At 30.4% G+C, this 72,089-nt stretch overlaps 1 protein-coding gene across 1 annotated transcript; it reads left to right on the top strand.

The window, feature by feature from the left end:
* Positions 1-12,647: 12,647 nt before the first annotated feature.
* Positions 12,648-69,388, top strand: LOC142331272 (uncharacterized). The gene is made up of 5 exons (XM_075377050.1): positions 12,648-13,054; positions 54,058-54,150; positions 60,748-60,940; positions 65,214-65,387; positions 69,102-69,388. The coding sequence occupies exons 1-5, from the start codon at positions 13,034-13,036 to the stop codon at positions 69,305-69,307; spliced, it is 687 nt and encodes a 228-aa protein (XP_075233165.1). The 5' UTR covers positions 12,648-13,033; the 3' UTR covers positions 69,308-69,388.
* The last annotated feature ends 2,701 nt before the right edge of the window (positions 69,389-72,089 follow it).

Below are 72,089 nucleotides of genomic sequence, written 5' to 3'. Positions count from 1 at the left end.
ATCAAAATCATATTTTTATTAGTAATAACCACAAGAATAATTATATCACTCATCAAACAGAATAATATTCACATGAATGTCTACAGAAATTAATTTAATTTCCTTTTTACTTCTTTTAAAAAAAAGAAATAAAATAATTGAATAATCAATAAAATACCTAATTATTCAAAGAATATCATCCTCAATCATTGTTATCTCAATAGTTATTAACATAACCATTAATTACCCCATTAATGAAAGAATTTTAATAACAACAAGAATTCTAATAAAATTAGGTATAAATCCATGATTTTACACTTAATTTTCATTCATACATATCATCTTCATTCATCCTCTGAAGTTAATACTTTACGGTGGTTCCGGAGACTAAACAGAAAAAAGAGACCATTCCTGAGGTCTACCACCTCCATTCCTGAGATCCGACCATTCTTGAGATGTGTGGTTAATTGAAATCTAACCACCAAAGAACGCGGTATCGGTTAACTATTTTACCTTTTACGAGAAATAGAATTTCACCCCTTCTTGGAGGTAGCCCAAGGGTTGCAACCCAAATTATTTTAAATGGAAACACCTTTTGCGTGATAATCATTTTAATGATCTCTTTAAGTCAAGAAAAAATGGTATAAATAAAAAGTTGGTACGATGTCTGTACCCAAAATGATGGCGGAATAAATTTTGGATTTTGAAAAATATTACATCGATATTTAAGGAACTGTTATCGCAAATAAATAAATTTATAAAATTTTATTAAATGGATATTATCGAATAAGTTTATTTACAAAATAGAAATATTAAGCATAACGTTTGATTATTTACTTACTCGTACATTTCATATTAATAAATTGTTCTAAATGTCTTCCTTCTGTTGTTCCTTAAGTTGCTCAGCCGCATCCATAATGCAGAAAATTAATTCCTCACGAGAATATTTTGTGGAAAATATTTTTCACCCATCCCTAGACGCAAAAATCTAGTTCGTCTATCTCCACGACCGATATCAGGGAAATGATGATTTAAGCAAGTGGAAACTCAAGAGAAGTGTGGAGGCCCGCCATCATGTCAGACGTATACTTTGCGTCTCAGCGCTAGAGGAACATGTTCAAGCAGCTGTGGAAATTCTTTTTGAAGAAAGTGCAAGTAGACCTCAGCATTTAAGCGGCCAGTTAATATGAACGGTCCAAACAACTGATTGTGAAGAAGGGCGTACCTTCAACATTGATTCAACATTGATGTTAAATCGATGCTGAAAATTGCCATCCACCGTTTCATGAGGATTTACTTCTGCTTGTGTATGCTGATTGACTAAGTTATTGACGCCATCTCAAGTGAAATTTGTCTCGTTGGTAAACTAAACATACTTGTGCAGAGTTGTGGATTTGTATTCCACCAGTTAAAGAATTCCAGGCCAAGAGGATCGTTTCCTAGCTGTAGATGTTCAACTGGCTGTTTATGATAAGGATAAAGCTTGTTTTGTTTAAGAGTACTTATACTGTCGATTACGAAACTCCGATCCGCTTAGAAAGACGTCGTGTACTGATGCCTGGATTGTGCTGAACTGTATCGTTAATAATTTCATTAATAACAGTGTCGTGTTGCGCAGATTGTTCGTAGTTGGTATAAATAACTAGTGAACCTGTTTCCCGAAGATTGCAAAAAGTCGCGCTAATTGTTTTGGGATCTGGAATCCTGCGATTCGTAAAACGAATTTCATATTCTATTTCAGTAGCTGTTGCATTACCATTATACACACCCAAAATGAATACTACATTAGCGTATTCCTCTGTTATAAATAGGTACGGCATTACTTCAATGGCAAATCGATCACGCTCAAACTAAAATTCACTGAAAACTTTGGCTAACGACAGCTCAGTTCACAGTACCCGATATACTTAATGTACCTTACAGAATGATTTAAACTCTAATACAGTATTGCGCATTGTTGATCAACTGTTGTAATTTTATCGCAACTTTGAAATGATTTCTCAAATATTTCATTATATTTCTGTCATTAATAAAAAAATATTATCCAACTATTTTTTATTTTACAACTGTGAAATCTTCATTTTTCTTAACAGCAATTTTTATCAGTAAATTTTATTTTAACAAATTTTTCACATTGCAAAAAATGAATATAACGTTTTTTACTTTAAATAAGTATTTTTCTGACAAATGTAGTGATGTACTGTTTCAAAATAAAATTCAAATTTTTCTAACTTTTCTTTGTTTTATTCAACTTATCTTACACCATTTTGTTCATGTTGTTTAATTTAATTTAATTTATTTTTGTTGTATGTATGAATAGCTGTATTTACCTCCAGTTACTTGATTAAAAGACGTAGAATAAAGAGTTTGATCGCTACGGGAAACGCAAGTAATTATATAATACGGGCAAAGCTGCGACGAACAGCGAGTTCAGCGACGGAGAGAGTTCGTAAAATCGTACATATGGAATGTATTTAATTAAGAATTTAGAAGGTACATAGGATGACGTATAGAATATTAATAAATTATTGCAGTCTACGATAATCAAAGGCGCAGAGTTCATAAATTGCATGCAAGTGATAAAATCGGATCGAATCAGCTGTATTTACAGTCCCTCCAACAAATTCAACAGAAAAATTTGAATAATTTTTCTTTTAATTCTTGGTATTTTTGTTCGATACAATTCATAAATTCTTGAACATTTACGCTCGCTAAAGTTTTACTCTTTACATGTTACATGTTAATATACAATCTATTAAAAATTACGGTATATGCCTCGGACATGAAATAATTGTAAATTTTTTAAAACGATAGAAAGTTGATATCTCAAAAAAATTTGATTTGGACATCACATGACTTCCTTGTACGCCTATTAAATTACATACACACATTTTTTTAAAATGAAAGTACATAAAATTTTATTTCATTAATAACTTCTAATATTTTTTCATTATTTTATTTTTATTGTTATTACTGGAGTAATATTTATTGTAAAAGTTTTTACAATCAAAGATTAAAAAAATCTCATGTGGACACCACATGACTTCTTTGTGCGCCTATTAAATTACATATGCACATTTTTTGCTGCACTTCAATTAATTTTATTTCATTCGAAAGTGAGTACGATCCTCCAATTATTTAATAAAGTGGACAGTTACACAATTACATTGTGATGGACACCACATTGCATCTCATTTTTTCGGTGCCCGTACCAGCATTTTATATTAGTTCATAAATTAATTTTTTTTCACATCGCTCAATTATTTACGTGGTGCAAGTGAGAACGTGTCGGATCCGTAACCATGGACACATCAGTTCGAATCCGATTTCATTAACATACATTTTTTGTAGTTTATTTTTATTTTTTAAATTTAAATATATTGATTTATTAATAATTATTAACCTCTGTAAAAATTTTTGAATTAAAATGAAAAGTACATAAAATTTTATTTCACTAATAACTTCTGATTTGTTTCCTTTTTTTTAGTGTTATTATTGAATTATTAATTATAAAAAGTTTTTTACAGATTTATATGAAGTCGGTTTTGACCCGATGTGCCTTCCCCTTGTTAGATCCAAATATTTTATTAATTAAAATTTTATTTGGCTATAACTCTGGAATCAATGAAAATATGTACCACCTATGATGTATCGTTGAAAAGCTCTCAATGACGGCTTTTTACTGCAGTAAAGGAAAAAGTGCAAAATTCAATTTTTGTTGATTATTGAGTTTTTTGGATTCCTTTATTTCGTACAAGGAAGTAAAAACAATGTTACAAAATGGTAAAGAATCAAGTTCATATAATTTTTCAATTGCAAGATACATGATTTTGAAGTTTATAAGTTTTTGAATGATATAAACAACATGGCAATATCTGTTGCCCATGGAGACAAGATGTTATTTAATTTTTTTTAATGTTATTTGTAAACATTGGTAAAAACTAATTTTACCAGTAATAAGAGCACATTCCAAAAATTCAAAAACATTCAAAAAAGGTTTTGTGAAAAGTTTTTGTTTTTTAATTTTTGTTTCAGACTCCTCCCTTTAACAGTTTCTCGAAGTTTGAATATTTTTAAAAATTTGTGTAGACCAAGTACCAAGCGTAATAATATCGTCAGTTTTCTTTGGCTGAAAGTATAAAATTAAAGCTAATTAAGTATAAATTATAAAACTAATCAATGGACCACTTATTGATCGTTTAATAATTTTTTAAAAGAATTAGTAATTCCTTACATTTTTTTTATTGCTGACATAATTTTTTTACTTTGTTTTTACTCCTGAAAGTTTATACCAGTTTGGCTTTCAAGATAAACAGTCCAGTATGATAAAAATGGTCAGACACATAATCATCAAAGAAAGTTTTGGAGGATTTTCATAAAACTAATTTCATAAAATTCACTGGATTAACAGCAAAATTAATTAAAGTAATACCAGCCATAATCATCAGTTTCGCGGTTTATGAACACTGCCTAAATCATTTAAGTGAAAAAATGATAGTCATTGTTTGTAAAAATTAAGTTTATTTCTTAATAAACATCTTTTCATCCGGAGGTCTCGGAGGTTAAACAAAAAAAATAAATAAATAAATAAATAAAAATACAACAAACATAATATGTTTATTTATTTAACGTCATTTGGTTTTTTCTTTTATATAAATATCTAATAAATAAAAATAATTAAAATATGTTTATTTTATAATATATAATAAATATAAAAATCTGATGCGGACACTACATTACTTCCTTGTACGTCTATTAAATTACATATACATATTTTTTTTTTTTTAAATGAAAAGTAAATAAAATTTTATTTCATTAGTAACTTCTGGCACTTTTTCATATATTTTTGTTTGTTATGGAATTATTATTCATCGTAAAACTTTTTTTTACAATGAGAGGATAATAATGATTAATAAATCAATATATTTAAATTTAAAAAAAAGAAATTAAAATAAAAGGTGATGAAGTGTGATTCGAACCGATGTGCTGCCTTCCGCTAAGATCCAAATATTTCATTAATTAAAATTCTATTTGGCTATAACTCTGGAACCAATCAAAATAAGTACCACTTATGTTATATCATTGAAAAGCTCTCAAAGAGTGCTTATTACTGCAGTTAAAAAAGAGACCAAAATCCGAATTTTTTTGATTCTGGGATTTTTTGGACTCTTTTGGTTCAGTCGATTGCAATCAAAAGGTAAGGTGTACAACTGTAAGATGTTACAACAGTCCTAAATCCAAAATTTTACTATCCAACGGCTTATCGTTTTTGAGTTATACGAGATACATACGTACGTACAGACGTCACGCCGAAACTAGTCAAAATGGATTCAGGGATGGTCAAAATGGATATTTCCGTTGAAATTTGAAAACCGAATTTTTTTGCGAACACAATACTTCCTTTACTTTGTACAAGGAAGAAAAAATATGCGTGTCCCATAAAGAACGCAATATTTGAATCACGCACGGATATCAGCGTTTCATCGGCGGCTCTGCAACTTACTCATTTGTCATCCGTTTGTGTTAGGATTGGTTGTCATGAAGCGTTACCGAAGAAACAATATATCCTTATTGTAAAAACGCATTAAGACTAACTGTTCAAAAAAATCAGTACAATTTTGGGTCACCTAAACGATCGATAGTTCAGAGACCTATTAAAAAATCTGAAGAAACAATTCGATTGTAAACATTAAATCGATCGAGGATCCACGATCCAATAAATATCACAGTCTTTCGCAAAGATTAATCTTTCTGGACTGAAACGATGAACCATCGCGCAGTGAATTCTGAAATATGATTTACATTCAAAAGCCTATAAAATTGAATCGGCACAATTCTAGCCGACAGAATGTTCGAAGAGAAACGTTTCAAGAAAAATTTCCTCTTCGTCTTATTTCATGTGACTGCAACCAAAGTCGGTTTCTGATCTGTTGTGATTTGACACTTGTGACTCCTTTCTTGAGGGAACATATAAACTGTCGCCATTCCTGAGCACAACACGAAGATCCGACGTGTTATTGACAAAATTTGGTCGTACGCTAATTATGTTGAAAAAATTATTGATAATTTTGAAGAAAGAAGATAAATGAGGCGGCAATATCGGGGAAGACAGTAGTCTCTTACCGAAGTCCGCTTTATATTAAAATTAAAATGCTGTAGTTTTTTAATAAATGAGGATTTTATTGAAATATTTTATATTGCTTTCTTTGTAGGACGATTATCCGAAGATAATTTTCATTATAAACTACATTTACAGTAGTACACGGTTTCGAAGACGATCTAGATGTGAAATTAAAGTCTAAGTTATTATTTAAACGGTTTATTAGTTATTATTCTTAACGGCTTTAAAGTACTTCAAAGCCGCTAAGAACTTAACGATAAGTACTTCATAGAATATATCGGAAATAACTGAATTAAAAAAAGAAACGGATTTTTTTTATAGTGAGGAAAATCAGTATTCACTGAATTTTTAAGTACGATGTATGCGGCTAACTTTTATGAATTTGTAAAGATATGTTCGTATTACGACCTAGGCTTATGTTTCGTTGTTTACAGTAGAACTTCGAATACCGCATTTCAGGTCCCGTGTATCTCTTTTTATTCTATGTAATGCAAGTACGTAGGGGTACGAAAAAATATTGATCGACCGGCGGAGAGAATTATATTTAGGGTCATATCGTGTAAGCTGCTTTATAACATAATAGGTTGGGCCGTCTATAATAAGACTTATGAGAAATCGTTCTATAATAAATAGTATTTTATAATATCAGCCGTATAATAATAACCGTGTTTTCATATAACTGGTTATTGAAAGGTCTGTTGTGTACCTATTTGTTATAAAATAAAATTCACATATTCGTCATTCTTTACTGAATACAACAGTTATGATTTACTAACGTATATTATTGCGTATTATTGATCGAATTGCAGACGACCGCACTCGTCTCTATTGGAAACAGAATAACAAACAATGTTTGTTATTATAGGAACTGATACGTTCTGTATACTAATGTATATCTAAGAGAAAGTTCTATTTAACAAGAAAATGCACATTATCGATACGTTATTATTACCTCTTTTTCCACCTTATTAGAATCATCGTTGCGTGTTACCGGCCTAATCAAATAATTGCCCTGAAGAAATTATTTGTCTAAAGGGTCTTCTCGATAGATTTCGTGTTACGTCACTGGAACGTTCTAGTTTTTCGATAGTAATCGCTCTAGTGACCGTACTTAGAGATCATGATTTACGCGTAATTCAATCGGATACCATTCTTTCATACGGTTTCTTTTCTAAATATTGATATTTGATGGATCGTCGTAAATCGGAAACGACTGTTGTATTTTGTTTTACTAAATGAAAGCCGTTCAAATTTTTTTCTGTTTTTACTTTTGTGATTATTTATTTATCGTTCGATACATAGGATAGCATAAAACATAAAATACAAATCGATTCTCTTGATAAACCTGGATTTTCTCTGGTGAAATTTTTAATTAAGGCTGTTTGATAAGGTGATCTCACAGTCCGGAAAGATTCACCGTATTCACAGCCGAAAGGAGAACATATACTTTGTTTATTCGACAGATATTCACGATTTAAATCTCTTCTTCTTACACGGTTAAACTTTTAATATAAGTTTCTAAGTTTTATTTACCGTTTTATCAGAATTTAATGAAAATCTAAATATAATATTGTTGATTAAATATTTTTTATTTATAAAAAAATAAGTTTGCTATTAAAAAAGCATTGCGAGTGAAGCTACATCTATATTGTGGATGAAGTCGTGACGGGGTACGCTAGTTTTATTATATACATTAAGATCGTTTTTTCAATTTAGGTTAAGTCGATAATACTCCGTTTTATGACGTCAAAATAGATTTGAAGATTTGAATAATTGCGTATCTATTTTTTTCTTAACTCGGATATATTTTTAAAACTGAATTTTTCTTTAACTTCAGACTGAATTCCTTCTTTAAACAATCGGGTTGGTCTAGTGACGAACGCGTCTTCCCAAATCAGCTGATTTCGAAGTCGAAGAGTTCCAGCGTTCAAGTCCTAGTAAAGACAGTTATTTTAATCGGATTTGAATATAGCAGATCGTGGATACCGGTGTTATTTGGTGGTTGGGTTTCAATTAACTACACATCTCAGGAGTGGTCGAACTGAAACTGTACAAGACTACACTTCATTTACACTCACACATATCATCCTCATTCATTTTCTGAAGTGGAGGCTAAACAGAAAAAGAAAGAATTCCTTCTTTATTTTACTGAACGAAGAAGTCATTAGTAAGTGATTTCCTCATTACATATTATCTAGGTTTTTGTACTTTTTAACCTCAAATTACAGAAGCATTATTTTACTTAATTTTCCATTTTTTTAAGAAATCAGCATATTTTATTAAGCAACATTTCTTTTTTTATAATTCCAAAACTTTTCGATGGTATTTTCCTAGGATTTTTTTCCAATGTTTTTACATAGTAACAGGACAGTAAGGATTGGAAACTTCTACTTACGGAAAAACTTCTCTAAACTTACAGGAGGAATTGTAATTAGCGATTTTCCTTTTTTTAGTTGCATTGAATTATTCCATCTTTCCATTACGTGTTTTAAGTTCGACCTTTTTTCTCGGTTTCGTGTATTCCTTACACATGTAAGGAATGTACACATGTACTGCACGTGTTGCGATCAACACGTGCAGTAATGAATGAGGGGTTTTATAGTGAGCATAATATACGTGAGGTGCTACAACCGTAACGGTTGTAGGCGACCTAACATAAGTTACAAATTGCTCCCGCCATATTATCTTTCTTGAGAATAACAAGCCTTGCCATTCTTATTGAAGATATTAAGAAATCCATCTTTTTCAGTGAGAAAAATACACCATCACTTAACAGCGCAACAATACTGAAGTTAGGATAATATTCCGTCCTAAAAGTGATTCCTTCATTCTATTCGCCGCAGTAACTGGCTGTAAAATTACATTTATTATTCTCAGAAAAACTGATTAGGGCCATTGGTATTTTCTTTGCTGCTTTACATAAGATTGTGAGACATTCTGTAAAGTAACAAATTAATATACTACTTTTTATACGAAACAATAAATACGGTCTTCACCCAGTAAGGAAACTGCCGTTTTATTTTAATTTAAAAAAATAATTTTTATTCATATTGTTTGCATAATTTCAGACAATACTCTGAACAAGAAATACTGAGTTGATACTGATATAAGTAACTATTTTAAACTTTAAAAATGGAAATGCTGATTTTGTGATTGTATGTACATCTAATATCCATCGATCCATCGAAATCGATTTCGCAAAATATAAAATATAGTCTAACATTACTAATTTATCTCTTTTTTCTTTCCCCAGTCCTATCAAGTTATTTTTACTAAAGAAACCATCCCTTAGTTACCCCTCATATATTGTGTATCCCTCAGTAGATTCTGACAATTCTAAAATATACCTTCTTATCTCAAATTCCAGCTCCAGTTCGCGTGCTTAATACCCCGAAAAGGATTTGAGACCAAGATTGAAACTAGCTTCCGATTAAAAAGCTGAAGGTATAGTCATGAAAAAATAGGAAAATAATTATGTCTTCTCAATAATAATAAACATATTTTATCACGTTTTTAGTTCCTTTTGTAAGGGACAGGTGGACTTTATCCGATGCAGATATCGAGATAATTCGGTTTTTTATATACTCAACGTTGCCGATCAACTTATTCCTTTACCATCGAAGAAGTCCGAACAGTTTTTCAAAGGAATGATGATTTTTTAGAAAAACTTCAGAGATCTCGGTAGGTTCTACGGAATTATAATTGTAGACCGACTGATGACTGTTTGAGAATTAAATATAATGCTGAATCGATTTCTCTCGAGCATTCCAAAAAATTAGAAGTCTTTTCGAAAAAAGGTTTACCAACAGAATTACTGCGTCCATTACAAATAAAAACTTAATATTCGTATACAGCCGATTCCTACGCGTCTCATTTTTAAATTCCTGAATAAAAGCACGGTATATATATAACATCAAATGTCGAGATCGATATATCGGCACATCTTTCTGTTCACATCGGTGAATCATTTTATAATAATTGACATATCACATTAGCGAGTCGATTCATTTATATTAAAACAAAACAATATGAAATAAAACGGTCTCGTGTTACCGCCTCCGGGTTTGATAATATCTCGTATTAACGAGTCTGTTATTCCACCTATCAACTTTTGTTTTAAAAAAAACATCTGATTTATTTGTGTATTAAAATTTATGAATAACGTATCCTACCCGCATTATGGAGTGCTACTGTATTACTCGACTGAATCTCGATAAACAGAATTCATGCACCTCTTTTAACAGCGGATAACTCCTAATTTTTTTTAAATTTTTTATTTTTTTTATTACTTTTAAGACCATAATGGATCACTTTAGTTCATTTTTTGGCAAGTTCTTTCTTTTCTTGATGATTTGTTGTTTTTCAGCTTTTCTTTTTTGCCAATAATTTCTAAGGGTTTCAGATCTTTTTGATCTTCTCTTCAGAGTACACCCGGCTTATTGTTTTCTTGGGTTTTGATAGGAATCTTGTTTCTTTATTTTTTAATTTCTCATAGTTTCCGGTTTTCGTTTTTAGGTTTTCATGGATTATGTCTAATTCCTCTATGTCTTTCTGTACTTTGTATAACCAGTTCGGTCTGCTTTACTTGTTCCAGAAAAGTTCCAAAAAATCTATAATTTTGGTTTTTTTCGTATGAAATTTTTAGATCAATTTTTCCTGCAATCTCTTCCAGTGTTGACATCTGGTATCTGGCCTCTTCTATATTTTGGGCTAGTAGGACTAAATCATCCGCGAAGCCTAGGCAATTTACTGAGATATCTTTTCCTATTTTAACGTTATCTTTATCTAATTTTTTCCAATCCCGTATTATAAATTCAAGGGCACAGTTGAATAAAAGCGGTGACAGTCCATCTCCTTGTCTCAGTCTTGTTTTGATGTCGAATGGATCCTAATTTTAAAATATAAAAGAAAAATCTGTTTTCGCCCTAGAGCGAATTCTTACTCGGCTGAGTACAATATGTAACTTTTCTTTAGTGTCTTTATTGTCTGTTTAATTTAAATTCGAAATGGGACGAGAATCGGCTGCATCCTCATCAACATTTAAACTTGAAGGAAACTCCAGTATAATTAAATTAACAATCTCTTGTTCAATTATTTGTCAATTATTGATGAGTCATTCTCATCTCTTCAGTCATCTCTTTTGCCATCTTTTTCATACTTTTCAAGTTATAGATTCATTTGTTATTTGTTCATTCATATTTCCACCTAAATTATTTTCGTCTCATCAGTTATCACAAAGTTGTCATATAGCAAACCGTCTTTTAAACCGAGCTCCTTATAGAATACTTCTCTACTTGCTAAAGAAAAATCTTATTTTTTTGTAAAAATATTTAGGCTTTTCAATAACTTCTTAATCCGTTTACGAGTAAGTTTTAGATCGAAGTTTATCTCTATTATGGTGATTATTTTTAAATCGCAAAATTTACTGAATTTATTATATTTAGTTTTAAAATTATGAAATGGAAAAAATGGAAAAAAAAGAAATGAAATAATTTAAAATTATGAAGTGGAAATTATGAAATAGTTACCACCTATTTTCCACACTTTATTGCTGCAGTCAGTACGTGTCGGTTACTTAACGCCAATAATTTTATCATTTACGGATTCATAAAAATTCACATATTAAAACCAGATTCTTTAACTGTTTAGAATGTATTACTGTGTTTCATCGTCTCTGATGATCTAAATAGACCAAATCTAATCCGAGTATCATATATGCTTTAGAAAATCAATCATTACATTGGTACAGATGACGATTCGGACGTACAACCATTGGTATTTCACATTATTATTTATTTCTCTAACTGTTGTAAAATTTAAAATTACTACTTAAAGATCTATTAACATATGATCGCGGAAGTAATTAATATAGTAACTGTAAAACTACAAGAATTGTAAAAAGAAAATACGAGTAGTAAACAGTTTTTAGCACTATATATAGTATGACTTGATGTTATTTTAAGAGTAGTATTACATTAAAAATTGAATAAGTTAAATAATTATAAAAATTATTATGTAATATCGTAGCACTAACATGTTGTAATGTAATAATAACCTATATCTATACGAGTACTTCTAATCGCAGAAGTAGTAGTAGTAGTAGTAATAATAATAATAATAATTATAGTAGTGAAGGTGATGGTTAACTTTTATTAGGTACATAACTTAACCGACTCCTAATAGAATAAATACGATAATAGCCGTAGTAATAGTAATAACGAGAGAAGAGCGCATTTATTAAACAAGTATTCATATAGTAAAGATAATCACGATTATGTGTGTTGTGTTTTATAATTGTAGAAAGAAAGGAGAAGGGAAGCGTGTAGGAATAACTAAGAACATTAAAAGAGAAGAGAGTTGGTGAACACACATAAGAAAAAGATTAGAAACGTAAAGAACGATAATAAAGAGTAAAAAGAGAGAGGTCGGTCGGTCGGCCCCGGATAGAGTCTTCTAGGTCGTCCCCCGTCCCCTCCGTATAACAAAAGAAAATACGTTCACCGATATCTAAGACGCTCCCTCGCTCATCGCGGAGGAAGGAGAGCTACGACCACCCCTCTCGAACTCTTCATCTTTCTCTGGGTCTGGAGGAGAGCCGACGAGCACGACGAACGTCTTAGCGAAATACCAATAACACCTCCGTACACACACCGTTTCTCGCCGTCATTGCAGATCGCGGTCCATTCGGTCGACGTTTACGTATTCGTGACCGCCGCGTGTTATTTGTCGTTATCGTTTCTTACCGAACAGTAGTCGGTACGGAACGGTCAGTGGTTTAAGGAGAATTTTCTACGACAACGTCGATAGGTAATCGACAGATGAAGGTCATCTATAAACGGTAGCATGTACGCGTATTTCGATTGTAAATTTTCTGCCGAAAGATCGATTTGACCTACGCATTTGTCGCACTCGCAGTATCGACGACTACCAACGATGTTTTCCTATTCGACTTCAGTAAGTATCAAAATGGTTATTATCAGTAGTATTTTGAATAGCGGATAATTTAGATTACGTAAGTTAAATGTAAACAGACATATGACCAGATGATTTTCAGTTTCCTTTAATATTACTTATATTTTTTATTTGTGTTTGCAGTAAGTATGTGAGAGTTTGTTTTTTATTGTTATTATCGATCACTCGAAGAAAATCGGTACATAAAAAGAAATATACGGCATCCACCAGTTTAACCTATCCAGTAACAACAACGGGTTCCGTAAAAAACCTAGCCGATCGCTAAAGATGTATCTTCGAGGTAGGGGTCAGTTCCTTTTTTCTTTCAGAACCATTCATATAGACCATTGATTCTCAAATTTTTTCGCCCACCGCCTACATTGAGAATCAAAAATTTTGTAGCGCCCCCAAAATTTTTAAACTTATCTGTTAAAAATACTAATTGCAATTGCTCTTTAAGATACTCTTAAAAACAGAAATTACAATTATTGTTTTTAAACGTAGTATATCTTATTTTAAAGTAAAATGCAAAGTAAAACTTAATTTTACTTCAAATTTTAGTTTGAAATATCAGGAAAACATAAATTTTGCATTTTGTTTTTTTTTTTTAATAAGCCATCGTCTTTCTAGACAGTCTGAACGCTTCCAATTTTCTGTGGGCCTTCTACCGCCCCCCTGAAGACCTCCAGCGACCACAAGGAGGCGTTATCGCCCACTCTGAGAATCAATGGTATATACTAAACTGGTGATACATTGACCGTCAAAAACTTCGATTGCAGAATTAATACATCGTCTTCAGGTTCCAACGATTATCAGCCGATTAGATTCATATCCAAGGAATAAATATAATAAAAATTTTATGAAAAATAGACTTTTATTTGATTTTTTAAAACCGATCGATTTTGAAAATTTAACGTCCTGCCTACTTTTCTCCATTTAATTATTTGTTTTATAATGAAAAAATCGTGTAGACACATATTTTTTAAGCTGTTTTTGCCGTTTATTATATCAGGGCTCAATTCTGTAAGAATGATAAAATCAAATCTTATCAAGGTTGTTGATAATAATTGAAGTATTTTGTTGAAACGTTTTTTTGATCTTGTTAAATTTATTCTTAATTTTTCTAAATTGGTGCCCGCTCCCGGTTTCCCTCCGATTGCCAAAAACTATGATTTTCTAAGGTAAATATTTTCGGTATTACAATAATTTTTTTTTCTTCTTTTGAGGAAAGACGAGCCAATAGTTTTATATTAATGTGATTTTAAAGCGCTGGGTCTATCTTTTTCAAACTAAATCATGCGGTACGACTGTAAAATCATTAAATTAAAACAAAGACTATCTACGAATTTTTCGGAAAAAATCAAATTAATGGGACTTAGGGATCTAATGTACACAATTATCGAATGAAAATAAAATTTCTTATTAGATATCTCGATAGCAAGTAAAATATTTTTCGAGAACTCAAAACGAACGGCAAATCTTTTCTAAACAAGATATGAATACGGAACATACTTATTAAGAAACATTTAATCGTTTTCAGTATCCATTAATTGTCATTAATTTTTTTAAATCGATGTGCAATAACTATAATTACAAATTAATGGTTATTACAACCTTCGATTCGCACAAATGGACGCGCGCGTGAATTAATTTTTTATAGCCTATTTACCATTGTTTCTACACACGAAACGTTACGTAGAAACATTATATACAAAATAAATTGTATCTCATGTAATAACATACACTTACAATCCAAGATAAATTATTGCAACATCCGAATTTAATTGATTTAGTTTCTCACCGCAGTATCGCACCGCGTTCCCTCAGTTCAGCTCGCGTTAAGTGCTACAATGAACATTCTCTTTATTATTATTATCATCACGAACGACCGGCGTCGTGCAATTAATCCTTTCTTTTTGTTTCATTTTGCAATCGAATGTAGTGAATTAGGCTGCCGGACGCTCCCGCCAAACGATTGCATTCTCTTTAAACCAATTAATGTACAATCGTCTTTAAACTATGTCGTTATTTTCTCTCAACGTTTATCGTAGTTTTTATAACACTTTATGACGGTAAATTTTTTCCATAGTCTTACTACGGAATTTTATCGGACGATATGTAAGAGCATCAGCTAAATAGATGATTTCATATACGACTACACTAAATTAAAACGGAAAAATCTATTGCGATGTTAAAACGGGAGGAATGTGAATGAACATGAATCGTTATAAGTTAAAGTAAATAGAGCTATTTCAAAATTAGTTATAATGCCTTCTGTGAAAAAAAAAAAAAACAAAAAAAAAACGGGTCGGGTCAAAAATGATGACAGACTTTTTCTAGCCCGAACTGGACCAACATTAGCTTTGGAAATACTGAATTTCCCGTACGATAAATTTTCAGTTTTCATATGTCATTTCCGTGCCGCTTTGGGTTCTAGCAATGTGAGGTTTGACTAGATCAGTTATGTTAAGGACTTGACGTTTCATATGTTTCAAACCGATATTAGAAAGAAGACTCAGATAGCTATCTTCCCGCTGGTTCTACTTTTAAGGTATCTTTCCCTTTTCTTCCCTTCCTACATTCTACTTCCCGGACTTATTAAATTCAAATCGGTAGTCATAATCTGTACTCTTCCTTTCTGAAACCGAAAAAGAAACTGAAAATAAAATGAACTAGAAACTGGCAGGTTTAGTTCGGGGTATATGCGACGAAATGGAAGGAGTAACAAAATTAATTGTTCTCCTCAGTAGAAGTCAGTAGGCAACACGTAGGATTCTTCTACAATTATAGAAACTGTAATTTATCACTACACCAACGATATGCATATATATATATAAACATTACAGTCTGTCATAATCTGATTCACTTCAACTAAATTAATGCTATTATTAACTTTTAATATCCATTTTACGACTTAAATCGACTATATTTAAAAAAAACGGATAAAAATATACCAAATAGAGAAAAATAAACATTTTTTTCATAGCCATTTTTTGGAAACCATTTTTATTTATATAATAAACACTAGATAACTACCATTTTTTTGAAAACAGATTTCGATGCGTGTCCTACTACTGAAGAACACGTAGCCTCGTAAGTTTCAATACACAGGAAAAATAAACATTTTTACATACTTAAACTGTGCTAGCAAAGCTGGAGTATGCTTTTAATGGTGTTGGTGATACGTTCCTTGAGATAATTTATGTTTGTTATCTTTTCCTGATACACCATGACCTTCGTATAAAAAATGTTTGCTATTCCCATTTATGGGACACTCTCTATATTACTTTTTTAGAAACAATAGGAAACGCCGAAATCTGATTGTAATTGTATGACAGGCATTTCATTTGAAATCCTGAAATTTACACTTATAACACATCTCTTATTATTAAACCAGAAGAATGCGTGAAAAAAAATATGAAAAAAATTTGAACCGACACGGTAATATCAGTTTGCATGAAATGAGTATATAGAATTATCGTATATAAGAAAATCATTAATAGTTAAACAATCATCCTGTAACCATTAACCTCGAGAACGAGTAAGATGTCCGTGACCGTGCGGCATGCCGCTAATAATCAAATACTCTATCATCATAACAACGTCGGTATAGAGTAAAAAAAATTATTAATACTTCTTTGATCACACGTATGTTTCTTATTAAAATTAAAATAAGTAGTTAGTCATTTCATATCACTACTAAATCATATTATTCGAAAATTCTCAAACTATTGCTTAAGTAGGTTAAAATAATATAATATATTCCACCCTAAAAAAAAAAACAAAAAAAACAACTTTTTTCAGTTTAATATGTCAAACCTGTTAAAGGTATAAAACTGTTTCCACCACGGTAGCAACATAAATTTCCTTTCTTTTAACAAAATAATAATGATAAAAAGTTACAAAAGTTTATGAAACTATTTTTTCTTTTGTTGTGGGGTTTGAAAAATTATCCTTAAAAATTATTGTATTACGATGAAAAATATTCCTACTGATTCAGGTTAAAATAGAGAAAAATATTACAATTTGTAGTTTGAAAAAAAAAAAATGAAATTTTTAAAAATAAAATTATATATTTAAGATTGGTTACTTAAAAAAAAATCTATGTTACAATACTATTACTTCAAAATAGTGTTTTAATTCAAAGAAGTTTAAATTTAAAAAAATAAAAAGTGCGAATAAATTTTTCAAGATTTTTCAAGACAATTTTTAAAGTATAGCACATTTGGATATATATCCATCCCAACATCCGATTTTTTTGAAAAATTTAATTCAGCCAATCCCCTTACCTTGTAACACCAAATAATTGTAAAAAATCCAAATTTTATGACTGTAAGGAAAACCGTTCTTCAAATACGTAAAAGAACATATATATAAAATATACGTAAAATTAAATATATATACTAATATATGCGTATACCCGTAATATACATTCTTAGAATATTATAAACAAAATTTTAGTATTTTCAATTCACGTCAACTCAAGACGTCAATAATTAGAAAATTCCATATATATATTTTTTTTACATTTTCGTTTGTTATGTAGTAGAATAACTCCCAGAAAAGTAAAAGTAATTTAGTAAAGGTAATAAAATAAACTGTTTTATAATACATAATAAAAGTGTTATTAAAAAGACGAAATTCTCGTTTCAATAAATTTTTTAAACATAACATTTTTCTTTTTTCGTATCATGTAAAGTTCTGGTGTTAATATAGTTCTTATAGGTAACATCATGGGAAATTATTTAAACTAAAAATTACACGGTCACGAGTTAAATGTACTTTTTTCATATTTATTTTACATTATCATTACTTAGCGGTAGATTGTTACAATGTAATGATATATCTCATTACACTACAATACCTCATTACTTTAATACTACAGCCGTAAATCATTGTTATGTTCACATTAGCTATATTTTCACGCAAAACATCAACAAAATTACTTGGAAAAAAGGAAGTTAATAAAAAATCTTTTGCATATATTACATACAAGAGTAATTATTATATATATATAACTAATATAATAATTATATTTATTTATAAATATAAATAGGTCAGACTTAGATCACGCTTAGTAATAGTTAATTACCGTCGTTTTCTCCACTAACTTTCTTAGTTTATCAAATCGATACAAATTTCTCACAATTTACCTTTCTTAGGATTTCTTCAAGTTTCGTTTTCAAATCAGCAGCGTTTTTTTTTTTAAACTACCCGTGTTTTAAATAAAAATTCTATTAAACTATTTAAAATAAAATAAATAATTTCCTAAAGAAAGACTGCCATTTTAATAAACTTAATTACAGACACACACACACTCTCTCTCTCTGTCTCTCTCTCTCTCTGTCTCTACTACGTTGTATGAAGTAAAGCAAGTATTGCGATCGCGAAATATTTCAGTTTTCAGATTTCAACGGAAATATCCATTTTGACCATCCCTGAATCCATTTTGACTAGTTTCGACGCGACGTTTGTACGTACGTATGTATCTCGCATAACTCATAAAAACTATTAGCCGTAGGATGTTCAGATTTAGGATTGTTTTAACACCTAGTTGTTCACCTCCCCTTTTGATTGCAATCGACTGAACCAAAAATGCCCTAAAGAGTCCAAAATCCAAAACATTTGGATTTTGGACTTTTTCTTAACTGCAGCAATAAGTCCTCATTAAGAACTTTTTAATGATATATAATAAGTGGTACTTATTTTCATTTGTTCCAGAGTTATAGCCAAATTAAATTTTAATTAATAAAATATTTGGATCTTACAAGGAGAAGGCACATCGGTTCGAATCAGACTTCATCAACTTTTTTTAAACTTTTTTTTTAATTTAAATATATTGATTTATTAACCTCAGATTGTAAAAAAAATACGATAAATAATAATTCAATAATAACAATAAAAAACTTTATATGAACAAATATCAGAAGTTATTAATGAAATAAAATTTTATGTATGTACTTTTCATTTAAAAAAAAATATGTATATGTAATTTAATAGGCATACAAGGAAGTCATGTGATGCCCACATCAGAGTTTTCTAATTTTATGAAAAATAAATATAATATTCAATCCTTTAAAATTACAAACATTTTTAAATCATCAAACCAAATTTAATAAATACTCAGTTTTCAAACGTCACAAATATTTTCAGTCATTTTTACAATCATCATCAGTGACCGATGTTACTCTTCTTACATTAACTACAGCTGATATTATTACTGGCGGATTTTTGCGTGACAAAACGCATAAATAAAATATGGTCAAAATGTGCGCCAGATTTGAACTGTGTCTTTTTATGTAGTTATCTAGTTTGTCGTACGTACATTCATAAATTTCATATATCCGAGTGTATAAAGAGGTTTTTTTTTTTTTAAAGAGATAGTCTTTTTTTTAATAACTGTAATGATTACGATTTGGTGGATATGTGATTGTTTAATGTACGGTATTAATAAAGTATGGCAACCCATAAATAAATTTTCAATAACAAAGAAAAATAAAATTTCAGCATGTTTTTTCCACAAAATGAACTGTTTTTCAGTATGAAATCATTACATTCCAAGGATTCAAGGTGTCAAAAATGGAGACAGTATAAAAGTAACGAAGGATATAGTTTTTGTTTTAAACGTAAACGTTACGGTTGTGATATATAATTTTAAGAGACATTAAAATACAAATTTTCAGTTAAAAAAAAGTCCAGCTGTGGCAACCGTTACCAAAATGTCGGCTATTTAATATTTTTCATAACTATTTTCAAAAGTAGCAGTCTCATACAAATAATAGATAGTTTAGAGTTTGAAAAGTTATTTAAGGATTCCCGTATTTTATTAAAACCTTCTACAAACACACAAGGATATACTATGTGTAAAGAACATAATTCAGATCCCATACGCTTTTTTCCAAACCTTAAATACGTGTCCGCCTATCTCAAGAAAATTTCCTGCAACAACATCGGGTGAACCAGCATTATAACAATAACAGTCATTGAAAGTAGCCGCAACAGATGATTTTTGAAAAAGTTGTATTCCTTTAATTTGGTCGTTTAAAAAGTTTTAAAGAATTTTTACAACCAATCGTCAAATATAAAACACAACAAACTACTCCATCCGTTTTTAAATTTCAACTATATTGAAGTCAACATTCAACATAAAATTAAGGATTAAATTTGTTGTTAGTCATTTAATTTAGGGTTGAATTCAAAAAGAATTAAACAGTAAATAAAGAGGAATTTAATAATATTATTTTTTACTTTTAATCTGGTTTTTGAAATAATTTTAATCATTTTTTTGTTTGTTTTTAATCAAAAAGCCTTTTGATTAAAGCATTTTCCCCTTTTTTCTTCAAAAAATTCTATGAAAATTTGTTAGGTAGAGGTAAAAATGTCTGGATATGAAATCATGAAACACTGTATTCTATTCAGTAAGATATAACTCTTGATATATATTTTATGTCAATATGGATGCTATACCGAGAAATACACGGCGCAAAAACATTTTACTTCTTTTACCTCGATTAGATTAATCGATCAAATACGTCAGCAATAATAATAATAATTTTAATTAATTACAAACGATTTAATTTCGCATCTTTATAACTTCTGAACCTTTAGTTAAAACACAAAAACTGTGATGGATAACTTTGTAAATAATTTATTATTTTTATAAAATTAATTTTATATAATAAATAAATTTTAAATGATATAATTAATGTTATATAAATTTTACGTAAACTATTTATATAAAGATATAATTTTTTAAATTAAGATTATCTTTTTACATAAATGAATAACTTTTATAGAACAATGAACGAGGAAGGAAGAAAAACGATAATAAGAATTGGCAAAATTCATGTTTTGAAATTTCCCAGTATTTGCATGCATCTTAAAAAAATAATACCTTTCAATGATGAAAACGACGATAAACTTTTTTTTTATATTATTACATTATTTATTCGCATAATTATTTCCGTAAATGATGTTTTAATAATAGTATAAAAAATAAATTAAAATTCTGTATTCAATTCCGTGATTAATTACTTTGTACGGCAAACCCGCTGTTCGGTTGGAGAAGTAAACCTGTTTATATGAATCTCACGTCATTAGTGTATTTTTTTTCAACAATAATTTTATAAGAGATATTTTTCAATACACTTCAAGAATTTATAATTTATTTATGATGTTATATAAAGTTTGATTTGTTCTATTTCTGAATCTATAAACTTAATCTAAGAACATCTCTTTCTAACATAACGAAAGTAGAATCGCTGTTGATTTCTCGTTTGGATAAACGGCCAGCTTTTTCAAAGAAACAACACGTTATTTGCCTTGATAAAGTTTCAAATAACAAAAATAATCGAAAAAAATTTTAATCATAAATTGAAACGGTAAAAATTAACGAAGCGTTACAAAAATTCAATTTTTAGATGAAGTGATGTATAAAAACCATTATAAAACATTTAAAAAATATTATTTTCTATGATATTACCTTTTAATAAGCTAAAAAAAAATACGAGAAAAATTTTTGTAACCTTTACCCCTTTTGAATTACTGTACATTATCAAAATTTTTCAAAAAATTCGACAATATTTCCGTGTGATATACAGTTCACACTAAAATTTCATAATTTTAAGTTGTAAAGCAAAAATACATAAACATATATACATATATTTAAAGAGGATTTTAGTGTTTTTTGACTTAAAATTTCGAAATTATGAATGAATGTATATATATATATCGTACTTTTGGCCTGAACTGAATCTAACTTTTTTATATTAAATAAGTTGATTATTTTTTAGCAATTTTGATCTAAATACAACATAATTTTGATGATTAAAAAGTCAGATGATCGGAGCAGTTTAACTGAGGTTCAAAACCCGTAATTTGATCAAGAGGGTCAAATCGGATCTAAATTTTTTTGTTAAATATTTTTATCTTTTTCACAATTATGGATCAAATCTGCTTCCTGGGCCCGGGAAATCGAACCATATTTTCATTTTTATTAATAATTTATTAACCATTAATAATAAAAAGACTTAAAATTTTTATTTTATTTTAATAAATTTCTTAACTTCATAGCACTAAATACTGTTTGATTTTCGGATTCATTAAACCTAATAATAATATTTTTATTTACAATCTTTATTTAAAATTAAATAAATTTTGCTTAACAACTTAAATTTTGTTATATTATTTATATTAAATTTTTTTTTTTTACGTAAAAGACAAGCCGGGAAAGATCAAAAATTGATCTTCAGTAGTTTTAGGAGAAAACTGTTATAAAATGAAATAAAAAAATTAGTTTCGGAAAACGTATTTTTTTAAGTTTTGTGAAAAATTTATTTGTCGAAATGCTTACAGACAAATAAAATTTAAACAGATTCATAAGGAATTGTATTTCGATAAAATTAAAGTAAAAGTAAGGTCAATTGAAATCAAATGTAAGTTTAAGATAATACAACTTTTAATTTAAAACAAAGACATTAAAACACGGCAAAAAAGTTTTATAACTTCAAACCAAAAGAACTTTGTACGTTTGTAAGCAACTATCATAATACAAGTCCTTTTCTACTAATTGACAAGGAAATTCTTTCATGAAATTAAACGAACAATTAACGAAATAAGAGTTCTAAAAACCCACAAATCATAAAAGAGACTATATTCCGACATAAATATTATGTTGATGTTTTTGAATAAAAATTACTGGTTGTTTTAAATTACTAGAGAAAAAACTGTTGGGAGTGTTAGTTTTTTATAAACACTTTACAGAATCATCATAATTACATCCTTCTTTCAATTATGGAAGTTGACAACCTAGCATGTAATGTTCTCGACAGTTTATTTTCTTTGCACCTTATCTTCTGCTTCTAGTTTTAAATAGACCAGATACTTGCCTTTATTTTTTTCTAAAAAAAGCTTAAGAGAATACGTGTACATAAGTTTTATGCAGAATAGGTTTAACACCACGATAGTGCACTAGTGTAATACCACATATTTGTGAGGAACACAGATTGCTGTGAATCTGTTGTTTTTTTTTAATTTCTCCATGCGTGTTTTGCTTTATGCTAAATTCGAATTTTATAACTTTCACTTGTTTTTGATCGCGTTTATTTACAAACTTTTTTCTGAACTGAATTCTTTACAATTCTTATTACGATGTATTATTTATTTACTGGTATTTTAATTTATGAAGAATCTAAAAAAGATATGTCTTACGACTCCAGTGCTTTATAAATTTCTTTTTAATTTTTCAACACGCAAAACAATTTTTTTTTCCTTCCTAATGTGTACGTTGCAATCTGTTCAACGAGTTAACCCCCACGGTACAATAAGATTAGGATAATATGTATAACATGTAAATAAGGTGTAATCTTGTACACACTCAGGTCGACCATTCTTTAGACATACGGTTAATTGAGCTCAACTACCAAAGTACACCGGTATCCACTATCTAAAAGTAAAAAATCCATATATGAGTAACTAACCTTTACTAGAATTTGAACCTAAGAACCTTTGATTTCGATAATCAGCTGTTAACAACTGATTTGCGACGACGTGTTAACCATTACACCAGGTGGGCAAAAAAAAAACACATAAAACCATACATTTTTCCCCATAATTTGTGTTCCAGAATTGTTAATACAGTTGGATAGGAAATCAGGGAAAAATCTTTAGCCGACTTTGATTAAAAATAAAGCGTTTTCGAACTTTTGTTCATTAAAATTTTTTTTTAAATTTTCATTAATAGAACATATTTTAACATTATTTATATTTCATCGTCAAATATCTTGTGTAGGCAAAGCCAAAAAAAAATAAAAAGAATATGGACGACCTATCCGTTTACGAAACCAAAACCGCTAGGCCGATATTTTCTTCCGATGATCCAATACGGTTCGGGGAACAGTCCTGTGAAGTTAAATCCGTATGTAACTACTTCAAGGTTACCTTCGAAAAAAGCAAAATACCACAAAGTCTGGGTTACTGGAGAAATTTAATTTTACAAAATTGATGATAGAAATAATTGAATCGACTTATTAGGAAACTATAAAGTCGGGGTTTTTTTCTTTTAATTCTTTAATTATAATCAACGATTAGTTTCACGAATCCATGTAATATATTTTAAAAATAAGAAATACAAAAAAAGATTAAATAAATAAAAACCGCACAGTATAATTATTATCCTGATATAGGATAACTTAAACAGTAAATTTATTTTATAACCTTTAACCGAGCGTAAACAGGACTAATTTATGAACTCCTACCTAGGGAGACTGTTTTTAGCTACCGCTATCGACACACAAGGTATGACAAACCACAAATAACGAACCGACTAACGTATGGCGTAACCGAATCGGTTCGTAAAAACCGCAAACACGAGCGAATAAAATAAAATCTGCTACCATTTTACTAGAAATATAACTAAATATGGCACACCGGATTAATTCTGCGGCCGAAAGGCATCAACGGTAAGGTAGAGCAATCTAAATCTAATAATAACAGTAATAAAAAGAAGAAGGGTCGTCCGTGACTGACTAAGTCTGACCCCGGTCGAAATGCGGCCGCCAGGTTCAATTTTATCGAGAATAAAATGATTGACATTAATTCAGGTTACAGTTCCTTCGTTTTTCAATGAACATTTATGACCTTGACACATACAAATGATGCTGAACGAGTTATAAAATAAAAATATAAATTTGAGGTTTATTTCTTCTCTGATAATTGATCAAATTAACCCTTATTTTAAATAGAGTATTATTATTTATTTATTGTTATTATTATTATTATTATTATTACAACTATAATAATAATTGTAATTATTATTATCCATTAAATTCATTTATTGTTATTACTCTCATCATGGTAAATAAATGTTGAAACACTTATGCTTTTTTTTTATTCCATATAATGATGTCGCAGTTATATTTCTCATCGTGACCTGAGTTAAAAAACTATTACGTATGTTATCCGTAATAGTTAGTTTCTGCTCCGCCCTTTACTACTAAATGCTTAATTTTAGTACATATTGCATATTGTTTTTATAGAAAACACGGGATCACTCGATTCATTTCACTGTAGTTCGTCGGAATATTAATCCTTACAGTTCAGAAATATTTAGTCTTTTACATTATAATGAATTTGTCACAGTCTCCTACAAATAAAATAACATTTTTTAAAAGGAAAATAGGATTATAATAATTTAACAAATAAATATATCTCGGCCTCTGTGGTGCGAGTGGTAGCGTCTCGGCCTTTCGTCCGGAGATCCTGGGTTCGAATCCCGGTTAGGCATGGCATTTTTCATACGCTACAGCCCACACGCTTCAAGCTTATGTGGCGATATCATCACAGAAAAAAAACCAGCTGTGTACAACTCTCCAATAATTAATTTTAAATTATTTATTAATTTTGAAATATATATCTATTAAATTGTGTTAAAAGGTCTTCTTTTCGTACTAGTAGTTATGATATCGTCCTGGCTTTTTCACAATTAAAAATAAATAATATATATTTAAACAAACGTTTTGTATTCCATATATTTTCTAGAAACCGTAAAAAAATTCGAGAACATTTTTCGCGAAAAATTTCGGTTTTCAGATTTCAACGTAAATATTCATTTTGACTACTTTCGGCGTGGGTCGAAAACGTTGACATTTTGGTTTTAACATCCAGTTGTGCACATCCCCTTTTGATTGGGCTAAAAGTGTCCAAAAAAGCCCAAAATCCCCCAAAAATTGGATTTTTTACTTTTTGTTAACTGCAGTAATAAGCCCTCATCGAGAGCTTTTCAACGATATATCATAAGTGTACTTATTTTCACTGATTGCAGAGTTATAGCCAAATCAAATTTTAATTAATGAAATATTTGGATTTTACAAGGGGAAGGTGCATCGGTTCGAATCCGATTTCATGTACATATATTTTTTTAAACTTTTTTATTTATTTAAATATATTAATTTATTAATAATCATTAACCTCTAATTGTAAAAAAAAATGTTACAAGAAATAATAATTCAATAATAACAATAAAAAAACGTATATATGAAAAAAAATCAGAAGTTATTAGTGAAATAAAATTTTATATACTTTTCATTTTATATCAAAATTTTTTAAGGAGGTTAATAATTATTAATGAATCAATATATTTAAATTAAAAAGAAAGTATATATATATATATATATATTTATATGTATGAATTCGGATTCGAACCGATGTATACGTGGTTACAAATACGACACATTCTCACTTACACCACATAAATACTTGAGCGACGTGTGAAACAAAATTAATTTATAAATTAATATAAAATGCTGATACGAACACCAAAACAATGTGATGCATGTGGTGTCCACTACAATACAATTGTGTATCTCTCCACTTTATTAAAGAATTGGATGATCTTATTTCACTTTCAAATGAAATAAGTTTAAATAAAGTGCAGCAAAAAATGTGTATATGTAATTTAATAGGCGTACAAGGAAGTCATGTGGTGTCCATATCAGATTTTTTCATTAAACTCTCCTCATTCTCGTCAGTGAATAAAAATTGAAATACTACAATAATCGATCACTAAAAATTTAATAAGGTTGAAAAGGTAAAGACCGCTTGGTTCCAAACTTTATTATCTATCTTTCTTTAATCAACAAACGTAATTTTTTAAAATCAACAATCAGTGGGTTGGGGAATAACAAGATATTCAATGGATTTATAGTTTTCGGTTCATTTCCAGGCATCTTAAATTTCTTGGCCCGCTTTATTTAATAAACATTTATACATTTAGATAAGTTGTTTTCTTTCAATTCATGTTAAAAGTTAATGAAAATATAATAAATGTTGATAATGATAAAATATAGTGTTCTATAAATAAATAATAAATTCTTTAAAACATACAAGATTGCAAAATTACGAAAATTTTTTAATTAACCTCCTAATCAACAGTTAGACTAATCGGTACAATTATTTTAATAACAGAACAATGTACTTAATTTTCATTAATTACCAATTAAATAAAAAAGACAATTACCCAACTAGACTGGCCTTACCTAATTTGGTCGGCAAATTGGATATTTACATTTTCGCTTAAAAAAGCATATGTTTTTAAACGTGTAAACCTAGCCTAATTACTGTTGTTATTTTTTATTCAATTTCATGTATGTAATTTGTGTTGATTGCCAAATATAGGGGAAATTAAAAAAAATCTATTGAAAGTACGCCTTCACTTTTAGTTTTATAAATTTAAATATCTAAGAAAATTTTTACTGCGTTTATTAATAAACATAAAATTCCGATCAGTACAAAACAATACGTTACAAAGATACGCTATTCCGTAGATTAAAAAAAGGAACTACCTTAACGTTCTGTCTGGATAGACCATGGCAAACCATAGAAAAACCTTCATCACAGCAGGGTTACAAAATACACAATTAATTATAAAATAAAAAATAGATATGATTCAAATTCAAACTAATACTTATAAAATAATAAATTAAATATGTTGATAATAAACAAATGGATAAAATAACTAGGACATAAAAAAAACCAAAAAAAGTTAGTGGAAATGTTTCCTATTTTTTCTTAGTTCAATTTTTTTATTATTTAAAAAATGTGTTTAAAATAAAATCGTTTAATTTTATTTTAAATAAATTCTAGAGAAGAAAATTTTAATTTATGAAAAATAGCAAGGGGAAACAATAAGGCCCTTTATCGTATGCCGAAATATTGTGTCGTGTTACTTGAAAACAGATTCGATAGAGGTGGGTATTTTAAAAGGAAATTTATATATTCAGGTTTAATTAAAATTAATATAAGAAAAAAAAAATAGGAAAAGAAGACAAAGATGAATCAAGAATTTAGGATGCAACAAACAAAATATACTGATATAAAAATATTAACATTGAATAGAAAATGTTGAAGAATTGCATAGAACCGGTCGAATTACTGATGGAAAAACAAGAAGGAAAACTATTTACAGGAGCGATTTATATTTTGAAAAAAAAATGAATTTACTATTTCTTACTTTTTATTGACAGAGAAAATTTTCATTACAATTAAAAATGGATAATGCGAGAGAGTGAAATCATATCTTACTGATATGTCTTATAAACATCTGGGAAAATTCTTATACTAGCTAAAATAATGTTTTATCTCATCGACTAGAACGGCTGTCGAATTATAAGAGGACAAAAGAACAAATAGTAGGTTGTATCGATAACCTTTGGTAAACCTCCCTTCTTTTTGAATTCGGTTATGAATGAAATATACAAAACTAAGTTATTGTTTAGATGTAATTTTCGATCGCATGCCGTTGCGATCGGCCGAATTGAAATAAATAATATGTATCTGTGTTATTGAAATAAATGGCACCTCGGCGCATAAACATACTTTTACATACAATGCACGATACGGAGATGAAAATTTCTTATTTCAATATCAGATTTTATAATACCGTACGAATAGTAGGACTTCACGGTACCTAAATAATGTATACAATAGTACTAAGCCTCGTACAAGGTTATTTATTTATTTATTAAATATAAATTCACATACGCGCACGCGCGACCACACACACATTTGGTATTATTATAATAATAAAAAGAGACCGTTGTGTAAATGGGACAGTAGAACGGACATTTCTGAATGGTATTGTAATTAATTCTATTTTCCTTCCTTGTAAAGCCAATATAGACGACGAAAACTACATTACTATTATCTGTGTTGCAAAAGGTTCAAGAGATACATTTGTTGGCAAAGGTAAATGTTAATCGGTAGAAATACAACACTTTTCATACCCTTTTTTGTTGATATCATCGTCTCGGTTATTATTATAATCAAGACATCGTAAAGGAAGTATTCTTCGAGTCTCATCCCTTACTAAACAAGAGAAGTTAATTCAAGATTTCATCAGTTTTTAACCCCGAAATAAACTTAAAATCAAAGAATATTAGTTTTAGTTAACTAAAATAATATCCCTCCTCCGACGGTCCTGTGTGTAATGTTTTTATCTTTTACTCGGAATGGTCCTTTAAAAACATTTTTACATATTTTAATTATTTTTAATAAATTAACATTTAAAATAATCTTCCCACCAGCTAAAATGGTTTGAATAATTTAAATTTATTATTGTTCCGACGCGAGTTTAGAAAAATTTACGATAACTGTACGATTTCAAAATATAAAAAAAATGTTCTTACAAAATCAGTTTACTCGATAGTTCAGAATTATGATCTCAAAGACATCTATCGTCCGCCATTTTGAAGCTTGATATTTCTAAATTAACTGTACTTAAGTAGAGTGCAAATTAATCCGAACACAGATTTTATTTAATAAAAAGAAACTTTATATAGAAAAGAAAATCATACCTGTACAATTTGTTAATATCTAATAATTAATATGCATTCTTTTATTCTTAATCACTTCACGTACACGATTTGGCATCGATTCAGCAAGTGTACTACATATTCTTTTGATTTCATCATGAAACCATACCCATTTTATGACTTTCATTTTTGAGAGTCATTTTCTGACTATTGCTCAAAAGTTTTCAATTGGGTCTAAGTCTGGGGAGTTGCCTGGTTATAGGGGCCCTTTAATGTTTCGTTATTCAAAAACTTTGTCTACTTTTTGCTGAACGGCATGGCGCCAAATTTTTTTGTATACTCCGTTGCCCAGTGGAAATTTGTTTTGAAGTTGTGTCACAAACTCTTTCTCTCAGAATCTTGATACATCCATCACTTTTCAATATAGAATCTACTGGAAGTAATAAACAAGAGCCTTCAAATATGAAATAATCCCAAAACAATTTTTTCTGGAAATGTTTAACTGATTGTTGAACGTGGGTCTGTTAAGTATTTTTATCTGATGCTTTTCTAACTGTGAAACTCGTTGTCCCTAAATATAAAAACGTGACTCGCCGGAAAACAACGTTCTTCCAGGTCTTCTTTTATTCAGGTAGCATGTACTTTGGCTCACAACAGCTTTTTTTGCCCATTACTGGTATGAAAAGCTGCTTTTTAGCGGGCCGACGAGTTTTCCTTCAGTTTGCAAGAGTTGGCGACTAACAATTGCCACGTGTAAATCTACTCCGCTGGCTGTTGATTCTCGATGTAACCCACATCAGATAATTTTGAATCAAGTTTACTTTTTCTCACTATTAATCGATCCTGTGTTTGAGTAGTTTTTATTTTACGGCTGCATTTCTCTTTTCTTTGAAGTGAAAAGAAGCCAGTTTCTTTAAATTGTTTTAAAATAGCATTCACTGTTCCTAGCCCAATAGCACACTCAGAAGCTATATGTCGTTGTGTCATATGCTCAGAAAGAGAAAAAATTTTCGGACGCTTTCTTGGAGTTAAGTTCATCATTATATGTACAACACAGACAGAAAAAATAAATAAATATGATTTACGAAAATATGATTTTGTAATAAAAAATAAAATTTGACAAAACACTATTTATAACATGAAAATTGCTAAATAACCAAACCTACATTACACAGAACTTAAAGAATGGGTGTGGTCAAGCACGTAGCCCAACATAAAAATAAGCAAAAGCTTCCCTGTGTTCAGATTAATTCGCACGCTACTGTATACATAGCGATAAAAGAAAGCAATACTGCGCATCAAAACTCTGACCGAGACAAGAAATCAAATTTAATACTATCGTCATCTACTTTTTAGATTTTATACCGAAGAAGAAAAGACCGTGATTAAAACTTCTTATTAACACAAACTAATCAACGTTTTAAGTCGATGGCCGAATGAAACGGAAAAACTGAACAATTGGAGCGGGTGATCAGAGCGACCGAATGATTATAGTTGAATTCGCCCGAGATTCTCTGAAAGTGAAAGTCTGGTGTAGACTCTGTTACAGAAACGTCGTAGAGAAATGTTTCTTTACAAAGAAAATCGTTACTTTTATCGAGAATTTAGACTGTTTCCAAATATTGATTCTGTTTTGTTTAAAGCTTATTGTGTTGAACAAGTAATTGAATGTGCATCTTATCTGTATATTTTATATATGTAATCCAAGATTTTTCTAATTTTCAATCCCATTGGATAAAGGGGCATCACGATACATATTTTTTTTAATAACCAATTAATTTTTTATAACATAAAAATTGAATCGAACCAAGTAATTTATGTAAATAATTACTCCGATATATAAATCTTAAAGTCCTAAAAAACAAAGAGGCTTATGGGACCTGCAATTAAAATATTAATTTTTATGATTGAAAATCCAAAAGTAACTAGTATTAATGTAGATAAAACGGATTTTTTTTAAAAAAAAAAGACTCGACATAAGAATTTAAGAACAGTTTTGAATTTTCTAATATTTGACACTTTATCTGATTTTGAAGTTATTATAATGTTATATGAAATAGCTGTCAACCAAGGGAGTCAAACGGGTCCAAATTTTTTTCAACTAAAATTTGTTTTTCCAATTAAAGTACAGTATAATTTTGATCACAAAAACGCCATTAGATCAAGGGGATCAACCAGACCCAAAAGCTTTTACTAAGAATTTTGGTTTTTTTTTCTTAATTGTTCTTCTAATACTTCATAATTTTTAAGGAAAATCCGTCTTTGATTAAGAGAGTCCAATCGAATTCAATTTTTTTTTTCTGTAAATTTTCATTTTAAATATTATACAATTAAGTAATTAATATTAAAAAACTCTACGGTATACTTGAAATAAAAATCTGTCAAGATATTTATGCAACCCTTTGCCTCTATTTAAAATTATCAATATTTTCTTTTCGAACAGCATAAACATAAAAAAAATTTAGATCGTTAGTTTGAAAGGCCTGAGTATATCAGAAGAGAATTCTCTTCTTAATCTACATACAAACAATAGATTTAAAGATTTTAAAAGGTATTTTATGAAGTATCCTTTCATAAACTTAATTATCGGTTATGTTGGAGATATTTTTAATTAATGAATTTCTTAGACGATTATTTTCAAGTAAACTACATCGAACGGAAAGAATATCAGAATTGAATCAACGGGGTAGGTTATTACACTACGAAGTAACAAAGTGATACGACATCAAAGAAACACGAGCACAAAATATATGTTCTATTTATGACACGAGACAGATGTAGTAATAACTAAGGCGGAAACTGGAGTCTGTTTATTCCGGAATTATTCCACGCGAGAGTACGATGACGATGTACCGATCACGACTACCGATTCGCTAGTATTATGACGACACTCACGAAAAGTGGCGTCACATTTTTTAATCCCTTTATCGTTTAATAAAGTTGTATTCAAAATCGAGACGTTAACAGTGGTATTTTGCAACCGTATTACTTACTACATACGTGCTTCATAAAGATGTAATACGTTATAGGATGCAACCCGACGTATGAACGAACACACAACTACAGGAGCCTACTTTTGTTATCGTAAATAATAAAATAGAAAGGTACCTATCACGTATCGTATCGTTAGATTTTAACACGATTAAAGTTAAGACTACAGAATGGATTATGTAAAATTCTACGATACATTTCGGTTCGAATAAAAGAAATCGCGGTGATAGTTACCGCATTATAAGTGTTTTGATTTGTGAATAATCCTTTAGCCTAATAAATTCGTAAACGTTAAATATATTTTACACAAATTAGAATTTTGATGTGTTTTTATGCATGTCCGCTTAAGACTCCAGAACCGTTGAGTCGATCTAAATGACAATGACCATTATTTTCAATGAATTTTGATGATAGTTTTAGTAGTAAATATATGGATTACAACACCACTCGGTAATCAACAAATCTTAAATAAATTAACGTACCCCATAGTGTTTTAAAACATGCATAAAATATAGTACAATACTAGCTAGGCCCTCCGAGCGGCGTCTCGGAATCGAATTAATAGGTGCCCAAAATTTATTACCTCTTGTGTAAAATTTTTTTTTTGAATAATGAAAACTGATCTAACGAAAGTTAAATTAGATATTTGATACTAACGAATCGGGATTCTCCGCTAGTGATCGGTACATTCCGGTACCTACCTTTTGGTTACAGTTCATTATTTTATGAAGAAAAATAATCAAATAAATAAATAAAAAATATGTAAAAAAATTTTTAAAACACCATTCTTAAATTATACGCACTAAAAGGTAAAAAATAATTTTAGGACGGTATCTCAGAAAGAATTTGACAACAAGCTTTAAAGCTTTGATATATAAGATTATGTGAAAGTCATATGAAAAAATTGGCAATAACATCAAATTTTTTAATTTGAAGCTATGACTTTCAAATAATCTTACATATCACCATCAAAGCTTGTTGTCAAATCCATTCTGAGATACAGTCCTAAAATTATTTTTTACATTTTAGTGCGTTTAATTTAATAGTGGTGTTTTAAAATTTTTTTACACATAAGAGTGGTTTTTAAGAAGCTTTTTTATATATTTTTTATTTTCTACTTTTTATTCTTCATAAGTTTGTACTTTACAGCTGCGCTAGGGCACAGGTTTGAGTATACTTAGCGAAAGGTCGGATCGGTACGTTTTACGGTGAGTGACTGCAATCAAAACATTGGGCTAAACGATTTAATTTCCGGATAACCAAGATCCGGTCGATCAAGAGTTGTACCTAATGCGTTAAACAGTTAGCGCTCGACCTGATGATACATACGCCGTTTGAATCGTGAAAATCGGACGAGCGGTTGCAGAGTTATTACGGTGGCATCCTATCTCTCCTCAATTTGCGAACGGCACACCGGGGGTACTTGAAAATATTATCATCCGACGGGTACCACTAAGAGCGGTTGGTGTAACGTCAAGGTGAGTCGAAAGAATTTTTCAGAGTGCTAGGACCGATTGTTTTCGAGATATTTGCGATTTTCGTCCGAAAATTCGAATCAGATTAAAAGGTACTAATCGAAGTTTTGGGAATATATATATATATCGGTATATAATAATATAACAAGTATACACCTGACCACACGAGACATGTACTAAGGTATCGGGATTTTCCGCCAGTGATCGGTACATTCCGGTGCTAAGCTAAAGGGTGCGCGCGCGCGCGCACACACACACACACACACACACACAAAATGTCGTGTGGTAGGATGGATAATGCAATACGATTCCAATTTACGCCATAGTATTACTAAGTTTCAGGTGTGATATATTTATTTTTATACTTTTTTCTTTGACATCGTATCACGTTGTTATTTCGTAGTATCGTAAAACTCTAAGTCGTCGAGAAAGATATCTATTCTTTTATAAAATAATAATAATAACAGCACGGAAATGTGTTAAATTTTCAATTCATTTCATGTAAATATCAATACTAATTTTTTTTTTTTTTTTAAATTATGATCGTTCAAAAAGTTTTTTATCCGTTTTTGTACATTGTCGATTTAAGTCTTAAAATGAATATTAAAAGCTAATAATAGCACTGATTTAGTCGAAGTAAAGCTGATTATGACACACTGTAATGTTTATATAAATATATACAATATATCGTTGATGTATTCATAAATTACAGTCGCTATTATTGGAGTAGAATATTGGTGCTTACGTATTGCCTCCCGCCTTCCTAATTTGACTGAAAAAATAATACACAGCGGAGGACAATTAATTTTGTTACTCCTCCCTTCTTGTTGCATACACCGATCTTAACCTACCAGTTTGTAGTTTGTTTTGTTTTTTCTGTTTCTTTTTTTCTTTTTTTAATCTGGATTCGATTGGTCTGGGCGCGGCCGATCCTCGAACGGCAGTCGTCTGCCTTGAATGAGGAGCACTTATTCTTGTTAAATAATAATCGGGTTGTTTATTTATACTTCGAGCCAACAACAACAATAATAATAATAAAAAAGCTAACACTTTGAAATAACATAATGATGTCGATCTGGTTGAACTTTTCCAATTTTTAATTTAAATTTTTGCTCGTTCGTAAACAAAAACCACAGTTTAACAAAAATTAAGTCTTACTAAATTTAATTTGCTTTTTTTTTGCTTTGTACACGTTGGTTTCTAGTTACGCAACCAGTAGCTACAAAAAAGCCTCAGCAGCACTTGAAAGGTATATTCAATCGAAATATATGAAGCAGTGCTGATAATCTATGAATTAGCAAGTTATAAATGTAATAAACGATATAATATTAACATCTTTATAAATTTTATATTATTATTACTACACTTTGAACTATACCTAAACCGCGTATCAAAATTCCATTCTGTAGAGTAAAATTTAATTACAATTTTCGGTCTCATAAATGAAGGCCATAAACAAAGCAGCAATCTCATACTCATCAGTTTGTTCTACAAATCATACCTCTTTTTTAATATATATACACGCACACGTATAATATAAATTAGAAAATGTGTCAGCTAATATGATAGATGATTATTTGCTATGAAAAGCAGCCAATTGAATGAAAAGACCGATACAATCAGAACCTGAAGTTAGAATAATGATAGTCGTGCTAGGAATGAAAGTCTGAGTTTTGCAGTCATATAAGTAATGCGTTCCAACTTCACACTGCTAACAACAATATACGAGATAAAGACCTATTGAGTTTTTGGACACCCCCTTCAAGCAGATTTCCACTTAAAACCTCCTTCTACAAGAGAAGAGATCAGAAAATCACCAGGATACGACTTGATAATCAGTATTTTTTCAAACTTTTCCCTCGAAGGAATTAAGTTTTATTACAACATTATTCAACAAAATTCTAATAACATCACCTTTTCTTTCACAGTAGAATATTTCTTAAATAATTATGACACATCGAAACCTGAAATAACGGTTGATCAAGTTTTATCGTATCGGCCGATTGGCTTGCTACCCGTACTATTTAAGATATTTGAAAAATATTCTCAGTATATTAAAACTTTATATTTTATCTTTAATTAACTTTATATTAAATCTTACGAGAGAACTCAATTTAATATCAGATCATTAATTTATGTTCCCTGATCGTCAAGCCACTGTTAAAACCCATCAAAGAGTTGACGTTATTGACCTTTAGCCTTTAAACGAAAAAAGCTCTGTTCAGCTGTTTTTTTTTTCTTTTTTAATGTCCAACTGAAATCTAAAGAGGTTTGGCAGCCAGATATCCTATTCAAGCTTAAGAAAACGTTACCGTATAGTTTTTATTTAATCCTAAAACCATGCGTTCAGGACAGAATATTTCAGGTAAAGAACAGAGAAACTTTTTCTTGATTTTGTGCCATTAAATCTAGTGTTCCTCAAGATTCAATACTTGGACCAGTGTTTTATGTCCTATATACCTCTGATTTGCCAATAATAGCCGAGATGATTATTGCAAAGTTTGCTGATGACACAGTAATTCTTTCATTAAATAATGATTCTACTATTGTACCAGATAATGTCCAGCGATATATAAATTATTTCTAACGCTTCCTAAAAGGAAAGAAGGTTGACACGGAGCCATCCATAAATTGCATGATGTTCAGACAGGAGGAGGTGTGGGATTCGTCATGTTTGTCACAAGGTGGCAGAGGAAAAAGAGAATCTGGATCGGTATCCTGCTATGAGAAACCTTTTTTTTAACCTGAATATTTAGACACCTTACATCCATTAAACGAAGATAATGTTCAAATAGTTTTATTAATCATCTATTATCTGTTTATATATTAAGAACAATGAAATCACATACTATGTTGAACGTTTTGCGACTTTACATCATTCATCATCACAGTACCGTCATTATAAAATAATACCTCAAAATATGATTAAATAATAATTATGAGCAATAAAAATTCTATCTATGACTAGTAAAACGGTCAATTAGCGCAACTTAACCACAATAGACTTAGTTTTAACGATTGTTATAATAGGATACTTGAACAAAAAATACTTCCTAAACTTAAATCTTAAGTAAATCGGTTAATACTTCCTGTCTCGGTAGTTCAATTTTCCAAATATAAGAAGAAAAAACTGAGACGTTCTCAAACATATTCTCGGATCGTTCCCGTATATCCTGGTCTAAAAAACAGACCCGGAACGCAATTCTAGGACTATTTATAATTGGGGAAATCCCTTGAGAAGTAAAATAATATTTTGATATCGATAGCCTTGTGACCGAATAAATTCTCGAAATTGATGAGTGTTCGTTCGCATTAACATTCACGGAAAAACCGAATTTAGTTAACCAGATGTGTCTTTTAATAAAGGTAATTTTATGTTCTGTTAGTGCTTGGTAATATATAAATGATGTATTGATTCTATTAACCAATTAGAAAAAATTTGAAATTCTTATAATTTTAATTTAATTCAATCCCGATGAGGTTCGCTTATATAAAAAAAACAACCATTCCATATGGCTTAATTGTTTTTTATAACCATGGACAAAAAAGAAACTCCGGATGAACACAGTTTACTTTTCTGGCATCATAGCTCTAGAGCTATGCTGCAAGAAGAAAGAATAGTAATCAATAAAAAAGGGGTATGGATTTATTTGCATTTCTCGATGCTTCATGACCTAGAGACCCCAAAAACAGGGAAAAAAAATGGGGGATAATGCTCGTAATATGTACTTGTGTTGGTGTGTTTAAAAAATAATAAGTTTTGACTGGATAAACCGATTTTGATGAAATTTGGAACAAAGACTCATGTATATGAGGCAATTTGTTGGTAAAAATTTGGGGTGAATTTTCTCAAAATTTTTTTCTGAAGTCATGATTCTTTCGAACCGATTCTATATCATTAAGCTAGGCGCCAAACCTTTGTCCACCGTATAACATTCTTTAACTGAAGAAGGATATTCAGAAAATTACGTTTGTTCGACTTCGAATATTCTAACAGTAAATTTCAAAATCTTTTCAGATTGTAAACATTAATCTAAATTTTAAATCTTATTAAACTTTAACATAATTCCACTTATATTAAGCTCAGTACATGGGGTGAGGGAGCTGATCAAAGTTTAAAAATATCGACTTTTTGAATTTTTTATTTAAACTTTTAATAAAAATTTGGGATGTTTATAAGAGAACTCCTTGATTCCAGAAAATCGTAATGAAATCAGTTAAAAGCATCCGTTTTTCTTATTTATGTTCGTTATATTATTAAGTTTTTCATCGCAAATATTTGATGCGGTTGGTACCACTGTGTGACCTTCACTACGTATCCGGTCAGCAGTTTCACTATCAGTCATGACGACACCGAAGCAGAAAGCTTAGTGCGTGATTGGTTTATCGAAACAAGATCGTTTATCACAGTTCATCGTACTTATCGACGTTAATATTGCGTTGCCGTACTTAAGTATTGTTTTGAATTAAACAATACTCCAGTAGTTTAATCGGTTTAAGGAAAGTGTCTTAAAGGGGAAATCAACAGGCTGGCCGTCCGTTTCTGAACAGAATGTGGAACGGATTCGAGCATGGTACGCGTAGCCCGAATAAGTGATTAGCAAGCGCAGTTTAGAGTTAGGAATATCTTAATCTGCAGTGTACAAAGTGGTTCGTAAGAAGCTTAGATTACGTGCGTATAAGAAATATGAAATCAAGCCCGATGACTAAGTGAAAAGACTGGTGTTTGCATCTTTAATGTTTAACAACACTGATGAAAATGAAGATTACTTGAAAAATGTCACGTTTTCAGATGTAGCGACATTCCACGTTAGCGGATAAGTAAATCGTCACAACTGCAGGATTTGGGGATCAGAGCCACCGCATGAAACTATCGAGCATCAGTGTAATTCTCCCAAAGTCAATGCTTGGTGCGGAGTGATGAATGACCGTATTGTGGGCCCGTTAATTGTTGTATAAAGCACAATGAATGGGAATATTTTCTATGATATGCTCGAACTTTAAGTCTTTCCACAGTTTAACGATATTGAAAAAGAAAAATGATTAATTTTCCATCAGCTAAACGGCAATCTGCCGCATTACAGCAACCGTGTTCGTGCTGCATTAAAGATTTGATTTCAAAACAGATGGATTAGAAGAGAAGGATCAATCACCCGTGGCCAATAAAGAACCCAGACATGACCCTACTAGATTTATTTTTGTGAGGGCTTGAGAAAAACATTGTTTATTCGGAAAAAATCCGCGACATCAACCAACTACGTTAGAGGATTTTTGCGGCAGTAGCAACCATTACTCTAGACTTGCTGGCGAGTACGTAGGAAGAGCTGGATTACCGTCTGGACAAGCGCAGGGCAACGAGTGGGTTAGGTTAGGAAAAAGAGATTACATACAGAATTTACCCTTTCAGAATACATACTACTTAAGTAATACTTTAAATATAATGATGTTTAAATAATACTTGAAACCGAGGAGTTCTTTTACAAACATGCTGTATTATAATAAAATTTCATCATATCCACAAGAAAGATATCTTAGCCAACTTTTTATTGGTTGTTCATTTTTCAGTGGAATGTTTTTAAAAATTTATTCCATTCAACATAGTAAACGTAATTCTTTATATATATAAAGCTATTATAATATAATAGCTTTATATATATAAAGCTATTATAATATAATAGCTATTATACCGTCCTCGGCCTTTCATCCGGAGGTCCCGGGTTCGAATCCCGGTCAGGCATGGCATTTTCACACCCGCTACAAATCATTCATCTCATCCTCTGAAGAATGCCTAACGGTGGATCCGGAGGTTAAAAAAAAATAACTATTATAAAAATATAAAATTAAATTTTTAAAACTGCTGCTTTATTTAAAACAATGAATCTATATATAAAAATTACATGGAAATTTTATCATTTCCAACACTTCCGAAAGTAAAACGTGTTGAATTAGCAGGTTTCTAAACAATAAAAATAAATAATGTACAAATGAAACACTATATAAGAATAAATAACCGATGCCAGGAAACTATAACAACTTTGTTCTCACCCTTTTCTATATGTATGTTTAGGAGACTTTCATTAACTATGTAAAGGTTTTTAGGAGATGCACGAGGATACTTGGAAACCGTAATCTACAAAAAAATGAAAATCCGGTAAGGATGTCTTTTCAGCATTTATTATTTCTGTTTTTATCTATCTTCGCTATCTTATTATTAAAGATCAATAAAAAAATAAAAAAAATTCACTGCCCTTTCAATTGATTAATCAATTTAGTCGATTAAAACAACGGTATCTGTTACGTATCACTAAAAACTAAACCTTTTTTTACGGTCTGCAATTATAAATACCACAGCAACAGCAATACCACGATAATAATAAATTTATAAGGCCGATAATAAATTGTTAGTTATTTGATTTTATAGCAAAAATAAATTAAAATATAAATGAAATGTTACCGATCGATTTATCTAATCCTTACGTTTGAAAAAAATTACTTTATATTTAACTTACGCTACAAATAAAAATAATAATAATAATAAAAATAATAATAATAATAATAACGACGACGAATCACAAGTATTATGAAAGATAGTAACAGTAGTTTAAGACCGATTATTACATTTTACTTTAAGAGGTAATCTAATACAAGCGTATTTAAAGGGCAAGGAAAATATATTATAATTATTATATAAGTTACTTGTAAAATATTTAATTTAAAAGCGGTTTATCCGAACAAAATACAGATTACACCCTTCAAACGGCTAACATTGTAAAACATAAACCTGTTTTGCCGGATAACTAAAATGAAGAGCGACCGCTATCTCAATTATTATTAGAGCGTCCATCGCTTGTTTACACATGCAATCGAAACCTTTCAGTATCGTAATAATATACTCGAATAACTTACACAGAGAAAAAAACGATGCTTGAACTTTTTTTTTAGCCGATAGCTAAGAATTACAATATTAACATTTTATTTCTATAAATGAATTAGTCCGCTGCGTGTTGTAAACCTTCATTCCTACTAAAAAGGATATTTTTACTACACGACTACGCGAGCACATCATATTATGCACGTCTTAGTATATGAAAAGATGTTACAAAAGCGGTTCTACTCGGTCGATTTAAATGCCACAAAGATTAAAATATATAACATACATATGCTTATATCGTTACGCCATATATCTATTTCATTAAATTTTTTCTTCATTAATACTATGCAAAATTTTATCGATTAAAATATCATCGACGTTAAAATATCATTAATACTTCTTTTAAGATTAAAGTTTTACTGACTAAAAGATTTATTCAGATACAACTGCCGAACTTTAAAATTCAATTTCCAGGATATAAACCCGTTCAAAACTGAACTACATTCGCATTATCTTTTCGATTCACTTTTCCTACCGCTCAGTTACAAAATAAAACCGCATTCGAAATTTGAATCGGTGAGAAGACGTAAATTTAAGGAAGATCGTATCCAATCCTTTCTTTACTCTGCCTAAAGGCTAAGAGACACTCACGAATCTGATGTCATGATTCATTCGGACCGATTCTACATCATAAAACTAGGCATCAAACCTTTGTCTACCGTATAATACTCTTTAACGGAAAAAGGATATTCAGAAAATTACGTTCGTTCGACTTCGGAGTATCTAATATTCTAACAGTAAATTTCAAAATCTTTTCAGATTGAAGACATAATCTTAAAACTTTAAAATCTCGATGTTATTAAACTTTAAAATGATTTTCAAACGAATAATTTCAGATTAGAAAACTATTCACCTTTGTTACGCTTTTCTGGCACGATCTTTATCGGTTTGTTCAATAAGAAACCGGTAAATTTTATCGTATATTCGCGTAAGGGAAAATTGTTTTAAATTTCGTTTCGTAAATGCGTAGGATAATGTTGTAAAGTTTCATATTACGTGTAGGTATACCGCGGGAAAGTTCACGTAGTTGTATATTTTGAAGAAATACTGCGATCTGTAATTTTAAAAGTCTAGAGACCCTAAAGGTAAAAAAGATAGAAATGATTTTAATTGATTTTTCGGAAATTAGATTTTTTGGTCAAATATTAAAGTCATTTTGGTCACTGTACTATTCATATTGGGTATCTTTCCAGACATTCGATACCGGATTTCTGGAAAGATAACTCTACTATGAGAAACTAAAGAAACATATTTTAAAATATACGTTGTACACAGAAAATAAAACTATAAAATAATTTCCTTTTTTTATTTAATTATTCTTTTTTTTTTCTTCGGCGTCCTTATTAAAATCCGAATACGAACACTAACGGGGGTACTTCGAAACTTTACTCGTAATATTTATATTACGCTTGCACAAATACACCTACACACAAATATGTAAAAAAATAAATGTTTGTAACATGAATTACCCTAGATACAGCTTAAATAAATATTTTACAATTACTATTATAAAAAATTAAGTTATTTAAATTGACTCCACCCACGAATAACAAGACCTTGTTATCGGTGAGGAAGCTTGGATGACTTTGAAATGCTTGTAGGTGTTACAATAACAAATGGATACCTGCTTAGAGGTCTAATAAAGGAATTATTCCTGCACCGGAGCAGCAGCCCCATTAATTATTATGGCCTGTAGCTTACTGAAACAGCTATAATGATATATTTATTCCAACATCAACCGATACAGTCCACAGAAAGAAAAATCTATAAATTAATTTAAGTTCTTCAGTTTATCGTATTTCTTCAGTAAAGATCGTTTCGAATTTTAAATTCGACTCTATGGTGATTTTATTACGTCTAAATTTCTGAATAAAACATAGTACGATCGGGATAAAATTTCGATTCCTTAAAAGAATAAGATAAAATTACATTTGGTTTTTTGATTTATAGTAATTTAATACACGTTTATGACAGATTGGCAATTAAAGAATGGTTTTTTCTTTTATTCAAACGTAAAATTAAAAATTCATAATAGGCTAGGTATTTTCGCTGAACTTATAAGTTCGATGAAAGAGCGTACTGTATAACGTATCATCAACCGAAGAATAAGTAGATAGGATAACGACACCCTGACTGGAACGGGTGAGCTAAGTGAAGATTATTTACTGAATTAACATTAAACAACGTTAAACCAATAAAATTATTTTATTTATTCAAAACTGTTCGGCAACCGGCTTGTTTCCCTTCTCTTGAAAAACTTTCTTTTTTTTTCACTAACTTAATTTAATTTTAATAAAAACGATCGTACGTTTCTGAAGTTCACAGAAAGAACAGACGCGGTTACCGAGGGAGGAGGACGCATGTTCCTCGAACACCAAAATAAGGTGGGTTAAACATTCAGTGGATAACTAAAAAGCAAACGGCCCTGTACGTTTCGGTGCGTAAGACATAATTTTGATTGGTATGAATGTAGCACTGATTTAACTTTAACCTCGTTCGTTTTCTGAGGCATTCACAGTCACGAAAGTGTTGTCAAATCTGGAATAGGCGCGGGGTTCGCGCTTCTGCGGTTTCGATCAATTAGTTTCAGGGAATCATGTTAGGTTGGATGTGAAGATGTCCGTTTGAGGCCTACGTGAAGGCGAAATTTGATTTCTATTTAACTGATGCAAATGTCTGCCGAGGCATTTACATCGGTGGCATCCCGACCGAGGCCTGGATGATGACTGTGAGATGTAATCAGTTAGAGGGTCTAAAGATGACCTCCGGTAAAGCCCCTCAGGGCTTGGAACGGAGGGGATGGTATGGCGACCGGTAACGTCACAAGGTGGGGGTGTCTTCCCCCTACGGGGTTGGGATGTACGTTTCGGTTAAATAAACTAACCGATAACAATGCTATGTTTACCGGATTTCAGCTGGACTCAGAAGTTTAATGTAGAAAATTAAACACTGACCGGTGAATGGATCCTTTTCTTCTCAAGAAAAAACGTTTATTGAGAAATACGGTTTTATTTCTTTAAAATTAAGATAAATAGCACTATTTAAATAATGACGTGTAAATCAAGCATACTAATTGCTACTTAAAAGACAGAAGTTAATCCAGAGATTAGTCATCTGTAATTTTTGGGAAGGAGTATTTTTAAGTAGTAATTACTATCGACATTATAAGTAAAAGAACAATCTGTTCAGCTTCCACGATTTAGAAATGTCACAAGTAGTACAGACTAGTTAATCTTACGTCTCCAAGCCAGGAGTTTCATCCCTTAACTGTGCGATAGAAGTTATTGATTTATTTTAATGATATTTAACGATTTTATTAAGTAGGTTACAGACCGAAAAAAAAATTAAATTTAAAATCGATTAAATTTTATACACTATATTTAGAAATCGATAACCCGATCTAAGCTGGGCCGTTCTGCCAAAAAAAGGATAAGGTATTTACGACAAATATCAGATGAAGACAACCTATTATTTTACGGTGAATAAAAATTATATACCTCGTTTAAAAGCTATTATTATTTTTCTTTTATAAAATCTGTCAGCGGGGTCGGGTCAGGGACATAAGCGGAAAGAAAACTATTAATAATATCGGCATCTATTCGTTCGACATACTCGATCTTGCGCGTGTTGGGCGCTTAAACCTATCTCTCCTTTATTTTGTTTATTGTAATAAGCATACAGTACAGTAGGCGTCGACGGCTATTGTAACTAAGTGGTTGTGGCAACTGACGCCAAACTGGCCTAAAAGAGAATAGCCTCCTTTTAAATTATTACTATTATTATTATAATATTATTAAATACAATTGTCCAAATATACTTTAATATATTCTGCAATATTAGCAAGACAGTAGAATATGGAATTAAATAATTAATGTAGTTTTAATTTTTTTATGTATGCAAATTACGCAAACGTTGTTTATTATTCCACGGCACTAATCGGGAAGTATTTAAGCAATCTACATAGTTACTTGACCGTATTAGCGATCGCACACGTCACGTCAACTTTTTAAATATTTCTTCATTATCGTGATTGAAATTGATATTTATTTACATTATGCTTATAAAATCGGGTGAAATGAGAAGGCGCGTCGGCCGCACCGAGAGGGCGTTAAGATTAAAATTTAAGATTTGAGATATCTTTGCATAGCCGGTGACCATGAACTTCAAGGGAATCGCTCTGAGGTTCTGCCGCGCCCTCCTCTTTATACTCCCTAAAAAAAAATAATGAAAAAATGTAAAAAAAAGATGAAGGAGGTCCTTTAAATTTATACGTAGCCTAGATATGTCGAGGCCACTCATCGCAATGTATCAAATATATAATATTTTAACAGTAAATGGCAAGCTATTAATATAATTATTATTATTATTTATGGCAACTGTCTAACCTTCTCCACGGTACAGATGCCGGCCGATCCTCTGAATTTTTATTATTAAAATATAACAACTGATATAATTCTGGGAACAGTAAAAGTCACTCGCTTGAACGAAAAACTAAAGTAAAAACGGTATTTATTATGAAATTCCAAACTCGACAAAAAAAAATTTCTTTAAAAAAAATTAATTTTGTCCCGAGAAAAATTTTTAAATAATATTACAGGAACAATTAATTGATTTTGTTTACAGAAAAAATAAAAAATAAATGAGAAAAATATTAATAAACAAGAAAAATAAATAAATAAAAATGTGGAATCCTATTCTCGTAACATAAGACCCTATACGCGTAGAGTTTTTAAAAATACTTCATTCAAAGAATACACCCCTTTCTGTTTCCCCCTCGAAACTATGTTTCATTCAGTTTGTCAATAAATCTTTTAGTCTCGCATTTAGAGCAAACAGTTCTGAGACAGCGTCGTTAATGGAATCCATACAACATAACCTGATTGGTACAAGGACATTTGAAATCAGGTAAAAGTAATAATACTTCTTTTGAATTTGAACTCTTCAAAAAAAGTATATATATATATATATATATATACATATATAAAACTACATTTTATTGATAACGAGTGCTGTATTTTTCATTGGTCAGTTTTTTACAAAGAATAATGATTATTAATTCTGAAAAATTGCGACAAAAACACAAATTTTTAAAAAAGAGCTGTATCCAATTTAATAATAATAAATATAAATAAACTTGATTTTAAGACTTAAAATCTTGTTGATGTCTGAATTTTCTTGTTTTACTCTTTTGTAAAGTAAGACTTTCAAAACAAATGTTAAAATACGTACTGAAATTCTAAACTGTTCGTCCGCTTTACAAAATTCTGATGGATCAATGTACGTTCGAGTTACAACGATAATCATAATAGTAATGATTGTTGGTTACCTGAAAATGATGAAGTTTCACACAAATGATACAACTATTCCTAACGACAAATATCCCGTGCCAAGCTTGCTAGAAAGAAAGAAATGAAGTCTTCCCTTGTCTTCTTTACCATGACATATCGGCCTACCGACTTCATTTAGATGCGGGTGATTCTCAGTTCTATGTGGGCTATCTTCACTTAGCCACCTTCGAATTGACTGTATACTGGAATCACAATTATCAGGAAAAACAACTCTGATCGGAGCCGTTTATACCTCGGGTGAATCACGTCATCGGATGTTTGCACGTACCCAGTGGAACGATGATATAAAACACACAATTGCTTATTTCCTTTTCTGCCTCCGATCAAAGAACGGTCCAGAAAACCTTTTACAGGTTTTCCCATCTCAACTGTACAAGGGATACTAGGTATAAGCAATGGCAAATAAGAAAACTAAATTTTGAACAACAGATGTCACTTTTCCATACTTCATAAAAATCAAAATTACTTAAAATTTGTCAAATAAAGTAATGTGCATTTCAAATGTATAAATAGTACTAGGTAGAATACTTTTTACAACGGTATATACACCACGTGTTCGAAAAATAATTACGGGGTGTTAAGTATGAATAATTTTTATTTTTCAGCATTCTATAGTATTATATATTAATTTTAAAGCGAACAATTAAGTTTTAGTTTACGCATTCTCCATCAGATAGCATCTGTGTTAGACTATAGCAAAGGCAAAGTTGTTTTGAGCCTGGGTTTCAGTATCATGGGGTTTCCGCAATAGAAAGCGCAGTGCGTGTACCGGTTCACAGAAACAAAATCAGACTGTCGTAAAAAAATCATATACGCGAGTATATCGTAGAAATTCTCCGAGTGATGAAAAAGTATACGCGAGTGGTGTGAACTGTATTTGTGAACCGTCAGCGGTTTGAAAGGACACTCATCGGATAGGTATATAACAAGTGCCGAAAACCCAAAAAGAATTTGGTTGTCTTTCCGACCAAGACAAAAACCTTCAGTTCGTAATATTAGTGTCGAGTAAAAATTTCTAAAAGCACTGTCCATGATGTTGTTTGCAAGCGAAAACTATCTGTATCGCATTTTATTTTCTGGTGAGGCATTTCATATTCATGGAGTCGTGAATCATCATATTGTCGAGAATGGGGCTCAGAAAATCCATAACAATCTGTGGAATTTGTCCACAACTACTGAAAGTGAACATTTGGTATGTTATAATGCATAATCGAATTTTAGGGCCAGTTTTTTCCTCAATCAGACTTTTTCTCGGGCATAATATACTCGATTTTAGAGAACTTTGTGTTTCAGCAGATTGTAAATATAGAGGGCATAATTTTCCAAAAGGATGGAGTTCCTCCATATCATGCACAAGTTTTGCCGACTGTGCTTAATGACAGGTTCCCAGATGGCTGGCTAGACAGAGAAGCTTCCTCCGGAAAGTCCCAATGTTTTCTTTTTTTAGAGTTGTGTCATACACCAAGAAAAAAATCCAGTCAGTTGATTATCTGCGCCGAAGAATAACAGCAGCTGTGCAAGGGATTTCTGCAGACATATTTGCATAATAAACCTTTTTGAGCAGTGCTGAAATTTTGTTTGGTGATTTACCAATTAAGGAGATTCTACTCTCTCAAATTAAAGAAACACCAGTTTCTGCAAGCTCAATTGAGAGGTACAAAACTGACTTGGCTGAAAATGTAACAACTAAAGAAACAATTGGATTAAAACAATCCCAAGTATTTTGTGTTGCTCTTGATGAAAGCACTGATTTAAATGATTTGTCATGCCTAGCTATAGTTGCAAGATATTACGAGAATAAACACATTTATGAAGAGTTGTGTGTGTTAGACATTTTTACTGCATTTATTAGTTATTTTGCAAAACATAACGTCGACTTGAACAAATTTTCTGTGTGACAACTGATGGTGTTGCTATAATAGTTGGCAAAAAGAAAGGATTTCTAAAACTTCTTGAAAATCATATTTACCGCAAACAGTTACATTTTCATTGTATTATACACCAGGAGAGCTTATGTGCAAAAAACCTCATCACTGAATTTGGTCTTTGTGATGATGAATGTTGCTAAGATAGTCAAATTTCTTGTTTCTCATTCTTCACTGGTTCATAGGCAATTCAATTTTCTTCTACAAGAAATTGAGTGTGAATATGGAAATCTTCTGTTGAACAGGAATGTTCAGTGGTTTAGTCGAGGTAAAGTTTTCACTAAAATTTTCTGATTTCTTGAAGCTACTAAGTGTTTCTTGACAAAAAACAGCAACATTTTCCTGAATTAAAACTGAAACTGAATTGAAAACTGGTTGTTGAAGTTGATGTTTCTAACTGACTGAACATACATTTAAATGAGCTGAATTTGAAATTACAAAGTCAGGGTCAAACAGTACTTGATCTCTTTTGCTATTGGAAAGCATTTATAATAAATATGATATTTTTTCATGTAACATAAACATCAAAGCATTCAAGTACTTCCCAAATGTAAAGAATCATTCAAATCAATTTGAAGTGAACATAGATGAGCTTCAGGAGTACATCGAAGCACGCAAAGCAGAATTGGTAAATCGAAGTCAAGACTTCCACATTCATGGACCCTTATTTTCATACCTCAGTAAGCCTGACATACTTAATTTGACAACTACCCAATTGGAACTTTTTAGTTGGATGGATATTGATAATTTTAAAATGCAACAGGCTGAATTTAGGTCTTCAGAATTATGGACATCAAAATTTTTTAAACTAAGAAAGTCTCTAAAAGACGAAAATTTAGAAAAGTCTGCTGCTATTCTTAACAGTTAGACATCCCTCCTGAGATCTTTCATCTGTTTGAAGAGAATTGCTTTTGCTCCTGTTTTGGCTTTTGGTTCAACTTATTCCTGTGCCCAAATTTTCTCTCACATGAAATCAGTGTTAAGTCCACAACAAAGTTGCCTAGCACCTGAACATTTACAAAATTGTGTAAAACTCAAAGTAACAAAATATGTTGCCGATATTGAGCATATGGCTAAGACCATGCAAGGGCAACGCTTCCATTAATAATAAAAACTTAAAAACACTTTTAAAAACAGTTCATTTTTTTCAATGTGGTTTAAATACTGTATAAAATGTGTTCTAGAACAAGTATATTGATTGACCTTGACTTGTATAAAAATACGAATGTTGTTGGTACACTGAATGATTTTAAATCCTTAGTCAACACACTGTTATCGAAAGGTTACCAACGTCTGGTGTAAAGGGTTAAACATGTAGAACCAGTAAATAAATAAATATTTTATTCTAATCGGACATATTATATGGATCACATCAGGATTGTATAAATAAGATATTCCCATGGATTAATAATTAATAAAAGAACTGCTCCACCACTTATGCAGATGGTACAAGGAAAACCGTGGTAAAACCTTGATGAAAGGTTTTCCATGTAAAAAATACACTATTAATTATAAAAGAAAAATATAAGTGATTTAAATATATATTAATTATTTAAAAAAATAATTAAATAATATATTATTTTAAATATAAACATATAGGATAATATTAGGTAAATACAGTTTTCGACTTTTTATTATATATGATAAAGTCACAGTTAAAATTTATTGAGTCGAGTCTCCGTGGAGGGCATAAACACGTATAGGTTGGGAAAATAGAAAGTGGTTCAAGATTTAAAAGGTATAGTAAATGCCAGGCACAAACACCCATTGGCTGTATAACGTGGATAGCTTTCATATCGTAAATGAGAATTTGCAAGGACTGATTTAAAAACTGGATGATTTGGTTGTCTTTTAAAACAGGCAGAGTAAGACATCTCAAAGTAATGGTTTACCACAATCAACAAGTATACTTGTGACAAAGCTTGATCTAAAGACATCTGTAGCAAAACGAAAGCGTAGCTATAGACATCAGTAGCATTTCAAATCATCAATTACAGCATCCAATATCTTAAGCATGGTATGACATGCTGAACAGTAGGTGATGCACAACCATAATCCAAATGAGACTGAACTGAAGAATAATAAAAACGCAACATACATGATCATTCGGCTCCCCACTTGGTGTTGCTAAGGACTGATAGGATATTCAGAATTTTTAACTGTTTTATATGATTGACCTACGTAAGATGACTATCAAAAAGTAAACCTAAAAATTTAACATCAGAAGAGATAGCAATTGGATCTCCATTGAGAAGGACTTGTGGAACAAAAGGATCTTGCAAGCGAGAGAAAAGACGACACATTTTGTTTTCTCAGGTGAAAATCTGAAGCTGGTGATCTGACCTTAAACCAAGCTTCAAGGTGAGATATAGTATTCTGTAGTAGTCTCTCAGCTGTGGCTGTAGACAGGTCGTGATATATATATATATATATAGCAAAATCATCAACTGACAGTGAACATGAAACAGGTAGCTGCACACATTTAGTAATAATGTTGATGGCTATAGTAAAAAACTTGGCACTTAAATGTACTTCCTTAAGGCACTCCATTCTCCAAGATGATGCTACTCAATACAGAATCTGTAACACGAACACAGAAAGTTTGGTCATTAACAAAAAGGTTAACAAGAAAAAAATTAACTAGAAAGTTTGGTTGGAAAGAAACAAACACAGAAACCCCTAATAAAGGTGAGCACACTGCTCACGACTTTCAGTTCTTTAAGAATACTACATTGCCAGGCCTCATGATGTCAAAACCCTCCGATGTCAAAGAAAACAGCGATCAGTTGCTGGCAAAGCATAAAAGCATTTTGGAGAGCTGTTTCCACTGATACCAGATGGTCAATGGAAGATCGCCCCAGGCAGAAACCACATTGTCCTGGAGATATCAGGGCATGTTTTTCTAAATACTATGTAAGCTTGTGGTTCATTCTCTCCATCACTTTGCACAGAATGATTGTCAAGGAGACAAGGCAGTAGTTGAGAAGCATTGTTTGTCTCTATCAGGTCTAAGTACTGGTACGACAATGACTTCTAACCATAGGGATGGGATGACTTGCGTGAACAACACATTATAAATACGCAAAAGGTGATGTAGTGCAGAATTGGGAAGGTTTGAGAGCATACTGATATGAATGTTGTCAGGTCCAGGGAAGGCGTGAGGTTTTTAAAGAATGTGATATCTAGTTGAATGTAAAGGGAGTATTTAATTTCCAACTTTTAACGGATTATTTAATCACCAACTTTTAACAGTACTATTTCCATCTGTACCAGGTGAGGATAGCAACCCCACCACTTTCTCTACTGTTTATGAGAAGTGTATCTCTAACAGAAATACTTCCTGAGTGTTACTGCATCTTATTGCAGTAGGAGCGTTCATGGAAGATCTTGTGCACGCATCAATTCTCTAACACCTTTAATGTGGGACAGAAAATCTCAATTGCTGCACTGGATGATGTTCATAAATGAAGGTATAAATAGAATTACAGATATACATAGAATTAATTATAGGTGATTCGGTTTTTCTTTTTAGAATTATTAACTTTACTACTTCCTATGCCCTGGAATCAGGTGATTCCTCAATCTTAGCTTCCAGTATAAGAGTTCCTTAACAGGGAGCTTATTGGATGGCTTACTGCCATCCCAACCCCGTAGAGGGAAACACCCACCTTGTGATGTTACTAGTTGGCGGCTTACTGCCAGCTGTATTTGCTCCTGCCCATAAAGGCAAAACTTTGGGAAGCAACTTGATCAGATAACATTTGAACAAGCTTTTTTAACTTGATGCAGGATCTGCACTGTTGATTACCCGCATTTTCAGGGGCTTGTCTTGACATAGCAATGGCAAATGAGATGTCTGGTTTAACCAAGTTCCAAGATTTCACTTTTTATACTCTTCATGTGGCCAGAAAAGATAGCTTCTGCTCAATACAAATTTTTAGAATTGCCTTTTCTTTAAAAGTAAGGCAGTCTCGAGAGCAAGCTGAATGTGATCTCCATTACAGTTTGCACATCTTTCATCAGTTGGTGTCATTGTGACCTTCTTTAGTACATCAAACATATCTTTCAGTTTTCAAGCAAAATGTTGTTCACATTTACATTTGTAGTGTGATCATAATTCTTGACATTATTTAACATCACCGTGGGTTGGGAATGAAAGATCATATTTGAATCAAAAGGTAACCTTTTTAATATGTTTATTTTCAAAAGGTAATGTTTATAAATAACCTTTTATTTTCAAAAGGTACTTTTATTTTCCCCTGTTGGGGGTTGGGTGGATCATACTTATATTTATACTGCCTATGTTGGTGAGATATACGAGATTTATTTTGCTCGTCATTAAATGACGAGCAATTCTATTAGTATCAATCCGTTTCTTAATTAATGGATGTTCTTTGATGAACCACATGATCTGTTACTACTTCATTGATCAGATAAGGTGAGACCTTGAGAAGGAAGCTACTTTCCTGATTATTTTGCAGAACTACGAACATTTTTTAACTGTGTACCGGATGCATCAGGTTTACATTCCTTCTATAGGCCTGTTATCCTCATCAGACAACACTGATCAAGGCTTTTTCTAAGACTATTTTTGATGGTTTTTTCAAATGAACCATCAATCATCATAGGGGTTTTTTCTGGACTAGGTTCGCCCAGGTGCCCAGGGGACATCATTTAAGACTCACTACGTACAGCTAACCATCCAATGGCAAGATAGTTTTCACCTTGGATTTTGGTTGTACTTTGTAAGGTGTCACAACAACACACAGTGAATGTGTGAGAAGAAACAATGTAAGATGTTGTTGTGTGGCTGTATAAGGGTATATGTTGTAATTTGTGTAGTGTTTGTGATGTGGTGTAGGTGTATTGTGTAAAACGTTTAGCAGCTCTGTGTGTAGTAGGAAGGAAAGCTGCATAGGCTAGATTCGTGGGGACGCCAACCCCCAAAGACTTGAAGAGTCCTGATTTCCCATCAGGATTTAATAATAGTGACAAGCTTACCATTTCGTTAAGGTGTTTCAAATCAAAATAGTAGAGTTTGGATTTGTTGCAAATGAAATCAATTTGATCATCCCAGAAGAATTTGTCAATAGAAACAATATCATTACCATCAATGCAAATTTTATTCAATCAATTAGCAATATTATGTCTATCTGAGAAGCACAATGCGTAAGTTTTATCAGTCTCTGAGAGTCAGATGATTACAATTCATCCACAGAATAAGTTTTTGAATTTTTAATGTAGAATTTTCAATTTGTTAAAAAAATCACTTGAAAAGAATTAAAAAAGAACTCCAAGAGAAAGACTGTAATGTATAAAACAGATAACTGAGGATGCAGGAAATGTACGTGTGTTGAGGTTAAAGAATTATCAAAAAACAGAAATGCAGAATAACGTAATAAAAACCAGTCAAATCAATGTTGACTCAAAAAAAGTGTAAGATTGCTATAATAACAGTCTGCTCATTTCTTAAGGAAATATTTGACAAGTAACAGCTCTACATTACTAGAAAGATAGGTGATGTAGACCATTCAGCAAGTCATACATTCATAGGCTTTTATTTATTCACATACAGGATAGATTTTACCTTGGTTATAACTGTGGAATTTTTATAAAAAAGTAAATGAATCACTTTCAGATATTATTCACTCTCTCATAATACCCTAAACTCCAAAACACTGACTTTTAATAAATAAATTGATGAATAGCAGTCCAGAGAGTCTTTATACTATTTTTCTATTCGCTATTTTTTCATAAAATTCTTAAATAAGTAAATCTTTTATCCTTATCAGTGCATATGAGTAATAATATTACATAAATAACAACAGGAACAGGTAGATATGCTACTCTACAGGTAATAAAAGAAACTATCCCAGCATTCACCCTGGACAGATCAAACGAAGCCGTCACTAGAAATTCATATGAGTGACTATAACCAGTCTAGATTAACCATTAGTCTGAAAAAATAATATTCAATTGGATCTAGAAATATAATTAATGATTTAAGCTTTTTTTCTATTTATTTTCAGATAGCTGTATTTTTGTTGGCAGTTCAGTTGTCATTCACTGAGCCCAGAGTTTTATCTGTCTATCAGTCGTATCCACGCTCAAATGATAACCAGGTCAGTAGGCATTGTTATTATGAAGTTTATAAATCAAAAAAGAAATAAAAATAAAGCTAGCTGGATTGCTAAATGTGGAATTTAATAATACTCGCATTTTTATACTTAAATACTCATATTTACATTGGTCATATTGATCAATGTAAAATATTTCCATGAGAATAACTGCTAGTTTACACATACAAAATTAAATGTTTCTTGTTTTATTTTAGTAATAATCATTAGCAACCATACTACTACTCTCGTAGATGAACACTTTAAAAGAAAAAAAAGGTTCTCTTCATAGATAATTTCTTTAATTTATTATAAATAATTTTACAACTGACCCCTGTAATAAATACTGCAGTAGAGAGATTATTTACTAATGAATCTGTATTTACTCTGATTAACTTGGATCAGATCAAAATTTAAGCTCCATGTACTGGACTGGTCTTGATATTTATTTTACCGTAGATCATCAGCTAAATACAGCTCTGGCAAAGTAAATAAAATATATAATCCACATACAATACATTGTGCATCCAGATAGGTTAATTATACACCTAGAGAACCAAGGTGATTCAATCTGCTATGCATTCATAATTAATCACAGATCTAACATGTTAATCATTACATTAACATAACAATTTCTATTGAGGTTTACATCATACAAAATTATGAATCTAAAACTCATCACAAATGAATAGTACCATATTCTTATCTCTGACTCATTGAGAAAACCATCTAATCATTTTCTCATATATTAATAGCCAATACAATAATTTTAATGCACACTTTTTTCAGTGTTCAAAAACTACAAAACACATTTAAATTTTTGTTGGGTTCCTATACATATATATATATATATATGAATATAATACTACACAATATTGCATTCAGCTTCCTTATACTATGCATTTGTTTGTTATGATATACATTTATTTTTAAATGTGGGTTGATGATGATGACAGGTGTAACAAAAAGGGCTCTTGAATGTTGTCCATATGCTCTGAGACTTTAATCATATACTCGTAATATTATCATAAAAAAACATTGTTGAAGATGATAGCTGAGAAGAAATCTTTATTATCACTATAATCATTTTTTAAATATTAATTGACATTGACTAAATATTAATTAATCAGCTAATATTAATTGAAATTGTAGTATTTATTTGAGGCTAATTGCAACAGCCACAAATTAAATATTATATTTGTACTAAATAGCACCCAACGTCACTTAAACTTGAATGATCTACAAGATCCAGTTTATTAAATATGCTTTAGCTGTTGATATTATACATCCTTATTTCATTAATTTATTTAAAAGTTTTACATCACATTTCATCATATTCATCAACAACTTACTGTATATAGCATTTTAAAATACTTTTTTATTCATAATATTAATAAAACCTAAACCAAAATTAAATTCACTAACAATACGTAAGTAAGTATTACTGGATTATTAATATGATTAATATAACATTTTTATACTACTCATGTGATCTGTCTGGCAAAGTTTCAATTTAAATTAAAAAAGTCTCGATTTTGCACCTGTAAATTTAGACTTAAATTACGTAAGAGTTTATGTTATAGTTTAAACTGTTTTTGATATGACAGCTTTCTAAACTTCTGTAATGCAATCATTAATATTCAGTGCTGACTAACAGAAATCATCACAGACACCCAAATTTTATTGGTAATGCGCTTACATAATTTAATAGATTTTATCAATAGAATATATATATACATATATATATATATATAATATAACTGTAATAGGGTATCATGGTCTTGAAATACAAGTGAAATTTTGAGAGTAGATTTCTCAATCAAAATAAAGAAAAGTTCCTTAATGACATGGAATTGCTTAGTCTGGTGAGCCATTTTGTATTTTTTCAATATAATTTCATACTCCAAGAAAGAGTGAATCGAGGTAGTTTTATAACATTTTTTTATGAATATTTGAACTGACTATCTCAATGGAACAAATGAATGAGAAAATTCTTATATTAAATTTCAAAATGGTGATGGTAATATTAATTTTAAATCATAATATTTCTGTAATTGTATGTATTTTCAATTTTGTTTTGTTATAAAAATCTTAGGTAATTTTAGTATGAATAAAGTGGCATCTCATTTATTTAAATCTGATTAAATAAAACGTAGTTCTGGTGGAAATCTAAGGAGTTATTGAGCGTGAATTATGAGTTTATATTATTTATTTAAAATAAGATTATTAAATGCTAAAAGACAAAAGATAATTAACTTTATAATAATAAAAATGATAACATTAACAATAAATAATACTTTGCTCATTAGTAGTAATCATAACTATGCGATTGTAATTTTATTTTTCAACAGATATTATTCATAAAATATTTAGTTGTGCTTTTAACAATAAATAAAATTCATTGTACAAGTTATAGATATCATCAGTTATACTGAATGATCAGTTTGCAGCAGACATGATTTTTATGTACAGCAAAGCTATTAATGGTAATAGTTTTGAATCAGTATGGCTCTATCAGGAGTCATTTCTATATAGATGACAAATTATAAAACATTTGCTGAATTATTTCTTTGACTCAGAATCAAAAACATTAAAACCATCTGCTGATTATGGAGGGTAAAGGACATTTAAAACGTTTTAAGTAGAGGGAATATATTACAATGTATCATAAGGTCCCCTGGTGTGAGCACAAAATAAGTAGATCAATGTTACAGTTTGGTCTGTTTAGAGAGAACTCTATCCTACTGTTACTCTACCTACAGTTACTGTACCCTTATTGTTTGCAGTGTGTGGGTCTTACACCTGCTGACTTCCCAGTATGAATTCAATTTTCAATCAGTTCCTCTGAAAATTGAAAATCCTCTACATCATCACTGATGTTCACTGATGAATTGAGTTTTAACAGAGATAGTATAATTAATTTCAACCAACATCAGTAGATACATGAGAATCTTCATAGCAAACTACTAAATAAAGCATTAGAATTTGCTTTAAAGTTAATGTATTGGTTGGATTTGGAGATAAATGTCTCATAGGTCCTTATGTTCTGTACACTAGTCTTATTAGTGATGTACGCAGTGACTTACTGTCACTATGTACTTCCTGTGTGTTGACTTCCTGTAAAATGTTGTTCTATTTCTCTTGAAAAATGTGTTTGAATATTAGGAGGACAATTACAGTTCATTCATGATGGAATTCAATAATTCTTCAGAGTACATAAAAAGAATATATATATATATATATTTTAGTAATAAAGAAAGTGACAGATGACCCACAATTCAGACTGACCCACTCCAACAACTTCCATTAAGTTCAGTTATATTTAATTACATTTAAATAAATTAAGTATTGTTTTGTTCATAATAAAATAACTAAAGTCATTCTATATAAACAAAAATTGAAGAATAACATTTGTAGCAGAGATATAAATAATTTAAAAATTTACAAGACATCATTTTGAGATTTGCGAAATACAAAATTTTCATATTTATTTATTTCATTGAGAACATCTGTTTATAAAGAAATGAAAATTAGTCTCACAATGTATGTGGCCTAAAATAGTTATTGTAAATAAAATATTTAAAAAATATAAATATAATATACTGGAAGTCAACATTGAAAGTAGATAAATAGAAAACTCTAACATATTATTCAGGAAAATTAAGTCATCTTAAAAAATTGTAAACATTCATTACAATTTGCATTATCTCCCTTGTATTTTCTTTAAACTGGAGTTATTTAAGAATTTCATTAATAAAATAAAACTTTTACAAAAAAATACTTATAAAAAAAAAATTTCAATTAAATAAATGTATAATGAAACCATAAATTGCTCTCAAGCAGAGTAGTTTTCAATTCTTTCTTCACTGATAAGAAGATATCTATTTTTAATTACAAATAAGACACCAGATTCAACCCACTGATTGTCGATTAGGGTAAAATGCAGGAAATAGAAGAGGAAGAAGCAAGTAATGAACAAAATAAGTACTGGCAATAAGAAAATAATACTGGCAAAGAATAAGAAACCATTAAAAAATTAGGCTGGGAAATCAGATGGTCATGATGAAATTTTTATTGAATCAATGAAAGCTGTTACAGAGAGGAAAATACGCAGTGGAATATTATGGAAAGGTAAGCAAAAATATTGAAAAGAGTTTTGGAAACAAAATCAGGAAAGCAGTGGAGGTACAGTTTGAGGAGGAACTACATTCTTTTCAAAAAATAGATCCACAATCAACTTGAATTTCGCAGTAAGAATTTTGATGTTAAAGAGATGGAAATTTAATAAGAATTTTGTGATTATGTCTCTAGATTACAGATGCCAATGAAAATGTGCTGAGAAAATTAGTGCAAAAGTCATTGTAAAGAAAGGATGTTGGAAGGATATAATAAAATTGGCCAAGGCTATGTAGAAAAGAAAAAAGATATTCCACATCTATTTTAAGTTAAAATTCACTTGAGATAGGAAAATGTACTGTCACTGCTTTTGTTTACAATGGTGACAGATGATCGTGTGAATAAATCAAGATAAGACAGGGAAAATTCACACAACAGCCATCCATCTTCTTGCTAATGAAATTATTGCAGGATGTGAAAGTAAAAATTTAGTCTGGAGAATGGTCAGTGATTAGATGAAAGGTATATAAAATGGGGTATAAGTAAGTAAAGAAAAGAATAAGATGTTGAAGATAAACAAGAGAAAAGAAAAAACAAGGAGGAAAGTTAAAAAACCAAATTAAATTCTTGAAGTAGTAAACAATTAAACATATTTTTGCAATGAGCTGATAGAGGAAGGAAAGACTGAAAGAAGCAGACTACAAGAAATTTTTATTAGAGTAAAAAAAGAATTATAAGGAGTAATGAAGTGCAAAGGAAATGTAAAGATCAACTTTACACCAATATTTTGATAAGAGTGCAGAGGCTTGGGTTACAAGAGAGTGGAATGCATGGAAACTATATAACCTATGGAAATAAAATTTCTTAGAAGCATGACAGGTAAAACAAGAGAAATGTAGAAGTAAGACTCTCAAAACACAATGTTTTGAAGTCATCGAGAGAGCAAGGCTAAGACGGTCTAGAACATTAATATGATAAGAAAAGAAAGAACAATGTTGGACTGCTAAGTAGGAAGGAAAATCAAGTTGAAAGAGACAAAGAGATAGATTATGGAAATGATGGCTAGATAAAATTTAATGACTTTATAAATAGGGGAGTATTAAAAGATAAACAGATATGTAAATAATTTTCTTTAATCATGTGGTGAATGACAATTGAAGAGGAGTGTTGAGGAATAAATCAAAGATGTGATCTGCAGCTTTTTCATATCACTAGAATCATTATTTACTTTAAAAATACTTGTATTTTATAATTAAAATCAAACAGATAAGATATCGTCAATAAACATCAATTGAACAAACTTATCATTTTAAGTTCATCATGTTAAGAAGTTTCTGGTCATTAACTAAATCACATTTATTTTTTTGTATTTATAATTTGTAAAGTTTCCAAAAAAAATAGTTTCCTAGTCATGAGATATCCCTAAATTTTTAAAATTATTTTAAGTCTGTCATTCCATTCCCTCTTTTAATATGTAAATATTCAGTAGTAAGTGAAATCTGGATAAATTTATTATTTTTGCATGTTTTTATTTATTTACCATGACAGAAATAAAGTTAATAAAAATTATTTGTTAACAAAACAGAACAAAATATACTGAAAATACACAGCAATAGGATTTGATCAAATTCACACTGTGAGTGGGATCATTAGCAGAAGTTGAAACTTGGGCATACTCTAGAACATTTCAGAAATGAAAAATAATTTTACATTTAGATTTGTAACAAATTTTTGTTAAGCTTGAAAGCCTAGTCTAGAGAGTAGTGGTAAATGATTGGGACTCATTATAAATGGTGATATTTCAAATGAGAGCAAAGATAACTGATCCTGAATTCAGTTTTTGGTTAAGGATGATACCTGATTATTTTATTTCTCTAACTTTAAGTGGTGAAAAGCACTGACCAGGCAAATCAGGTGTTATGACAATCAACACTGTATATTTTCAAAGTTTATGTATCAGTAGGTCAGCCATAGGAGTATTGTCAAAAAGTCATGTTCTTAAAAGGAAAAGGAATCTTATTTAGGTTTAAGATAAATATAATGTATTTTTAAATGCATTCATAAATTCTTAAAATCACCGATTACTACATGCATATTCAACCATTGTTATGTATAAACACTATGCACAAGATCAGAATCAACTATCACCAGTTAGAAACAACATATATAAGGATATCCAAATTTTACCACACAGGATGTGAAAGTTAACTGAATTTGCTCAAATAGTATGAAATCAATAAACAAATCTGATGCAAAGATTTATAAAAAAGGCGTGCATGCACACACACACAATGAATATATTATTTGATTGCATACTAAAATGAGCTCTAACTACTTTAAGGTGGGTACTGTTAAAAGTGATTCCTGAAATGATTTAAATCAATTCCATTATGCTGATAAGAAAAATAATATTTAAATTATTTATGTTTGAATCTGTATAGTTCTATTGTATAAATAAAAATTTATAATTTATTTATTATTTTGCAGGTCAAGTATGATTACAGATATGCAATAGATGACTCTGTATCTGGTGTTATAAATGATAGATGGGAACATCGAATAGGTGAATTTGTTAAAGGTGCTTATAGTTTATTGGAACCAGGAGGTAAAATAAGAACTGTTAATTATGAAGTAGATGGCAAACGAGGATTCCATGCTACCGTACACACAACTAATCCTGGTAAGCAGCCTAATCTTATGATAGAGCACTCACACACATTCATGCAGGTCCATACATGCATGTGCACCAACACACACATACACACAATCACACAAAACATTTAGTGACTTAAATTGTTATTAAATTATTAATTGTTGTAATTGTTAAATTGTTGCTTATCATGTAATTTTTTATAAGACTGTGAGTTTATATAACTATTTTATTAAATAATGATTTTATGCTACAAAACATAATTGTAGACTATTTATAAATGAACCTCTGGTTGGATGTTACAAACAAACTGGTTTTCATAGCAACATGGTGCATGTGCAGTAGACATCAACTAAGCTTAAATATCGTCACACATTCAATCAGTCACCATTTTGTTCTGAAATGCTTGACTAGTACGTGATGAAATTTGGAGAAGATTGCTGCAGATCCTACCAGTAGTGAGGTACGTAGTGTCATTAATTTTTGCAAGCAGAAGGAATATCTGTAGCTGAGATTCACCATCAGTTGTGCGTAATTTACAGTAATAATGTAATAAGTGAAGATTCTGTGAGAAAATGGTGATCACATTCAGGGAAGGGAGAACTAATGTGGACAATGTTGAAGGAAGAGGATGACACTCCATTGTGAGCGATGTACTAATACAAAAAGTGAATATGCCATCTGTGATAAATGCTGCTTCCCAATTACTGAATATAAGTGAAATCTTTCCTCCACACAGCAGAATTATTGCAGATAGATTGGCTTTTAAGTACTGTGCATGATGGGTACCAAAACGACCTACAAATACCAAAAATAATGAAAAGAATGGGAGCAGCATTGAGTTTTCTTTGGCAATACAACAATAAAGGATGTGAATATCTTGACAATATTGTTGTTATTTGAGTCGAGACTGGATTCAGTTCATAAAAATTTAGACAAAAGAACAGTCCAGACAGTGAAAAGACAATCTGCTATCACTTTTTGACAAGTACTTTAATTTGGGCAAGGACTATTTTGAAAAGTAATATAAGTATGCAACTTTTTTATATAGTAATTATTTTCAATTTATTTTGCTTATTTTTATTTATTCAACTGGAGGTTAAATTCAAAACAGCTTTTGTATTTGGATGACTGAAAAAAATTCAGATGTTCCTCCTCCTTCAATTTAAACACATGTATAAAATTTGCAAGTACAGCTTCATGAATATTAATCCCATCACTGTTAATAAATTCTACCAGCATTTGACAAAGGTTGTTATTCTGAAAGATGATATGAATTTAAGTAATCAAATTTATCAGAAACTTTGGCATTGTTAATCAAACACTGTGAAGCTGACTACATAAGAAACTAATATTTTATAACTTCTCTTGGCTTGTACTTTTATTAAATTCACCTTATTTTCATTATACTATTTAATAAATGGTTCCTAACTTTAATATGCAAAAATTTAATAAGAAAAGTAATTTTAACAAGAAGGAAATGTGTTCCTTATAAAGTTTGAAGAGTTGAATACTTTTTTCTCTCATTTTCTGCTTACAAAAAAAAAAATCATTTGTTAGTATATTCCAAATTCAAAACAATAAATTAAAAATGTATTTTACATTACTAAAAATCTGAATGTTACTTCTGTTACCAATAGTACAGTTGAAACTGTATCTCAATGGGAAATATGTTGTTTTATCTACAATTGCAACTACATCAGGCAGGCAACATAATAGAATTTAAATTTTGCAAATTAATCATTCATGAAACAGCCATTACATAAAAACCATGAGTAAAAAGCTCTCACTGGAAAGTACAATGAGAAAATATCAGTTAAGAAGATAATCAAATAATTTTTTCTTGTGTACGTCACAAGACTGTGGAGCTGAGTTGTGTTAAAAAGTAGTAACCCACCGGGTTACTAATTTTATGTCTACTTTTACATTTACGTCTTTGCAAAACAGCTGATTTCAAAGTCGAGAGTTCCAACCTTCAAATCCTAGTAAAGGCAGTTACTTTTATGTGGATTTTAATACTAGATCGTGGACACTGGTGTTCTTTGGTGGTTGGGCTTCAATTAACTACACATCTCAGGAATGGTCAACCTGAGACTGTTCAAGATTACACTTCACTTACACTTACAGATATCATCCTCATTTATCCTCTGAAGTAACACCTGATGGTGATTCCCGGAGGCTAAACAGGAAAAAAAGGTTAAAAAGTACTTAAAAGGGTACTTTTTAATTCAGGAAAAGTTCGTATTTCAGAAAAAAGTTTAATAAAATATTGAAATTGCTAAGGTTAACAGAAATATGATTGGTCAGTAAAATACAATCATCCTCAAATTTAAACCATTCTCATAAAGTGAGGTATGCTTTAAACTCTGCTAAGATATAGTACCCCAGAAATAGTTCTGGTCGATCCAATTTCTTATACTTGATTCAAGCTATCTTAAATACTAGAATTTTAACTGCTGAGCTTTAAAATTTACTAGGTTTCTTTTTCAGTTTTAACAGTACAGTATTGATTACATTATGATAATTTAATATGTAATTCAAACAATAAATCTAAAACAATGATAACAGTTAACAAAAGCGAAAGCAGTTTTGGAAATAAAAAAAGTTAGATAACATTTCAAAAAATACAAAAATAACTCAATTTCCATTATGTCATCTCCTATTTAGTTAGCAGAAGAATTTATTTCTTTCCCAGTATTTCAAAAAAAATAATAATAATACTGACCTATTTAAACAAAATCACTCCTCTTGAATGACTTTGTAGGTAAATTAGTGTTTTTATTTCCCATTGATACCCAGGAAGTTAATATTTGTATTTTAAATATAAAGAGTAAAGCTGAAAGTGGATATTGAATTAAATTTGGATGAAGTATAAATGAGTGTGGATGAAGTGGATATTGATGAAATTTCTTCCCAGTATTTTAGAATAAGTTGCAGATTTTATTACTGTACTTACAAATTAATTAATGAATCTTTCATTAACGGATATTTCCTAACTGTCTTAAGATTTTTATTATTTTCTTCCTTAAGAAAGTCTCAGCATTTAATTTACAGATATAGCACAAGTTTGTTATTGACTACATTTTCTTTAGTATTTTAAAAAAACCGACTTTTAACATTTCTTGGAAAAGCATAACACTCACAAATTTTCAAAATGGTTTTAAGGAAAATTTATCAGATATACCATTTTCCAGTTTTTAAAAAATATTTTATATTTAGTAAATAACAAAGATTTCATTTTCAATTTTATTGCAAAATCAATAAGCATTTGATTTAATTCCACATTTTTTATTTAGTTCCATCATATTATCAGAGGAGCTGCTTACAACTGGTTAAAGTCATGCATTACAGACTGTAAATCGGTAGTAAAAATTTCATGTTTTGACAAAATTACATGTGTAAATTCCAGATCTTTACTTCCAAATAAAGAAAGAAAATAATTTCCCCAGTCACTAGCTGTTCTAATTGTTTATTAGTGATGTATCTCAAGACCAAAAACCATTCATGGTTACCATCATTTCAGATGACACAACTGTATCTATATTCAGAAATAATTATTTAGAGAAATTGAAAATTCTACATCAGCATTTCAAAAAATTACTCACTGGATGAATTTTAACATACAACTTTAAATATGGATACTGTCACATTGTGCTTCTCAGGCTGATGTATGTCATAATTAATTTGCATGAATAGAATTTCCATTAATGATAAAAATAATAACTCAGTTGCCCACAAAGCTAAATTTCTATGCTTTATAAGATGATACGGTCTTGTGGAATGATCAAATTGATTTCATTTGTAATAAAATCAAATGGTTCTGTTTTACTTTGAAGTAACTTTATAAAACACTAATCTTGTTTGCATTATTAAATATTTATTATGCTCTCTTATATTTCCATATGAAGAACACATCTCTTATGGCTCTCTCAAAAAGACAGAACAAATTGTCAAGATACAAAAATAAACTGTGAGTTTATAGTTTTAAAATTACTTTTTACAGTATACAAATACGTTTTACTGAAATCCCTTGAGCTCAGATGTTTTCTTTTCTTGTCATTCGTGCTGGAAGCATAGTGAAGTATAAAAATGTCCAGCGACACTATTGAAGTAAAAACTACATTAATCTATTACATTTATTTTCAACAGACAAAAATTTCTAATCATATCATATTTATATGTATGAAATAGTGAGTTGTGAGAGTAAATAACAGTATAAGTTTAACCTGAATAAATTGCATAGAACCTATATGAATTTTAAAAAGATATTTTTTAACAATATAATTTTTTTTTTCTTTTAAAGCCAATCTACTACTGAGTAATCAACAACTAGAGAAGTCTTATCTGTTACATCCTGAACCACCAATAAATTTACGTACAAGAGTGGTACCTCCAGTCTTCGATATTTTGTACAAAGACCCCCAGACTGTACCTCCTAATTATCATGCAATTGCTGCTGCTACTTACAAATACCATAGTGAGTATTGCTCATTATTTAATAATATTATTATTATTATACCTCTTAAAACCTGACTAAATTATTTCATATATAAACATTACTAACGTTAACAATTTAGATTCGGAGTAACAGTACAAGGTGAAAAGATAAAGACGCTACGATTTGCTGATGATATAGTAATTCTAGCCGAGAGTAAAAAGGATTAAGAAGAAACAATGAACGGCATAGATGGAGTCCTACGCAAGAACTATCGCATGAAAAAAAACAAGAACAAAACAAAAGTAATGAAATGTAGTAGAAATAACAAAGATGGACCACTGAATGTGAAAATAGGAGGAGAAAAGATTATGGAGGTAGAAGAATTTTGTTATTTGGGAAGTAGAATTACTAAAGATGGACGAAGCAGGAGCAATATAAAATGCCGAATAGCACAAGCTAAACGAGCCTTCAGTAAGAAATATAATTTGTTTACATCAAAAATTAATTTAAATGCCAGGAAAAGATTTTTGAAAGTGTATGTTTGGAGTGTCGCTTTATATGGAAGTGAAACTTGGACAATCGGAGTATCTGAGAAGAAAAGATTAGAAGCTTTTGAAATGTGGTGCTATAGGAGAATGTTAAAAATCAGATGGGTGGATAAAGTGACAAATGAAGAGGTATGGCGGCAAATAGATGAAGAAAGAAGGATTTGGAAAAATATAGTTAAAAGAAGAGACAGACTTATAGGCCACATACTAAGGCATCCTGGAATAGTCGCTTTAATATTGGAAGGACAGGTAGAAGGGAAAAATTGTGTAGGCAGGCCATGTTTGGAATATGTAAAACAAATTGTTAGGGATGTAGGATGTAGAGGGTATACTGAAATGAAACGACTAGCACTAGATAGGGAATCTTGGAGAGCTGCATCAAACCAGTCAAATGACTGAAGACAAAAAAAAAAGAAAAAGAAAAATGTTTACATACATTATAAACATACTAACATTTTTGGTGGACAATTTTAATAATCAAACTGGTTACATCAAATGATAAAAAAATGAACGCACAATTTCCTGTCTAATATCTACTTAAATGTCAATAAAAAAATAAAATAGCAAGGAGTAAGTAAAAACCATAAAGTAAGAGTAAATAAGTAACAGGTAACAAAAAAGAGAGTCACAAGAAAAAAAATCATATTCAAATTGATTAAAAATAGTCTATTATTCATAATCTAGAAATGATAAATTATTTTAGTTTAAGTTTTAAAAAATCTATATATTTTGTCACATCATCACATTTAATATAATATAGATAATTTTCATGCTAGTTTAAATTTACCTCACAATGACATAAAACGTGCAGAATCAAAAATAAGATTACCATTATATAGGAATTATTTAATGGATGCAGTAAGATATCACTAGATAAAATGAAAAAGCCATACTATTATCTTGGGTAGGACCAAGATAATAGTATGGCATGGTAAGGAGTAACTTCTGAAAATTTTCAAGGCAATGCGGGTATCTCTGATTTTGGTGTAGCATCTATTGCGTTGATACAACAGACAACCAGTCACTCTGGCATACTGATTTTAATTGATGCTTCAGAAACTGAAATCAAAGTGCAATTAGAATAACCACATAGTCTCTGTGACAGGGCAAGTGGCTTGACAACCAATTCTTTGACATCAAAGACATCATATTTGATCAACATATCAAAAATATTAGATATATTATAAATTTATCAAATATGTAAAAGGCAAAATGACCACACCATAGAAAGATGCAACAGAATCCTGGCACAAAATAATACGAGAAAATTCTCAGCAATTATTATGTGAGTTACCTACATACTAATCCACAAAGATTAATAAGCAGATAGATTAGTACCCACCCAAATGCTAATCTTACTATTCAGACTTCTTCAGAAGTAGACTAAACATGTAAGCTTTCAGACCATTCATGAAACCATACCCTGACCACCTGGTCTAGACTCAATTGTGTGCATTTCATATTATCTTGTAGGTTGAATAACATTGAAATTTGAACAGGCTAGTGTCTAACTTGTTCAGTTAAAAACATGACAATGAAAAGTTTACAAGGAGGAAAATACACTAATCATATACATATCAAGTAATCTTTAATCTCATATCAAGTAAGGAAGATATACGTACATAATGAGCTTGAAATGCCGCAGCTGTTGTTCATTAGGATATATATAAAAAAAAAGGTTAAGAAACTAATTTCAATGTACAAGTTCCTGCAGTACATATTATTAGCATTATTTTTAAATAAAATCTTTATAACCTGTTATTACTTGATCCCATTTTTGCTAAATAAGAAGCTCTCACTACTAAAATATTTTCTATTGTGTAAAATCAAAAATCACCAGTATTAATATGAAAATAGAAGTATGAAATGGAATCAAACATCTTAAAAATCATTTTAACATATGAGTATTTCAAAATTAAATAACTGGTACAAACAGATATAAAAATGTCTGTATTAGACAAAGAGTGCAAACAAATCCAAAGAAGGATATAGAAAATCAAATTAATATATATATATATATATATATAAAATGGAGTCAATAAATCTATTAATATTATTATTTTTATTATCAGATGTCCATCTGGGGAAAAGGAGTAAATAACTAAACCATAATCCAAACTTCAACAATGCTTGGCAGAATTAGGTCATATAAATTATGTTGATATGTACCAAAAAATGCTGTAATAAAACAAATCTAAATTACCATAAATACTCAAAAGCTAACTAATCCAACAATTTGATGTGGCTAATCTATATGAAGATTAAAATAAAACTTAAAATCATGTTTTGAGTACCATGATCGAACTATTTTACTAATTGGAGAATAGCAGCAAACTGACCATTATTCTTCTTCTTTATGATCGTGTCCATTGTCAAATTTTGGTAATCATCTGGGTAATTACAACTTTGCAGCAGAACTGAATAAAGATCTGGTTGATCTGAAAAATTTCTGTCTTAAACTCTTCAACCATTTAATTTTCCATCGACCTGGATTTCAGTTTCTTATGATTTTCCATTAAAATATGAGACATGATAGCTGAAAATATTTCTTCGAATGTCTCACCTCATGTATCAAGTACTCTAGCTTTTTCTTTTTAATAATCTCTGTGCTAGTATCCAGTACTTTCAGTACATAGTTACTATGAACCTTAACTCTCTAACTATCTTAAAGATCGGTGCGATAGATCCACATCTCAAATGCCTCAATATAAGATTCAACACCATACAACAGCAAATAGAAGATATAGCAATTAATCAATCTCTTCTTAAACTTAAACTGTGACCGCAGATGTCATTCTTAGTTTCCAAAAAAAAACCTGATCTGGCTTTTTTTTTACTCTTTCTTTATGTCTCAGTGATCTCAATCTTCACTCAAGCAATATTTCAAACACACTGCTAGTTACTTATAAGTAATTACTAAACAATATTTTTAGACACAAAAACTTGTAAAACAAATAACAATGATAATAAAACAACATGAAAGACAAGAAACTGATTCTATTTTCATGTTTAATATCCATTTTCTACGCACTTAATAATTTTCTCTAAACCTAACTTATAAAGGGGTATAATTCACCATGAGGATTGGCTCCTATTATTCTTTACTCATCTGCCTGTGCTATTATAATACTGTGAAATCTAATCATTAATTTTTTTATTATAACTGTAGTATTTCTTTCATAACTAATTCATCATTATGTTTCAGGTGTTCAAGGCAATGAGTCGAAGAAATCTGTTGAAAACAATTATAATAAGAATTATTCTCGCCCTAACTTTTCTGGCAACAATTACAGTATTAATCAAGGGCACCGCAATCATCGAAGTCAACAGCCGAATCAAAGATACAAAACGTACAGCAACTATAATATAGATAATTATAACAATAAAAGAAAAGTTCTTTACTCATTTTAAAAAATTGTTGAAGATAAAAAATTTTTCTAACGATCATTATTATTAATACCCTGAAAGGAGATCTATCCATTAGAAAACAATGATTATAAGAAAAATACTCAGAATATTAGTCTACGTACTTGCAGTACTTGCACAGATGATATAAAGTACAACTACCCCAATCAATTTTTTCTCTATGAAAATATGTCACTATTCAATAAAATACTGGCATTTCATTTATTAGAGCGGGGGTGATTGAACGAATCTAAAGTGATGGTTTCAATTATTAAAAAAACAACAACAAAGAAATAAATTATATTTTTTTTCTTTTAACAGAAACAGAAAGTCAATTTTTTTATGCACAAAATACCAACAGTATATAGTAAATTTTTCTGTTGAAGTTCAATATTTTTCCCAAATTTATATTTATTAGATCATATCCTATAATTAGAGAAAACAAATTATTTTTAAGAAAACATAAGGTCTCTCAATATCATTTCTTATACCATAACAAAACATCAAAAGACTGAGATATTTTAAGATGTCTCTTACTTCAAAGTAACAGACATGGGATGTAAAGAAACCTTCAGCCAAGTCCTATTCCACTTGTGTAATATGCAGCTGTACATATCGGCTGAGATGACTTTTATACTCTAAAGAAAATTTTGTTTGTATAACACAGTCTCAAAATCTGTACTCTTAAAATTAGTTGTTTTTGTGTTTATAAGAACTGACACAGTATTATTTGAAATAAGGATACTTTTTTTAGCCTCTGGGACCACCATTAGGTATTGCTTCTAAGCATGAGATGAATTGGCAATTTTAAAGCATGCGAAATGCCATGCCTGAACAGGATTTGAACCCAGGACCTCCAGATGTAAGTTCATGACGCTACCAATTGTGCTATATTGGCCAACCTGGCTTATTTGATCTAAAATAAATTAACCACTAGTAGAAATGCACTTTTAATTTTTATATCTTGTCTAGTTTATCATGTAATATATATTGTGTATAAATAATTACATTTTTTTACTGTTCAGTACATAATAATAAAAAATTATAGAATGATGTCAGGAATGGATAGATATGTTACTCCTATGGATAAAAAAAGAAACTGTCCTGGTATTTGACTGCATTGATCAAGGGAAATCAGTTAAACATTGATGAGAGAATTACAGAATACACAATTAATTACAAAATAACAAACTGATATGACAGAAGTGCATATTAAATATTTAAAATATAAAAATTGAAGTAGTGTTCGGGTAAATAAATGAAGATATTAAATAAGAAGAATAATAACAAATTAATTCACAATTTAGAACATGTTAATGGAAATTACTTGAGCATATACTTTTGAACATGCTGGAATAAATGCAGAAACTCAGATTTAAAAAAATTCAATTAGCATATTTAAAAATTTATGGACACAATAATATTTTCCCTGTAAAAGAAAATGTTTTAATTCTATTTTACTATTTTAAAGAAATTGATGGCAAATTTTAAAAAATGGTTTTGTTTTTATTCAAATGGCAACAGAAGCACAATAAGATTGCTTCTTGTAAGCCCAAGTATTGTGCTAAATTATACAAAAACAGTTCTGTTGTCTGATATGATTGAGGTAAATATTTGTAGTTTTAAAAAATAAGTGACTAATTCTTTTTAGCAAAGATTGCTTGTACATAAAACACAATAATAAGCTAAAATTTGTAATTTTCTAAATATAGATGTGCAAGATTCATACTTATAGGTTTCAAACAATGATCTGACACTGGATTTTTATATCTTGGAAACTCATTCTGACTTTTTGAGGGAGCCCCAAGAGATGACATTTTACACTACTTCAAATGGAAATATATGTAAACATATGAATGTTTAATAATGACAAGATTGATGCTCTATTGAGGTGATTCAGAGCGAAACAGATAAATTGTTATCTTGTTATATAAATTGTTATAATCAGCTTTGTTTTATGTGCAATAGAAATACTATTGTTAACATTAATGGGATGTATGCAACTGTTCTCAGTAACCTGCCAGGTTGGTCTAGTGGCTAAACTCATCATCATAAAATCAGCTGATTTTTGAAGTCAAACATTTTAAGATTGAATCCTTGAAAAGGCAGTTGCTTTTATATGAATTTGAATGCTAGACTGTGGATAATGATGTTCTTTGGTGGTTGGGTTTCAATTAATCACACATCTCCAAAGCAATCAACATGCGTCCGTTCAAGACTACATGATTATAGGTACAATCACACTTATATTGCACTATGTCTGGAGGGGCTATGTCAGGCCTGGCAAGCTGCTAGCAATGATTGCACTGCTAATATACACACACACACACACACACACACACACACACACACACACACACACACACACACACGCACACACACACACACACACACACACACACACACACCCAGGCCCAATAGTAGTGGAGAAAACAAACATGTAATTTTTAATAACTATTTATTTTATAATTACATGAAATTTTTTACAGGAATGAGGTTTTAGTACAAAGAAATGGGGAGACACTTATTTTGGGCAGACATGTTTTGATGTTTTTAAAAAAAATAAGTATCAAAAAACTACACTTAAACACAAAAAAGGAATATACTGAAATAACTCCTTACTCAGGCACCAGAAGTTTTGTGCCAATCATTACACAAAACAAAAGATTAAATAATTTTCAATATTCTATTCTTGTTATATTCCAGATGATTCAGAACCACTAGATTGTACGGGATGAAGTTTGACTTCACCAAGAATGAAAGATTTAATTTGTTGCCTTCATAGTTT

Source organism: Lycorma delicatula, chromosome 10, assembly GCF_047948215.1.
Source record: "Lycorma delicatula isolate Av1 chromosome 10, ASM4794821v1, whole genome shotgun sequence".
NCBI lineage: Eukaryota > Metazoa > Arthropoda > Insecta > Hemiptera > Fulgoridae > Lycorma > Lycorma delicatula.
This window is presented reverse-complemented; position numbering and strand designations above follow the sequence as displayed.

Bases quoted from the DNA above. Each gene is read 5' to 3' on its own strand.
- LOC142331272 (XM_075377050.1), top strand. From the start codon at position 13,034: ATGTTTTCCTATTCGACTTCA. The intron at 54,151-60,747 runs GTCAGTAGGCAT...ATTATTTTGCAG, and splicing joins CACGCTCAAATGATAACCAG to GTCAAGTATGATTACAGATA. The intron at 60,941-65,213 runs GTAAGCAGCCTA...TTTCTTTTAAAG, and splicing joins CGTACACACAACTAATCCTG to CCAATCTACTACTGAGTAAT.